At 35.5% G+C, this 63733-nt stretch overlaps 2 protein-coding genes and 2 long non-coding RNA genes across 9 annotated transcripts; 1 reads left to right on the top strand and 3 right to left on the bottom strand.

Moving 5' to 3' along the window:
• Positions 1–6269: 6269 nt before the first annotated feature.
• Positions 6270–14055, bottom strand: LOC128921487 (uncharacterized). Of its 3 annotated transcripts, none has more exons than XR_008470925.1 (5): positions 12310–14055; positions 10683–10775; positions 9871–10623; positions 9639–9809; positions 6270–9577 (listed from the first exon to the last, which is right to left on the bottom strand). It is a non-coding gene; the product is annotated as an uncharacterized LOC128921487 (long non-coding RNA). The 3 variants fall into 3 exon arrangements; XR_008470924.1 differs by having other exon boundaries at positions 9871–10421; positions 10475–10623; positions 10683–14053; XR_008470923.1 differs by having other exon boundaries at positions 10683–14053.
• A 2792-nt stretch (positions 14056–16847) lies between these two features.
• Prps1_1 (ribose-phosphate pyrophosphokinase 2) lies at positions 16848–58112 on the top strand. Of its 4 annotated transcripts, XM_054230223.1 has the most exons (8): positions 16849–17127; positions 25537–25720; positions 34587–34652; positions 41180–41278; positions 46492–46616; positions 56681–56879; positions 57726–57860; positions 57918–58112. In XM_054230223.1, exons 1-8 carry the CDS (start codon positions 17006–17008, stop codon positions 58008–58010), a joined length of 1023 nt encoding a protein of 340 aa, XP_054086198.1. In that variant the 5' UTR covers positions 16849–17005; the 3' UTR covers positions 58011–58112. The 4 variants fall into 4 exon arrangements, with proteins under 4 accessions (XP_054086200.1, XP_054086198.1, XP_054086201.1 ...); XM_054230225.1 differs by lacking the exon at positions 41180–41278 and having other exon boundaries at positions 16848–17127; XM_054230224.1 differs by lacking the exon at positions 34587–34652 and having other exon boundaries at positions 16850–17127.
• On the bottom strand, positions 16887–20506 carry LOC128921808 (uncharacterized). Its single transcript, XR_008471113.1, has 3 exons — positions 20323–20506; positions 19470–20253; positions 16887–19321 (listed from the first exon to the last, which is right to left on the bottom strand). It is a non-coding gene; the product is annotated as an uncharacterized LOC128921808 (long non-coding RNA).
• LOC105219491 (sperm flagellar protein 1) lies at positions 43365–44382 on the bottom strand. Its single transcript, XM_011195662.3, has one exon. The coding sequence runs from the start codon at positions 44265–44267 to the stop codon at positions 43554–43556; it is 714 nt and encodes a 237-aa protein (XP_011193964.1). The 5' UTR covers positions 44268–44382; the 3' UTR covers positions 43365–43553.
• Positions 58113–63733: the final 5621 nt, after the last annotated feature.

Below are 63733 nucleotides of genomic sequence, written 5' to 3'. Positions count from 1 at the left end.
GGCTAAGGTCTCGTGTGACCGAACATTTATTTTTTTAATGATATTAAGCGAGTTTTCTTTTCTTTTCTCGAATGGTGACTTTTTATCTTTCAACATTATACACATGCTGCATTACCTTTTTGAATGTGCTCCATTCTTTACATGATTAAAGAACCAAAAAAATGTCACCCTAGTATGCTGGTCATCTCTCACTGACAATCTGATAACTAAAGTACAGGGCAGAATAAATTCAAAAATTTTTTGAGAAAAAAAGCGCTTTAAAATTACATGAAACTCGACTCGTGTATTGGGCACAAAGTCCATTAGAAAACAAAAATCATTAACTCGTCTCGTCATCCTGATCATTTTGATATTTATAACCCTATATCGTTTAGTTTTATGACTTACAAACAACATGAGAACAAAACTTTTATATTTTCTTAGCAACACGTTGCGGGAGTATAAAAATGCTCAAATGTACTCAAACAAATAAATTTGTGAATTGTCAATGAAAACGCATCGAAAAAACAATATGTCGGTCAAAACGACTTTGGTTCCACAATCCACAAATTGTGTTTTCAAGAGGTTTTCAATGTTCGTCCGAACGTGGTATAAGAGAGGATTATAGTTTTGTTCACATAACGGTTGTTTGTGACACCTAAAACTAAAAGAGTTAGATATAGAGTCATATATACCAAAGTGATCAGGGTGACGAGTATATTTGAAATCTGGATGTCTGTTTGTCCGTCTGTGCAAGCTGTAACCTGAGTAAATATTAAGATATCTTGACGAAACTTGGCAGAAATATTCTTTGGGACCGTGTGAGGGTTGCTTTCGAAAATACCATTGCCACGCCCACAAAATGGCGAAAATCAAAAACACATAAATAGTCATAACTAATACTATGTTTACATATAACGAGATTATCTCAATTTACGAGCTTAACTCGATAATCTGTAATTAAGAAACGAGATTTTCCATACCAAATTCCTCTCTGGATAATCCGAGATTATAAAATTATCTCGTTTTGTAGAACTAGATTTTCGGTGTTATTCCTAGGTTTATCGATAATTTTGCGAACAAAAGGAGAAATGTCAAATGAAAATGTAAACAATAATGGCCGACAGCGAGAGAAATATGTGTAATACAACAACAAATGGAACACATTTGACAATTGATAATCTCATTTGCCTATATGTAAACGGTTAGACTATTGAACATGCTTAGAACGAGATTATTTCCATATGTAAACATATGGTTAGTTAGTTATTAGAGAGGACTTACATATGAAGTTCTGCAATCAAATCTCTGACAGAAAAATCTGAATTTCCATAAAGTACCAAAATACTAATATTGAAGCATTCAAACAGACGACAGACAGGCATCCGGATTTCAGTCATTCTCGTCAGACTGGTCATTCTCGATTAACTCTATAAAACTCGTTTAATTTTAGATGTTAAAAACAACCGTTATGTGAACAAAACTATTGTACTCCTGTACAACATGTTGCGAGAGCAAAAAAAGTGTTTTTTTTGGAATATGCGAATGAAGCCAAACTTTCAAGAAAAATTACAAATAATATGATTAGTTTATAGCTCTTACATATTGAATTCTAGTTATTTACTAAAGTAAATAATTAGGCAATTCACAAGCTTTGTTGTATGTCTTATGTCATATTTTAATATTCTTAAAAAATACGACACTTGTGAGCACCCTTAACTGTTGTATGTCATATTTCTACACTTAATCAGCTGATAGTGAAAAATTAAGACGACAGAAATGCTAATCCGCGATAAAAAATTATCAATATATATATGCGATCATCCGATTTTGTCCTTAGCAAAAAAAACAGCGATTTTTGCTGAGGCCAAAGCCAGATATTTGTCCGTATTTTCCAGATATATACAATGTGCGGTACAAATCGGTTGAGAAGTGTTCGGGCAGAAGGGCACGAGCAAAACCGACCACTGACCGACCCAAAAAAACCGGTTCTTCACAGAAAACCGACTACCCACTCGTCGAAGTTTTGCCCCAAAACGCCCAAAACCCCACCAACCGACCGCCCACACTGCCACGAGTGTGTCCCAAAAAAAACCGGTTACTGCAGTACTAGGCATATGCCGCAGAAAACCAAAAAAATTGCGTTTGCCATATTGATATCGCACGAACACAGTACTTTTATTGCGAAGGGGAAAAACAAACGCGTTGAACGAAATTTACGATTCGATTGTCGCATTTACAAAGTATCTGTTTTGCCTTTGCGAGTATCTTCACTTGCGCAACGCCTTACAGAATAACCCTCCAGAATGTGGAAGCGATAATAAGTGAAGTACAGCAAAAATTTTGGGTGCCGAACATATGACGTGTTATAAAGAATATCATATCGACATGTCTTGAACAAACACCGATTAACCGCGACGATTGATAAGTTTCGAATCGAAAGGATGGACGCATCTAATGAAAGATCGGCTGCGACTTCCAGGTTGAAAACTTCTATGCGTATCCGAATCCGTGTTCGAATTTCGCAGCGCAGATGACCGTGGTTATGCGTAGGTGGATGAAAATTACTACACTGGCAAAAGAGGGCAAATTTTTTGTTGCATTCGTGGTTAGAGCGTGTTTTCGTGATTCACACCGGTAGATTAACATCTAGCCAAAATACGCATAAAAAAGCTCTTCAAAATATCGTTGATTTGCGCGTTTCCCACGCCCAACGGAAGAGAAGGATGATGTGACCAAAGATATTTTCTGTGAGCGCGTAGAACTGATAAGGTGCATGCATCCGCTTCTTTGTAGAATATGGTCGGAAAAAAGCATGCCCGACGATTGGAATCTCAGTGTGCTCTGCCCAATCCATTAAAAGTGAGACCCCACAATCTGCGCCAATTACCGTGGTATAAGTCTCCTCAATTTCGCATATAAGGTTTTGTCGAGCGAACTGATTGGACCTTATCAGTGTGGCTTTAGACCTAGAAAATCGACAATGGACCAGATATTCACCATGCACTAAATTTTGAAAAAAAAAAAACGAAATGAGGATCAACACACACTATCTCTGTGTCGCTTTCGCTGCTTTCGACAACACTATAAGGGGTTGCCTCTATGCCGCGATGTCTGAATTTGCTATGAAAGCTAATACGGCTGTGTAAGCTGATGTTGAGCAACACTCAAAACTCCGTCTGGTTCGGGAAGGACCTCTCTCGATACCAAACGAGGTTTCAGACAAGGTGACTCATTATCATGTGACTTCTGTCACCTGATTTTGGAGAAAATAATACGAGCCGCAGAGCTAAACAGTTGAAGTCGTCAGGCAAGATTTTGACATCGTGGCTAGTACGTGGCAAGTACTGCGCCGCCGTATTTGAATAGCTCGGCCGGTAATACATCGGCCCCCGCCGCTTTGTTGTTCTTCAAACGGGTAATTGCTATTCGAATTTCTTCATGGTCGGGTAATATTATATCTATGTCATCGTCATCGATTGGGGAAACGGGCTCGCCATCTCCTGGGGTTGTACTTTCACAGCCATTCAGCAGGTCGGAGAAGTGTTCCCTCCATAATCCCAGTAAGCCCTGGACATCGGTTACCATATTACCACCTTGTTCTCTATATGATGATGTTCCGGTCTTGAAATCTTCTGTAAATCGCCTCATCTTTTCATAAAATTTTTAAGCATTACCCATGTCGGCCAGCTTTTCATACTCACGCATTACGGCCTCTTTCTTTTTACGTCTGCAAATGCGTCTCGCTTCCCTCTTCAGTTCTCGATATCTATCCCACCCCGAACGTGTTGTGGTCGATCGCAACGTTGTCTACCTCTGGCAGTCTGTTTTCTCTCCACTGCGGAACGAAAACACTCATCGTACTAACTGGTTTTTTGGCGTTGCCGGAGACCAATTGCTTCGGCTGCAGCGGTATGCAATGAATTTGAGATGCCGTTCCACACTTCTCTTATATCAAGATGCTGATGAGTGCTCTCAGAGAGCAGGAGTGCAAGTCGAGTAGAAAATCGTTCGGCTGTCGGTTGTGATTGCAGCTTTTCGACGTCGAACCTTCCTTGTGTTTGTTGACGGGCGTTCTTTGCTGCACAGAGGCGAGTGTGTATTTTTGCTGCTACTAGATAATTGGTCCTCGGAGCGTACGCACGTCTAAAACACTGGAGATATGTCTTCCGTCTATCATAACGTGATCGGTATGATTGTGCGTGCTTCGATCAGGGAACAGCCACGTTGCTTGATGAATTTTCTTGTGCTGGAATCTGGTACTACAGACAACCATATTTCGGGCCCCAGCGAAGTCGATCAGCCTCAGGCAGTTTGGCGATGTTTCGTCATGGAGGCTGAATTTTCCGACTGTTGTGCCAAATACACCTTCTTTACCCACTCTGGTGTTAAAATCGCCAAGCACGATTTTGACATCGTGGCGGGGGCAGCGCTCATAGGTGCGTTCTAGGCGCTCATAGACAGCATCTTTGGTCCTTCTCTTCCGTTGGGCCGTGGGCGCAAATCAGCGATATGTTGAAGAACCTCGCTTTGATGCGGATTGTGGCAAGACGTTCATCCACCGGGGTGAATGCCAGGACTCGGCGACAGAGTCTCTCCCACCACAAATCCAACACCAAATTTGCGCTCCTTTATATGGCCGCTGTAGTAGATGTCACAAGGCCCCACCTTCTTCCGTCCTTGTCCCGTCCATCGCACTTCTTGGATGGCGGTGATGTCAGCCTTTAGTTGTATGAGGACATCAACCAGCTGGTCAGAGGCACCTTCCCACTTAAGGGTCCGCACTTTCCAGGTGCATACCCTCAAATCGTGATCCTTAAAACGTTTACGGGAGTCGTCATCAAAAGTAGGGTTTCTCTCCCGAGGCTCTGACTGTTTTTTCATTGGGGAGGTTTTTTGATGTGGCGAGTCTCAAACCCTACGCACAACCGCAGAAGAACATACATGAATACTCACTTTTAAAAATTTGTAGATTAGATAATTTTCTCTTTACAGAGCGGTGCTATGTTTGATTGGGTTCTGCAGCGTATTTTAAAGGAATATAATTGCAGCAAATGGTCTTGGAATGCAAAGCAAGCTGCAACGCACATCTGGTGCGTACATGCAAAACTAAAAAGAGAAGCAGAACAAGGATTATGCCACTTTAGGCAGATGGGTGAGTTGATAATATCAATCCTTACATATGCAAACTTCGGAAGAAAAACTAAAGCTTAAGCTGGTTACCACCCATAGGAAGGTAGCTATACTTGGTATGGGTGCGGGGAATCCTACCAGCAGTTCTTCAAGTCATACAACGGCAATCGCTCATCAATCGTACAATATAAATTCGACGTATGATGGAAGAAGCACTCTAGTCCTTTGTGTCAGGCAGTAACAAAAATCATGCACCTTGAAATACAACACAATATATGCTGCAACAACAGGTATTATTGAAACGAATTAAATTGCAAAACTAAAACAAAACAATAATTTTGATATTCTTATTATTTAACAGAGTTGGTATTAATACTTCAAGTTATTAATAACAAGTTTGTTCTATATATTTTAATATTTCTAAACAACTATACATATTTTTCATGTATCGGATGATGTGCAACAAATTACATCGGACTTTTGGAGTAACAATTTCACTACTTATTTTCGACGTGCTAAACACAGAGCCTCCTATGAAGCCCTTGGATCTACACAATGGATAGTTAACATCAGGGATAAAGGGATGTCCAACTTATTCCAGTGTGAGAGCACCTCAAAATTTGCGTTTTTTATAACATTTTGCATTATTACCAGATCAGACAAAATACTAATTTTTGGGCATTTAAATAAAAATACCCAACATTTATTATGGTTAAAAACTATTATATACTGAATGTTTAATATAAAATAACTTATTTCAATTTCATTTAGCGATAAAATGGTATATTAAAATAGCCGGTTTTCGAAGTTTCAGTAATAAATATGGTCAATTATTAAGTGTCAACTGAAAATAAATCAATTTCTTTTATAATCTTCCATGAAAAATTAGTTTCTCGATGCTGCAATTCACAAAAATATTCTTAAACCACTTTTAAATTACGCGTTTTCATTGATATTTATTGTTTTAAGTTCTTATTAGTGATCTTGCAAGGCGGCTAAAAATGTCTCCATCGCATTATTTTTTTGGCAACATTTCAATCTGGCCTTTCCAGTTTCCCAATTGCGAAACGTCAAAACCTCCTCATCTCGACAAACTGTCAAAGTTTAGGTGGTTTTGACGTTTACAATTGTGCTCTCACTTCCAGTGATATGAGAGTTGTACATCTCTGGTTAACATAGTACTACCCGAGACACACATGTAGTAACAATAATATTGTTCGTACGAATACCAGATGTGTGTCACCAAATACCAGCACTTTACTATGTGAGCAATGTAGTATTTTGCTGGTAACAATATCAGCATTTTTTTGTGGTATTTCACTAAACACAGCTGAAAATAGGTTTGAAACCTAGAAGAGAGCTTATACAAAAGCTTTTCAAAATATTTTGTCAAAATGACTTTTCAAAAATAAATAAAAATAAAGGAAAATTAGAAATTTTTCAGATTTTTTTTTTTTTCAAAAACGCCAAGGCAATGTACCGCTTTGGTATATTACACGATTCGGAGATATAATTTATCGACTTGTGTGTTTTGTGGAGAAAATACGTGTTTTTATTTTGAAATAATAGATCTTAATTTCTCCATTTCATAAATGTGATTGTTAATTTTTTACAACTTTTTGAAATATCTAATGTCTATGAAACAAATCTGGTATTTCAGATTACTACCCTGCAAGACAGGTACCGGCGAATTCTTCGGTGAAATGCCAGGGAGCGATACCAGCAGTTTCAATGAAAGTTTCTATGCCATTTTTAAGGGCGAATTGACAAAAGTACACGAAACTCTTGTGTACGTGTGATCGTTCATCCCTTTCTTGCACATTACATTCATCATTTAGCAATGTATATATACCTCTTGCACAATTTGGGGAATGGTATTGGTACAATCAAGGATGAAAGACCCAAAATTGCGAACCAAAACACATGTGCACTTCCAGTACTGTTCTTGGTACTATCACGGATGAAAGACCCAAAACTTCGAACCAACACTGCACGTGCACTTTCAGTACTGCGACCCACAAAAGCCCAGAAACTATACCCTCTATTTTCGGTTAGTTCTACCAAAATCCCAAATGAGAATTTAATAACAAAATATATCTATAATATAAAAATGAATCGCAAAATGTGTTGCTAAGCGCATAACTCGAGAACCGCTGAAACGATTTCGCAACTTCTTTGTTTAGAATGTTTTTAGAGGTACCGGGATGGTTCTTACGGAGAGAAAAATTAGAAAAATTGCATGAATCCAAAATTTCCAAATCACCCATACAAACATTTGTGTCGTTAGTCTCGAAAAAAGTCGAGAAGGGCCAAACCGATCTGGCTAATTTTAGTTTTAAAATATTTATGGAAGGCCAGGGAAGGATTAGAAATTAAGTATATATCGAAAAATTGTGAGGAAGATAACAAGAAGATCATCTTCTATTATCTGAATTGACAACAAAATTATAAAAAAAACAAAACAAACAAGTAAGGAAGGGCTAAGTTCGGGTGTAACCGAACATTTTATACTGTCGCAATTTATTTATTTAACTTTATTTATATTATATAATACACAATTTGACCCACATATTCGTCATATATATTGTATAAAATCCATTGAAAGTTGGAAACCATAATATTAGGTTAGAAGCACCGAGGTCCTTGTGTTCGATATATGGGACCTTGAAAACCTATGGTCCGATTTCGGCGATTTTTAGAATGGGGCTGCCACACTATAAACATAGTATTTGTGAAAAGTTCTGTACCGATATCTTCACTTTTAGTTTTGGGTGTTACAAACAACCGTTATGTGAACAAAACTATAATACTCTCTTAGCAACTTTGTTGCGAGAGTATAAAAATAATAATATTTTGAAAGTTTTCATTGTTGCTTTGTTAAAATATTTTTTATCATTGTTCAATTGTTTGTAAAAGGCTGTATCGATAGCCCAAAACAATTTCTAACAAGTAGGGAAAGACAACCGAACTTTTATACTCTCGCAATTTATTGATGTGATTTTATTACACACAATTTGAAATAAAGTCCAATAGAATAACGGAAATCAGCATATATAGTACATGAGGGTTGAGGTAATTCCTGAACCGATTTCACTCATTTTCAACGCCCTGTTATAATAGGAATAGGATCAACTTGGCACCTGTTAGTTGACAGACAAACGACAATTCGGCCTAGAAATTACTCCTAAATTGCAAATCAACGAAACATCAGTCTGCAAAATCGCCCAAAAAAAGAGCTATAAAGAAGATTTTCCAGATATTCAAGACGCTGGAGGTACTGCACAGGACTTTAAAATATTTACGCGACGACGAAAATATTTTTGGTGAAGCCATGATTCTGTTGGCAGGTAATTTTCGCCAGACTATTCCTGGATCAACTGTTGCTGACGAACTAATCACATTCTAATCATCTAATTTGTGGCGACACATAAAGAATCGCCAAATAACAAATAACATACGATACAATATCATATTGCGATTATAGAAATTGTTGAAAATGGTAGCCGCAGTTGACACCTTGATGGATTAATAACATTTTTAACGGGTTTCTGTCACTTCATGGCCTCGAAAGAGGAGCTTATTCATCGTGTTTTTCCTGACATGAAACCATAATATAATAAACATAAATGACTGTTTGAATGTCCTATATTAGTGGAAAAAAAAACGAGGACCTCTTTGATCTTAATGCGACAATTTAGAATTTCGTTAAATTAGAGTTGACACAGCTACAAATCAGGATGACGTATTCAATTATCTATACGGTGTATTTTAAATTGCTGGACTATCCCCACTCACTTGCAATTAAAAGTAGTGTGATTTGTCATCATGCTGCGTAACATAAATCAACATCAAAATTTGCAAAAGAACAAGACTGGGTGTGAAGAAGGTAATCCATATCGTCACCAAAGCCAAGATAAAGCCAACTGTGAAATTTGGTCATTTGTTACTTTCTCCAATATACGATTAAAAGAATCAAAGTTTTACAAATACTGATGATTTACGCTTAACACAGATCTATCTATCTATCAATCATTTTAAAATTTATCGGCTATAACGTTTTCGTCTTTATGCGGAAGAATTTTTTCTCTACATTGAAGGATTTACTAAATGAATGTATACCTTAGCCACAAAAACGTGTGGCCGGGTCTGCTAGTTATATATAAATATATTAAATATTTATATTTCATATTTATTTAAAATATCATGCCATTTAGGTGTTTATTATTATATTTACTTTATAAATGTATTATCGTACTACACTATATCCATATGTAAACGTATTTGAACAATTTTTGCTATCGGGCAAAGGCTGGAGGAAGACTGACAAATGTCAAATACCCCGTGCGGGTTGGAAGTGTAAGCTGCGCACATTATGTGAGGACTATTTTGGTTTCTTTAGGAGTTTTTGTAAGATTTGTTCTTTCATTAATTTCACTAGTACTAGATTCATCTGGGAGGAGGGTTTCTATAAAATATAAAGGAAAATTTGAATTTTTATAAAGTTTGTAACAAAAGTTGGTAATAACCTTATGTTTCAGGAAATCTAAATCTAGCACGGCACCGTTCAAGTCTTAACATCCATGCTCTTGCTGTAGTATTTCCATTGAACTAATTTCGGTGAATTTATGTCCTTGTAAAGCGATACAACGACGTTATGATTCCTCAATACATGGTGAAAATGAATCAAAAAAGTCCTCCTAATTAAACATACACGAAGTTTTTAAATTTTTATGATCACAAACATTCACTTAAATTTACCCTTTAATTTCTGTGCTTTAGCTGCTAATGGCACGACCAACTGAGGTGCCGGTAAGTTCAAAAATACTGCCACTGCTTTACCCTCTAGATCATTGGCAAAACCCAGTTAACACACGTCGCGATGATAAACGGTTACAAAAGCACCCAAACCACGTCGTTCCAATTCTTCACGTGCTTGTGTTGACCAAAAGGTTTAATTGCACGTAAAAAAGTGACATTAAACCTAATATCTGGTGTGTAAATGATTTGTGTTCCATGTAGCAGCGTTTGCATCCATAGTTTTGGATTTGCTTGCAGCACATATTCCATCGCTTCGAAAGTTCTACGCTGCTACAATAAGTGACACCAATAAGTTTGCGTACCTTAAACGCGCCATATGAGGTTGAAATATCGGGGAAACTTTAGTATACTATCCCAGGCTTTCGGTAATAAAATGGGTATCGTTGGAAAGAGGAGGTTCTCCAGATTAAGAATATATATACATATAGCTGCAGCTGACTTATAGTTTTCGAGATATTCGCACTTATAGTTGAAAAAAGTGCTGCTTTTATCTTGAATTTTCACAATATATACTGAATATTTTATTAATATTACTAGCTTTTACCCGCGACTTCGTCCGCATAAGTTTTTCCTTTTTCTCCGGCTGTAAGTCCCCCTGCAACAATGTCCCACTTTCGTGTTCCGGTCCACAACTTCACATCAAAATTTCTTCAAAAGCAACCTAAGCATATAATGGATAGCTCCGAATGTTTCCTTAGTAAATATAAAAAGTAAATAATGCAAATCGATTTAAAATACTACTAACTACCTACCTGCCAACCCCCGATGTTAGACAGTGTGACATCCGCAACATCGTCTGCGTAGGAAGTACTAACTTAATGTAAGTAGTATAATAATGTAGGAAGCTAAAAAGAAGAGGCCTTATTATTGTAGTACATTTCTGTAAACTATATTCTTTGTTTTTCCCTCTCTGGCCAACACATGGAGATTCTGTGGACTTGAAACACGTGAGCAATTAATGCCGGCTACTTTTAATGTTTGCCCCTGAGCTTTATTTATCGTCATAGCGAATGCGATTTTCAGCGGAAACTGTAATCTCTTAAACTGGACTGGCAATCTGTCGGAATTATGGGTATACGGGGGATTAAAACATTCTCTCCTTTTGCCATTCCAGGCATAATGATTGCTTTTACAATATTGCGACCGAGGTGTGTTACTTGCAACCGTGTGCCATTACACTTGGTGCATCTAAATTCCGCATCAAAAGGACAGGAACGTCTGCTTTCAGCCTCTGTTTGTGTGAAGGTACTCCCGACAGTTCTAAAGTGTTAAGAAATTCTACAGGGTATGTTGTTACTTGTTCAGTATCCATTACAGTGTCTACAGAGATAAACTTAACAATATCACCTCCCACGCGTGACATAATTTGCTCGTTTATCTGTCCCACCATATCATTCGTCGGTGGTAAAATTGCTCTTTCATATAACCATTATCTATTCCTCATATTAGTTAGCAGTTCGCTATAGACGAAGTTATTTAGATCATCTGGATTATGCACAACATTGCAGAATTCACGATCCAATGCAATCATGCCATTACCATCCTTTGACATACGATCTTCTCCAATTTTAAGAAGAGCAGCAGCATATTGTCCAGATTGTACATCATTGTGTAGTTGCACTCTCATTAAACGTTTTTACGTGCACCCATAACGTTGACGCTTTTAAACACTCACTTATTTCATCTGCAGGGGTGCCTTTAGTGATAACCGGCAAAGTCTGTCTATCTCCTAACTAAATTTCATCAAAATCCGTTCAGCCGTTTATGCATGATAGAGCAAAATTCCCAGCAAAAACCATAAAAAAATCACTAACTCAATTCAGTTTTCTGCCTACTTCCTACCCCCTAAGTACGATGACGTGATCATTTTGATCTTATATCCGTTTTTAGGTAACCATCTATTACCTTACTAAATTTCATCAAAATCCGTTCAGCCGTTTAGACGTGAAAGGGCAAAAGTCCCAACAAAAACGACTAAAAATCACTAACTCAATTCAGTTAGTAACAGACAGACAGAGTAACATTCGCATTTATAATATTAATATGGATGTAACGACAGATGAAAGTCACAATAAATATAGAAAAATTATAAACAGTTGAAACTATATTCAATTGAATTATTACATTACATACGGTATTACAGTATTCAGGGTTGAAACTTCATGACTGTAAAACTTCATTACTGAAGTAGCTAAATTTGACGATTTTTTGACAAACAATTGTTTTATATAAAGTACCCTATGTTGCTTCTAGTACCTTCAAGAGTATATGTACAAAGTTTCATGATGATCGGTTCAGTAGTTTTTGCGTGAAAGCGTAACAAACAAACTTACATTCGCATTTATAATATTAGTAGGGATGCACTTATTTTACACTTACACTTCACCACATTGTTTCTGCATATTTATTTGATAAAATTTATCACGAAAATAGCTGTAAATAAGTATTTAACATTTTACACAAATCTCTTAATTTCAACAATAACAAAAAGGGTTGCAGCTTGACAAGTAATAAGTGTTGCCATATCAGATATTTTGCAAACGAATGAGAAGAACCAAAATAAATAAATACCCAAAATGCAGAAAACAAATGCCCTATAAAAAGATTATATAAAGATAATATAAGAAAGTTTATGATATTCACTCTATGCACTATAAGTAAGGGAAATGAAAAGTTCTTTCGTGTAGAAATACTTTCCACATTGGCGGCCTTCGGCCGCGCTTCAAAAAAATAACCCTGGTCGAGCCAACACCGGGAGTTATCAAAGAGGGGGAATTGAAATACTCTTTCGTGTAGAACTACTTTCCGCATTGGCGGCCTTCGGCCGCGCTTCAAAAAAATAACCCTGGTCGAGCCAACACCGGGAGTTATCAAAGTGGGGGAAATGAAAAGTTCTATCGTGTAGAACTACTTTCTGCATTGGCGGCCTTCGGCCGCGCTTCAAAAAAATAACCCTGGTCGAGCCAACACCGGGAGTTATCAAAGAGGGGGAATTGAAATATTCTTTAGTGTATAACTACTTTCCGCATTGGCGGCCTTCGGCCGCGCTTCAAAAAAATAACCCTGGTCGAGCCAACACCGTGAGTTATCAAAGAGGGGGAATTGAAATATTCTTTCGTGTAGAAATACTTTCCGCATTGGCGGCCTTCGGCCGCGCTTCAAAAAAATAACCCTGGTCGGGCAATCACCGGGTGTTATCAAAGAAAAGGTAATACCGAAAGACTTTGCATTAGTCATAACACCATTATGGTTTGGTTTGGGGTATAATCCTTCTTTTTTCTGTTTATTTTTATTCTTTTGATTTTTGCGAAATATTTGATGTGGCAACACTGATTACTTGTCAACCTGCAACCCTTTTTGCTATTTTTTAAACGAAGATTTGTGTAAAATGTTAAATATTTATTTACAGCCATTTTCGTCATAATTTTTATAAAATAAATATGCAGAAACAATGTGGTGAAGTGTAAGTGTAAAATAAGTGCAGAATATTAATAAAATATTCAGTATATATTGTGAAAATTCAAGATAAAAGTAGCATTTTTTTCAACTTTAAGTGCGAATATCTCGATAACTATAAGTCAGCTGCAGCTATATATTCTTAATCTGGAGAACCTCCTCTTTCCAACGATACCCATTTTATTACCGAAAGCCTGGGATAGTATACTAAAGCCGACCCGGTTTCGCCATTTATGTTGACCATTGTTGGCGTAGCTTCTATTGCGTGCTTCGAACTGACAGTGCAATGAAGTATTTCTATATCACCCTCTTCAATTCCATATTTTGGCTTTAGAAAACTTTTATTTTACGTTTTAATTATTTAAAAATGCGTGCTTCAAAAATTTAAACTTAAATTAGGCTGCAGATCACTTAATTAAATAAAACACGCAGAATAATACTTCACAAGCAGCCATGATACATCTCAAAACAAAACTTGTTCAAACACGAGAACTTTGGTTGTTTCTTTCTATCATTCAGGGTGCTGTATGAGAGAAGAGTTGAGTTAAATGTTTATGATTTTGTGAGTTATGTTTATGTAATAAGGCTGCAGATCACTTAATTAAATAAAACACGCAAAATAATACTTCACAAGCAGCCATGATACATCTCAAAACCAAACTTGTTCAAACACGAGAACTTTGGTTGTTTCTTTCTATCATTCAGGGTGCTGTATGAGAGGAGAGTTGAGTTAAATGTTTATGCACATTTTACCCTTTGTTGCATATATGTGCATGTAGTGGTGTTATTGAAATTTCTTTGAATGTGTTGGAGTTTCAGTACCCATGACTTGCTGGGTACAATTCGATGTGTGTCAATGTACGTAGTAAACACAATACCATAATACTTTAATCATGGTATTGTTACTACATGTGTGTCTCAGGTATAACGGAGCTCGAAAAGACAATATTGAGGGGCAGAAGTTGTTTATACTGCTTCTGTTTTGATTATGCAGGAATTATTAAGCTGAACTTACAATTTATCATTTTCAATATCATATATTTATTCAATATTATTATATTTCTATAGTTTTGTTGCTAAAATTTAAATATTAATCTATAGAAATTATTAAAAATGTAAAATACGATACTAATTTATAAATGTAAACATCCAATTAAATAAATAAAAATAAAAATTAAACAATTTCAATTTTTCATTTTTAAACGAAAAAATGTAGGTGACCTATAGAATGAAGGCCAATGAACCAAATTTAAGTAACGAAACGGTGACCCAACAAATGACCAATATATTTACTTCCTGTGAGTAAGGGGTGACCTTGAAAATTATAAATCCAACAATCTTCATTGATAGATGGCTGATTAAATAAAAAACTACTATAGCCACAGAGCGACATATGCCTTTCCAAAACAAAGAAAAATCAGAGCAGAAAGACATATGCAGGATTTGCACCAAAATCAATGAGAGAGGGCGAGCATGATAATCACACCGACATGCCGTAAAAGAGGAGAAATATTAACTTTTTTCCTGCTGCTAGAACAAGAGAGACCAATAAAATAATACAAGCTTTTTTACTGTTAACCAATACACCATAAGATAAGTAACTCTATTCGTCTTGCAGGGTAGGCTCGATAGTTATTTCCAGTAGCCAAATAGCGTAGTGTTACCATCAGTCTTTGACCGATCGACATCGTTTCACGTAATCTTGTAATTCTTTTGTAAACATTAAAAGTTATAAGTCTGCCAGAGTCATCCTCAAGAAGTTCTCCAACCACTTTGGGTCCTGAGAAACCACCTTGGATCAAAGTGTGGTGTAAGATCCACAGGACAAACGATTCCTTAATGGTAGTCTAATCCACCCCTGCTTTGGTTTCCTTTGCTGAGTCTTCTTCCTTTTTCATGCTTTTAACTTCAATACATGACATAGCGCCGCCGTTGCTATTGCATAATTTATATTTCGATGGCTTAATATAGAAAAGGCGTATCTACACTTTTCGTCACTTTTCAGGAGAAGGAAAAAACTGAATAAAACGTTAAAAACTTAAGATGCAAAAAACATTTCTATTCCAATTTTTATTCAAAACAGGTAACAAATTCAATTGTGGTATAATTTTGGTATAATTTTTAATTTCTTTGAAGTTATTTGAGATAGGATGTTGTTATTGTAACTTCGAATTAGTTAGGGCTTTTTTCATATGACTATAAATCCGTTATTTACGATCATAGCCCACTATTTTTTTAAGGGGAGGAGTATTTGACAGTGGTCTACCAGAATACATTAAAAACGCGATTTCGAAAAAAAATGTAGATACGCCTTTTCTATATTAAGCCAACGATTTTTATTAATTTTTTCACTTTCACGAACTTTTTTATAAATAATTATATATCCAATTTTCAACCGCTGCCAGAACTTCCTTTCAATATTTACACCTATAGTGAAAACGGTTTCATGAGAACCAGTCACAACACTATAACTCAAATGTGAAGCGGTTGTATCCATTTCAATTACCTACAGATTTACAAAATTAATCAAATTTGTCGATAAAGCAGTTTAGTTTAATTTTGTGGTAAAGTACTTGATCGACGGAATCAAAGATTGCTTTAAAGTTTGAAAGTCGTGTTCCAATCGAAATCGAATTCACTGCAGAATTAATGATTAACTGTGGCAATAATTTTTTAATTGAGCTTCTAAAAATTGTTAAACCGATCCGAAATGTGTAAAACAAAACTTGGTAGCATTGAATATAGCTTGCATAACATGGATAATGTTATCCATGTTCTATACTATATAAATCAAAAGTCACAAAGTTATACTCGTTCTCGGGTATATTTCATGTGCTGAACACATAGAAGACGACAAGCGACGAGCGACATCTATCAAATATTAAAATACACGCGTTCTTATGGGCACAGATTTTTTGACAACAGCACGACTTCACGTCAAAAGGGTTGAAGTCTTCGCTGTCGCCAAATTAGAAATGTTTCTAATTTTGCCGATGACAAGGCCGCTGTAGAGCTGCCACTAGTATGTGAAATGTAAAATTATTCAAAGTTCTAACAAGTATGACGTTATTTTGCCAGCAGAAACCTAAAATAACTTTGATTTATCATTTATAATTACAATCGATTATTTAAAACAAATAAATCGCCAATTTTTACATTTTTTGCGTAATTAATTTCACTTTAAACTAAATAAGTAAATTTTATTGAAATGAAAGATGTTAGTATGGCAACAATGAAATTGCTGTTTGATATGTCGCTGCCGTCTTCAAAATGTTCAAGACGCTGGCTTCAAAGCGACATTTGTGATCAGCCGTCGCTACGTCGTGTCGTGTCGTCGTCTTTGTGTTCAGCACTTCAGAATCACTATGTCTATGTGTAAATAAGACATTACAATTAAGTTCCTTATGAGCTCACATGTGGGTTAACGTTAACCCTATTAGGACAGGCATAAATGGTTTATAAAACAAAACGGTGATAAAAAGTGGAAACAAAATAAGGTCTTGACTTGTGGAGTGTGATTCTGGTTCGTTGTCTTAATTCAACGCGTGTTAGTAGTTCCAATTGTGCCAGTTTGGATCAAAAGGAGACATTTTGTTTCAATAACACATTGCATTCCAGAATGCCTAATATAAAAGTGTTTTCCGGCACATCTCACCCGGATTTGGCCCAAAGGATTGTTGATCGTTTGGGTATCGATTTGGGAAAGGTGGTCACAAAGAAATTTAGTAATCTCGAAACATGGTAAGTTATATTTAGGACATAATTACCACTGAATATTTCCTATTTACGGTTCAATACTTGTTGCTTTCTGGCTATGGTGCTAACAATTTGTTATCATTAAATTTATTTCAACGTGATTTAAAAAAATGAGTTGTCACATGTTCCATGTTAATGATTTGTGGTTAAATAAGGCCGCTGATAATAAAGATAAAGCCGCGCTCTTTAACAACCTTCGCAGTGTACATTTTGAATAATCGAAGTATTAAATTAGTAATAAATTACTTTTATATATGACTAGCAGACCCGACCACACGTTTTTGTGGCTAAGGTATACATTAAATTAGAATTTTTTCAATATAGTCAAAAAATTCTTACGCGCGAAGACGAAAACATTATAGCCGGTTGATATACATTATGGTAGATCTGTACTAAGCGTAAATCATCATAATAACAAATTTGCAAGTTGGCCAAGCCAAGATTGTTTCGGTGACTTATTTATGATTACCGTTTTCATAGCCATGACAGCTTACACTAATTTTAATTGCAAAGTGAGAGGGTATAGTCAATGCAATTTTAAATATTCTGTGGGATAATACACTACGTCACCCGGGTTTGTAGCTGTGTCAACTCTCCTGGAACGAAATCCTAAATTGTCGCATTAAGATCATCGATATCTTTGTTTTTTTATCACCAAAATAGGCCATTCAATCAGTCATTTATGGTTATGTGGTTTCATGTCCGGAAAAACACGATGAATAAGCTCCTCTTTCGAGACCATGAAGTGACAGAAGCCCGTTAAAAATGTTAATAATACATTGAGGTGTCAACTGCGTCGCTACCATTTCCAACTATTTCTACATTCGCAGTATGATATTGTTGGAAAAACACTCGTATGTTATTTGTTCATTGACGATTTTTTATGTGTCGCCACAAAGTAGATGATTTTAGGCATGTGATTAGTTCGTCCGCAACAGTTGATCCAGGAATAACTGGAATAGTCTGGCGAAAATCACCTGCCAGAATCATGGCTTCACCAAAAATATTTTCGTTGTCGCGTAAATCTTTTAAAGTCCTGTGCAGTTCTTCCAGCGACTTGAATAACTGGAAAATCTCCTTTGTAGCTCTTTTTGGCGAGTTTGCAGACTGGTGTTTGTTGATTTGCAATTTAGTAGTAATTTCAAGGCCGAAAGTACTGCCTACTAACAGGTGCCAAGTTACCCCTATTCCCGTTAACCTTAGTGGTGAAAATGTGTGAAATAGGTTCAGGAATTACATCAGCCGTTATATACTATATAAGAGGATTTTCGTTATTCTGTTGGACTTTATTTCAAATTGTGTGTAATAAAATTAAATCAATAAATTGCGAGTATAAAATGTTTGGTTGCCTTTCCCTACTTGTTACAAATTGTTTTGGGCTTTCGATACAGCATTATACAATTGAATAATGATAAAAATATTTTAACAAAGCAACAATGACAACTTTGAAAATAATATTATTTTTTGTTTTCTTTTTTATAAATTTGTTGTCAATTCAAATAAAACCATCTTCTTGTTATCTTCCTCACAATTTTTCCATATTTACTTACTTTCTAATCTTTCCTTGGCTTTCCATAAATATTTCAAAACTAAACGGTTTGGCCCTTCTCAACTTTTTGCGAGACTAACGACACAAATTGTTTGTATGGGTGATTAGAAAATTGTGGATTTAAGACTTTTTCAAGCAATTTTTCTAATTTTTCTCTCCGTAAGAACCATCCCGGAATCTCTAAAAACATTCTAAACAAAGAATTTGCGAAATCGGTCCAGCGGTTCTCGAGTTATGCGCTTAGCAACACATTTTGCGATTCATTTTTATATTATAGATAGATATAACTTTAAGTTATAATATTTATTTTTGAATCTAATTTCATAAATGCGGGCTAATTATTTTTAGAATTTGTATATTATTGTTAAAACAGAGAACTAACTAATAGAAAAAGGATAAATCACCGTTAGTTACATTTCAAGTAAAATATTTATTGCACCAATTGCGTTTTATTGGATATGTTAGAGATAGAATAATATGTATAGATATTTATACCGCACTTATATTTTTTTTAAATATTTGCATTTAAACTATAATATTTGGAAAAATTAAACATGTTATTTGGCACGATTCCGATTACTTTGGCGGTCTGGGTCCGGAGGCTCTCATGAGTAAAGGATAGATAAATGCCTATTTCATAAATACTGATAATTAACAATTTTATATATGTATATATAAACGAGCTAAAATAAATATGTGAATACAAATCGAGACATTTTAAGTTAAAATTTATTGAATTTTCAACATAAAATGACTGTCAGAAACTTTCCGCACTTACGTGATCTTCTACATAAGACTCCATCCTCCGGTGACTATAATTATATACATATATTCTTAATCTGAAGAATCTCCTCTATAAGACAATGTTTGGACTTGGGACTTATTGTTTAAATTTAATTGTTATAACTTTAGGAATCAAAGGCATTCGTGTAAGCAATGCATTTTTTCATAACCAGACGATAAGTTTATTTTGCTTCGTAATTGGAACCCATTGGAGACACTTTTTTAAATGGCAAGTTTCGATGTGAAATCGCGCCTTCAATTTTAAATGGTGTAGTGGCATATGCCAGGCAACCAATGAATTCAACTCTATTGAATAATTCACAGCTTTACAAAACAGCTTTACGACAACATACATGTTTTAATGTATTTAAATATAACTTGTTGCGAAGTAAATAACTGAAACTATGGGTAAATCTATATTTTACAGCTTTTTGAAAAATGTATGTTTTAATGAACATTTCTATAACTCGAAGTCTCTCTAACTCGATTTTTTTTTGTGGATTATGGTGATTCGAGTTAAAGAAGTTCCACTGTAGTTACAATGCGACGATCAAGAAATTTATTAATTTTTTGTCGTTTTGCGCGAGTGTAACTACTAGATTTTCACGTTAAAGCATTTATGTGAACGTTCCCTTAATTTCCCAATATCCAGAAGTAATTTTCCTTGCATTCTGAGCTGGGAACTTGTAGGGTTTCTTCAACTGAGCAGTATGACTTGCGATCCATGCTGTATGTCCAAAAAAATTAGTAAACGAATCCGGAATGATGGTGGATATACTCTTTATTAACAACAAAATATTTGTATCATAATTGATTTTTCGATAGTAAATGTCTCATCAAAAGTGTACCTATTATTTTAAGCAGGCTGATTTCGAGTATGTAGCTTGTTGGGATCCTAATTTCTTTGTTTTGCTTTATTTAAATGTAAAGTTTTGTTTTAAATTTTACTTGTAGATATCTAAAGAACAGAATTGCGTTTCCACTTTTCTCTAAAAGTTAAATAGAAATTATTTTTGATGTGTTTTGCTTGAAAAATTTTGGTGTACTTTTTATTTTGTGCAGGTGTGTATACCAAAGTGTTCAAGGTGACGAGTGGAGTTGAAATTCGGATGTCTGTCCGTCCGTCCGTCTGTCCGTGCAAGCGATAGCTTGAGTAAAAATTGAGATATCTTAATGAAACTTGGAACACATATTCCTTGGCACCCTGAGGAGGTTGCTTTCGAAAATGGGCGAAATCGGACCATTGCCACGCTCACAAAATGGCGAAAACCGAAAACATATAAAGAGCTATAACTAAGCCATAAATTAAGCTAATGAAGTAAAATTTGGTATAAAGGATCCCACTAGGAAGGGGATCATGTAAAAAACTTCTAAAAACGCTTTAATTCACTGAGGAAAAGCACCAGAAACCTGAAATTTCATTACAAAGATGTTAGAGAAGGGCTGCACTCAAATTGGTATACACAAGTTGAAATGGGCGTGGCTACGCCCATTTATGGGTCAAAAACCATATCTCCGAAACTACTCGACCAATATCAATGAAACTTGGTTTGTAATATTTCCCTTACATCCCAATGATATGTTGTGAAAAGAAGCCAAATCGGTTCACAACCACGCCTGCTTCCTATTACCGGAACTTTGAAGTCGATCTGTATAGTTTACTTTAAAATATGTAAAGTAAGCACTAGTGAAGATATCGGAACAGAGCTTTGCATAAATACTGCATTTATAGTCTGGCAACCCCTTTCTAAAAATCGCCGAAATCGGACCATAGGTTTTTAAGGAACCATATATCGAACATGAGGACTTCGGTGCTTCTAACCTAATATTGGGGTCTCCAACTTAAATTGCGAGAGTATAAAAAGTTCGGTCAAAACCGAACTTAGCCCTTTCTTACTTGTTTTTTATAATTTACCATGAAAAATTAGTTTCTCGATGCTGCAAATCACACAAAATGTCTTCAAACACTTTTAAATTTCATGTTTTCATTTATATTTATTGTTTTAAGTTCTTATTAGTGATCTTGCGCGGCGAGATGATGAGAGTAGGGCATCTTTTTATCTCTGCTTCAAGCGAGTGCTTTTGACAATTGATATTGTAATTAGGGTTGAAAGTTTGTACAAAATGTACCAATTTTTTTTCTTCAATATTTTTTTATAAAATGGATCTGCTTTGTTTAAAGCCTAACAATATGTATTATAGTCTTAAATATATTTACAACTAAAAAGGCTCAAGAATGTGTCTGAGCTGTTTTGGTAGAACGTGTTTGATTGCAGGAATGTACCAAGGCATTAGCCAATGGGTTTGGATGTTCACGAAGTTTGGTAATATATTTCTTTCTGCTGTACTCTATCTCCTTCTTTACCTTAGAAATATCAATATCTTTATAGATGTTTTCGTTACACATGTACCATGGTGAACCCGTGATTGTTCTAACCATTTATTTTATTTGTTTTTGGAGTACTAGTACATTGTTTATTTTAAGTGTCCGACACGTTTCTGGTCTTAGGGAAAATGTAACATTTTTGCTCATTAATTTTTATATGCCAGTTGACTAGTAGTTGAAATAATTGGTCATCCGTAAAAGTGGATGTCAATACGTTTTTTGCTGTTGGAATGTGTACTGTATATGTTATGTACAGAGTTGGGGCTAATACACTACCCTGAGGTACACCAGGCTTTATTGTTCGTTCTTCTGATATGAAATCAGCTACTTTAACTGTAATTTCATGTTTCTTGAATATGACTCCAAAATTTTATGCAATTCGTAAGGTACAACCTTTCTGATTTTCCATAAAAGCCAGACCTTATCGAACGCCTGTGCTACATCTAGAAAAATACTCTCTGTGCTCGAATGCTTTCCTGATTTCGTTAGTAATTCTATTTACTAGCTCTACAGTGCATTGTTTTGCACGAAACGCGAATTGGTGGGTTGGTATTATATTATTTTCGTGGACGAAAGGAGTAATTTTTGATAGTAAAACTTTTTAAAATATTTTGGAAAGGCAGGGTAAAAGACTTTTTGGTCTGCAGGAAGACGACTGTGTTTAGTCTTTCCCAGGTTTATCTATCATGATCTGCGACTTTTTCCACAAATTAACATTTTTGGAGTAATATTATCGTGTCCCGAAGCCTTTGTTGGATTGAGCTCTTTTATGATCGTAGTAATTTCAGAAGTAGAAGTCCTCATAGACACTTGTCTAGTTAGCGGTATAGGGCAAGGTTGGCAACATAAAGTTGTTTTTGAGTCAATTAGGTTGAAATACCTATTCTAGGTGATTTGCAAAGTTAATTTTCAGTGTTGTATTCTTCTATTTCATTATTAGTAATCTTTCTAAAACCAATTTGTTTAATGTTTCTTTTTTGTGTTGCCAAGACAGACCAATTTCTGTACTTTTTTTCTACATGGGTACACCTAAATTTATCACACATGTGTATTTCTTGTTAAAATATTTCAAATGTATAATATTTAAAATATTTGATATACAGTAGTTTTCCGAAATAACAAATATTCGTTTTAACGAAAACCGCTTATAATGAACAAGCAAATTTGTTACATTGAGTACCTTAAATAACGAACATCGGGGATTTGTAAGTACTCGGTTTAACGAACAACATGAAGAAGACATATGAAAAAAAAGATGAAAAAATCGAATAACATCGAACCAGAATTAAAAATAAAACTGGAAAAAATTCAAAAGAAATGTGCAAATTGAAAAAATGTTGAATTTTATAAAAAGCTTAAAATTATTGATCAGCACCAAATAGAAGTATAATTGTCAGAATTGGTCCATTTTGGAAGAATTTATTGGATTTGAATTATTTTGTTATGGTTTTTCATTTTTAACAAATAATTAATAAAACAATTTATTTAACTGCAATTTACGAATATATAACTCATTTTTATTGACAAAAATACCTCTAAGTGAGTACTCGAATTAACGAAAAATTCGATATAGCGAACATGCCTGACAATTAATGTGTTCGTTATTTCGGAAAACTACTGTATTATATATGCAGAAAATTTGCAAATTGTTAACAATAATATAACATTTAACTATTACTATGTTTTGTTTGGCTTTTTGGTCCTCAAATTATTTTGTGTGTGGCAATCGTGATTGTAACATTTTTTTGAAAGCGTTCAAAGAGCAAAGTAAAAAGTGTCTAAAATTTGGGGTGAACCACCCATAACATATAGATTCCGATTCTCAGACCTGCCCTAATGCACACAGAAACTTGTCTTACCATTTCGGAGCAGTTTGGCAACAAACACCGCGATACAACAACAATAGTATATATTATATGCAATTTAGTCAGTAATTAAATTGCAAATTGTTATCTTTACTCCAGAGATAAAGAGATGTACAACTCTCATATCACTGGAAGTGAGAGCGCAATATTAAACGTCAAAACCTCCTCGACTTTGACAGTTGACTAGATGGAGGAGGTTTTGACGTTTCGCAATTGGGAAACTGGAAAGGCCAGATTGAAAAGTTGCCAAAAAAATAATGCGATGGAGACATTTTTCTGCAAGATCACTAATAAGAACTAAAAAAATAAATATAAATGAAAACGTGAAATTTAAAAGTGATTTGAGAATATTTTTGTGAATTGCAGCATCGAGAAACTAATTTTTCATGGAAGATTATAAAAGAAACTGATTAATTTTCAGTTGACACTTAATAATTGACCTTATTTATTACTGAAAGTTCGAAAACCGGCTATTTTAATATACCATTACATCGCTAAATGAAATTGAAATAAGTTAATTTTATATTAAACATTCAGTATATAATAATTTTTAACCATAATAAATGTTGGGTATTTTAATTTAAATGCCCAAAAATTAGTATTTTGTCTGATCTGGTAATAATGCAAAATGTTATAAAAAACGCAAATTTTAAGGCGCTCTCACACTGGAATAAGTTGGACATCCCTTTATCCCTGTTTACTCTGTAAAGTGCTGAACACATAGAAGACGACAAGCGACGAGCGACATCTGTCAAATATTAAAATACACGCGTTCTTATGGGCACAGATTTTTTGACAACAGCACGACTTCACGTCAAAAGGGTTGAAGTCTTCGCTGTCGCCAAATTAGAAATGTTTCTAATTTTGCCGACGACAATGGCCGCTGTAGAGCTGCCACTAGTATGTGAAATGTAAAATTATTCAAAGTTCTAACAAGTATGACGTTATTTTGCCAGCAGAAACCTAAAATAACTTTGATATATCATTTATAATAATATTCGATTATTAAAAAAAAATAAATCGACCATTTTTACATTTTTTGCACAAATAATTTCACTTTAAACTAAATATGTAAATTTTATTGAAGCGAAAGATTTTAGTACGGCAACAATGAAATTGCTGTTTGATATGTCGCTGCTGTCTTCAAAATGTTCAAGACGCTGGCTTCAAAGCGACATTTGTGATCAGCCGTCGCTACGTCGTGTCGTGTCGTCGTCTTTGTGTTCAGCACTTAACTATTTAATATTTCAATTATAAAATTATGTAGAACACATCTAAGAAAACTTGTGATTTCAGTTGTTAAAGTTATTGGAAAGAGAAAAATTGAAGTGATCGTAAAAATCACCAATCAAACAAAGAACTGTGTGATATAATCCCAATACTTTAGAAACAGTTAATCTTTTTTATATATCAAGAACCAATTAAAACGGTTAAGTATTTTTAAACAACTTACACAGCAAAAGAGTTTAAAGAAGTGTAAAAAATCAGTAATCGTGATTAAAATGTATTATTTTATAAGATCAAAAGTAGAATAATAATACTGGTACTTATTTAACGTCGAAAAATTATGGCAATATCGTGAAATAGCGTAACACAGCTGTTAATATATTTATGTGTTATTAACTCATTTTACATTTCACATTTTTACATTACATTTTGTTTCAGAAACAAACATGTATCTGTTACCACTACTTACACTATTAAACTTACCATAGCCATATTTATGCATTAATGTTAATACTATCAAATAAAAACTTTTATATGTATGTATGTATATTATATTTTTATTATTGTATTATTTATTATTTTAGTGTTGAGATTGGGGAGTCTGTACGTGGTGAAGATGTTTACATTGTGCAGTCAGGTTCTGGGGAAATTAATGACAATTTGATGGAACTACTGATCATGATAAACGCTTGTAAAATAGCGTCGGCGTCAAGAGTGACGGCAGTTATTCCATGCTTCCCATATGCCCGCCAAGATAAAAAAGACAAGGTAATGTATATTTCAAATAATTTATTATTATTATTGGAATAATAAATAATTAAAAACGTAAAATATTTTAGAACTTGTTTGAATTAAATACGTTGTTTTTGTGTTCAATTGTTGTGTTTTAGTGTATAACAATTAAATAGGATTTTTACTTAATATTAATAACTGTCTTGAATACTACATGACAAAAATAGGGAATGTTGATTTATATCATTATTGTAAATTATAAGTATTCCTGAAGTTAAAATAGTTTTATTTGGTATTGCCATTTGTCCCCGCGTTTTTTTACTAATTTTTTTGGATTCCGTATTTTGCATTCCTCTTCGTTTTTCCAATTCTATAACATCTATTCTATATTTAATAAAGATATTATTATTTTCAAGAGAATTTAAGACATTCAAGCATGGTTTTCTGAGCGCAAATGGTAAAAATTCATTATTGCCATCTATCCCCAAATCATATGGTAATATTTCACGTAGTTTTCTAAATATATTTAAATGGGATGCTGACGAGGTTATTACACGATTTTTTTCTTTACATTTAGCACATTCACACATATATATCCCTTCTCTAGTGACCACTTACACAAGGTACAAATGACAGAGAACAAAGAAAATGAACTGATGATAACCGGTAGTTAAAAGTGTTTTTAAGTGCTTCAAAAATATGTATGTACCTAAAAATGGGCGTGTTATTATTTAGTGATACTTTTTATTTTTACATAACTTTTAATATTTAGACTAGCTAACTAAAAATTCATTATTAAATTAAATACGTATCCTTATTTAAATGATGCCAAACGGTTCTTTTTGCAATGTTTAACACCGGTGCTTATTTCCATGTCTATCGATTTTTTCGACTATTGGCTTCCAAAACATGGTTCCAATTAATATTAATATTAATATCTAACTTACTGGAATGTTATCAACGAAACCATAATTGCATGATTGGCTTTCTACTATTACAGTATCAGGTCCATTAACATTTTCAACCGCATGGCTTGCGTTTTTGAAGAAAAACTATAAAATATTCGAATAGTTTTGACGCCTTCTCTAACAATCCTGAGTCAAGCAATAGCCAAACTGTCTGAGTACGAAATCTTATCCATCTAACGCCATATAGCATAACCCGATTGCTGTTGAACAACGCGAGATACAGATTACTAAAACCAGCTATTGGGAAATTAATGATTTTTTTACTAAGCCTTTGATCGGTTCTTCGCCTTTGCTATTAATAACTGAAATCTGGTTATAAGTGTGTGTAACTGTCAATTTGGCCCAAATTTCGGTTATTTAAGCAATTATGTCATTTACTTTTAGAAGAAGTAGTTAGTCAAGATTTAAGTCGCCCCACCCTCCGTTTGGGCGCTATCGGAAGTTGGTTGTGTGCAACCTTAGCCATGGTGGATGAAACCTGTTTTTGTTGTTATTTTATAAAAGATGCACTGGACATTTAAGGCCATTGAATATTGGTGTACATATTTTGCACAAACTACATTTTACGCCAAATAAAACCCAATATTCCATTTTGGAGTTAGAATCTGTACTCTTTTGATAGACGTTAATAACAATGGCTGGATGAGGAGCTCAAGGTTACTGTCGATTTTCGAGCTCCCTTTTTTTCAAAGTAAGCCGTGCCAGTACATACGAGGTCTGTAAAAAAAATAAGATGCATTTTCAAATTGCATGGGCTACGTACATACATACATTCCATGATCGATTCTTTTTATTTTGTTGTGTTGGTACACTCGTCTCGAACATTTTTCACAGTTTCAGCTATATAGCATATTTTCATAGTATTGTATTTGTCCCAAATACTCTCTGAACCTTTAAGTGACCCACTTTAGGGTTTTCTAATTAACTTGTCCAAAACCATTATCAATAACCATGCAGTGTTCGACAAATTGAATTCTTTCAATATCTTCATTTGTTAAACAATTTGGGTGATAGTGGTAGCCCCAATCCCCACAATAGCCGGTTCTACGTTACACCGGGATTGACACAGATTTTAGGATCAGACCAAGTATTTCGGGGACCCAGACCTGTCTGGTTTGATAAGTTCTTGTCTAATATGTCATCAATTGAGCAACAACTTGCAGTAGGGTTGCTCTCTATCATTTTGATCCGCGCCGGCGTTGAGCCAAACCCGGGTCTAAGGGAATATTTCTGCTGCGTATGCGCCAAAAGGCTACATCCAAACTCCACCTCGGTTAGGTGTAACACATGCAATGGATGGAGCCATCTTAACACCTGTCTTTAACGCGCATCACGATCTTTGGCATTGTTGCCTGTCAAATGATCGTCGGGGAATGGAGCTGGCAGAACAGATTGACGATTCGACATTCTGCACATTCGCTAGCGGTGGTCTGATAAAATAAATAAATAAATAGCATAACCATCTGCCCATAATTGTCTCTATCGAAAAACCTCCTGACTTTATTTCTGTGGACAAACGTACCTTCATTAACTTCAAAAAAGCTAACTGGGTCGGTTTCACAGAATTTACCGAGAGCACCTTCAACTCACTGCGCATTCCTACGGACGTATACATTGGCGAACGTCAATTCCGCAGGGCAACATGAAGTCTTGTAATCATTATTCCCTATCCAACTCGAGAAATGATCACCGAGTTGAAATTCAATTCGCTGGTCATGCCTCGGACCCGAAAAAGTGCGCGAACTATTTTAGTCGGCAATTTACACTGCACCTAAGGCGAAGGGATAAGGCGAAAAGATGTATTACCCGGAGATTGCGCAAAATGCCAAAAAATCAATTGGCCCTGACGGTATAAACATGCTGATGCTTAAACACTTTGGCTCGGCGGGAGTAAACTATCTCACCAAGGTTCTCACCAACATGGATTCCGTAAAGTGCACAGTACCACCACCGCACTTAGCGTCATAAACGCCCAGATAGCTAATGGTCTAAATCAAAAACCTCCCTGCAAGAGGACGGTCCTAGTAGCGCTGGACTTGTCAAAAGCTTTTGACACAGTCAATCACACCACGCTACTAAAAGATATCGAACAATCTCCGCTACCTCCAGGGCTGAAAAGGTGGACCATTAATTACCTGAGCGGTCGTCAATCTTGTGTAACGTTTCTAGGTACCCCAGTTTGGTGTTCTATCTCCCTTATTATTTAACTTCTACATTTCGAAACTCCCTCAACCACCAGAAGGAGTCCCAGTTACCTCTTACGCTGATGATTGCACGATATTGACGTCGGGCAATGGAATCGATGGCATGTGTTCGAAAGTAAACGGCTACCTCCTCGACTTTGTTCGCTTCTTTACTGCTAGGAGCCTAACACTCTCCCTCCTGTACTCCTTCACTCTTCACACGACCGCGATTGTAACCAAGGTGCAGAGCCGCAACAAAATCCTCAAGTCGCTAGCCGGCAGCACCTGGGGTAAAGACAAAGAAACGTTGTTAGCAAGTTAACGGACAATCGGCCAGCCGGTGCTTAACTACGCAGCCCCAATATGGTCGCCTGGATGCAGTAGGACGCACATGGTGAAGCTTCAGATTTGGCAAAGTACCGCCCTCCGGACAGCCACAGGTACGCAGCCCCAATATGGTCGCCTGGATGCAGTAAGACGCACATGGGGAAGCTTCAGACTTGGCAAAATACCGCCCTGCGGACAGCCACAGGTTGCCTCTTGATGTCTCCTGTCGAGCAACTTCACAATGAGGCCCGCATGCTAACTGTCAAGGAGCATAGCATAATGCTTACCAAACAGTTTCTGTTGGGATGCTTTCGCAGAAATTACCCCTGCAGTTACCTGTTGGAAACCGAGCCGCCTCCCAGAGCCATCAAGAGTACCTTCCTGAAATACGTGGACGACTTAAAAGACTATACCGACAGGACTTCAGATGCGACTAACTATAGACAAGCACTGAACGCCATTCACAGAGGAGCTATTAACTCAATTCATCTTTAACACTGTTTCTTTAAAATTATTCAACCTTTACATTTTAATTTTTTAAATTTATTATAGAAATATATCTCTAATTTTAATGTTACTGTCAGATTATAACAATGTAAATTTCTGCCACGCAGGTGTAGTTTATTGAACTTGCCTTTAAACAACTGAACTTACTCACAGGGTTAAAATTGAGATATACCCGGACAAATTTATAGTTAAAATTGGTAACAAATCTCCAACCCCGTACCGCAAACTTCCCTTTCTTCTCATGTAAATGCAGCCTTATGCGCCCACAACACATTCTACAAAAATTGTTGGGGGATGTACTTTACGAAAATGAACCCCTCTCATTTTCGTTTTGTTGGTTTCGGAAATGTCCTCAACTTTACACATGTTCTGAATATCTCCGATGCCGAAATACCACGCTTTACTTGGTAACAATCTCTGATCGAGTTTCTATGGACAATTCTCTTGTTTTCGGCATTTTACTTTTTTATCTTAAAATTTTAAAGCACAGTTCTCTAGAACCGAACTTGCCGGCGACCTAGCTCGATCGGCAGCTGGCAACAAAACTCTTGGACCCAGAACCTGTTTTAGCATTGGGACCTAATACAATCGGGGAGATGTTCCGGATGGAGGAAAAGAGGGACGGAGAGGAACACTGACGGCAGACAGCGGGGCTACGCTAAGCAAAACGGCTATTAGGAGGTTACAACGTTAAAAAATTCAAGTGTGTAATAAACCTGCCAAGGAGCAAACTATGAATACTGTTGGGACTGTATACAGGTCATACTGCAAACTCAGAAAGCATCTATAATCTGGGCATGGTCTCATCAGAAACCTGCCGTTTCTGTGACATGGATGGTAGATCGCAGTACATGCCTCAATAATTGAAATTGAGTTGAAATCCGTATGTATGTATGTCTGTCCCTCTGTTCATTCATGCAAGCGATAACTTAAGTAAAAATTGTGATGTCTTAATTAAACTCTAACAGGGTTGGTAGTGGAGATGGAAAAAATCGGACCATTGCTACGCCCACAAAATGGCGTTAACAGAAAATTTATTACGGACCATACTAACGAGGGGCATATTTGGATGGTGTTTTTTGATTGTAAGTACGGTCCGTAAAAAACTAAAATTCCCGTCATTTTTATACTCTCGCAACAAAAGTTGCTAAGAGAGTATTATAGTTTTGTTCACATAACTGTTGTTTGTAACACCTAAAACTAAAAGAGTTAGATATAGAGTCATATAAACCAAAGTGATCAGGGTGACGAGTAGATTTGAAATCCGGATGTCTGTCCTTCTGTGCAAGCTGTAACTTGGGACCGTGAGAGGGTTCATTTCGAAAATGAGCGAAATCGGTCAACTGCCACGCCCACAGAATGGCGAAAACCGAAAACACATAAAGTGTCATAACTAAACTATAAAGAAAGTTATAAAAGTAAAATTCGGTACAAAGAATTTTTTTTGGGGAGGGGGCTGGGCCACGCCCACAAATAGGTTTTTTATATATATCTCGCAATAAAGCTAAACAAACAAAACTTTCCGCAGCCGATTCCCTTACGTACCCCATCATACACCACTAAAATAGTGGAAATCGGATAATGACCACACCCACCTCCAATACAAAGGTTATGTTGAAAATTACTAAAAGTGCGTTAACTCACTAACGAATAACATCAGAACCCTAAATTTTGCAGAAGAAATGACAGAAGTAAGCTGTACTCAGATTCTTTTGCAAAATGAAAAATGGGAGTGGCGTCGCCCACTTATGGGTCAAAAATAGAGATATAAACATCGTGAAATGAAATATTGATGGCTCGATGTATCGATGTTTCTTCGAAACCCATCGAAATCAAAAACATCGGCCATTAAAATATCAATACATCGAAACATCGATGTATTTTTGAACTTTTTTAACTTAAATGCTAAGAGATACAGAAGCAGAAGCATAAATAAATGAAACGTAGTACGTCTTAAGTTAATACATTTTATTTCACTTAGCATTATATGCCCGTTAAAGTTTTTTCTCAATAAATAACAGAATTTCAAAACAACGACATGGGAAGTTTTTTCACTGTCATTTCTTTTCGATTTTACTTCTGCGTGATAGTTGCCCTGGGTTTAGAAAACAGTCGCTTACTCGGCACTGAAGTGGCCACAATGTGTAAATATTAATAAGCGTATTTATACAACTCCGGAAGCACAGTATTCATGTCAATCCAAACTCTATTGGCTTCTGATTGGAAGGGGTAACAGCCGAGATACACTTTCTCTTCAACCTTCCGTCCCTGTAATTTTAGATAAATTTGACAGCCTACATTTCACCTTTTGGTGGACCAAATGTTTATTCTGGTTCCAAATATCAAACGAGTATTCTGTTTCACACTCATCCGAAGATTCCGTTGGATCAGCGCGATTCTTTGAATTTTTTATGAAACAAAAAAAAGTATTTCTTTTAGCCATAGCATCTTTAAAATGCAGTAATTTGAATCTCTGATCTAACGCAGTGGACTACGCCAGAATGAAATTGTATAAATAAATCATAATCTCCGTATTTTACAAAAATCGAATTCCAATGTAATAAAGCGTATCCAAATAGAGGGTTTCGAGTTAATATCCGAAAAAGTGTGAAGGTGTGAAGTCAAATTTGTATATAAAACATCGGCATAAAACATCGTTGAGAGTGACATCGATGCATCGATGTTTTTAGACGAAAACATCTGTATTAAAATTTTTTGTAACTACTGTATATAATCAGTATCAAATCATAACTTGGGAAAACTATTTTGCAATCGGACTATAACTTTTCGATGCCCGGATATCGAATATGAAGAATTCAGTGCCTTCGGGTAATTTTTCACCGAAAATATCAGTAAATCTCTCAGATATCTTATTTTATTACTTTTTCTTCTAATAGGGTGTCTCTATACCAAAAATGGTTAAAATGGGTTCATAACTTCCCCTAACTCGTATATACCTAATTATAGGTTTTTCAAAAATACGATGGGGTTAATAGTGAAATCGGTTCAGGAATTACCTCAGCCCCCTTACATGTATATGATGATTACGGGCCAAATTGTGTGTTATCTTAAAAAAAAATATATATCAATAAATTGATAGAGTATAAAATGTTCGGTTGAACTAAAAGTTAGCCTTTCCTTACTTGTTTGATTACACCTCGTATAAATTAGGAACCATTGGAGATATCACAAAAAAAGTTTGTATTATTAGGTCTACAACTTTGCATCCGCCGTTTTTTTTTTGGAAATTTAAGTTTTTTTTATAAATCGGTTAAAAATGTTGATGAGCCTCAGCCGCACTTTTCTTGGAATTAAAAAAGAAAAGCAAGATTTCCCGCAAATGTCGAGAATTCGGCTCAAAAAGTGACATTTTCAGTTGAGAATAAGTTTGGGATGCAAACAGATCTCTACAAATATTTTGTTGGGTTAATGTTGACGCAAATGTCCAAGGTCGATATAAAAAAAAATCGATTTATTCGACCAGTGCTTGACCCTAGAGACATTTCCGCAAACGTCGAGAATTCGGCTCAAAAAGTGACATTTTCAGTTGAGAATAAGTTTGGGATGCAAACAGATCTCTACAAATATTTTGTTGGGTTAATGTTGACACAAATGTCCAAAATCAATATAAAAAATCGATTTAATCGACCAGTGCTTGACCCTGAAGACATCTATTGGAAAACGGCGGAAGCAAAGCTGTAGACCTAATAATATGTACAAATATTGCATTTTAGGTTTGGCATCGCTCAATTAAAGATTTTCGAAATAGGACGATATCAAAGTCACAGATATCGAACAAGAACTCCTCAGTGCTTGTGGCTAATTTCTTACCGAAAGTATAGGTGAATAGAATTATTTTAGAAATTCAGTGGGTATATTTTCCTTCTAATAATATGCCTCTGTGACAAAAATGGTTTAAATCGGGTCATAACTTCTACTAACTCCCATGTACCTAATTATATAATTAAATAAGTAAATTTCGAAACTATAAAATTTTCGAAATGAAACCAAAAAATCAGTATGGATTTGAACTAATGGTGACAAGCCAATTTCTGCTTGCAAAGGAAACTGTATAGTTCTGGAATATTGCTTGCGTCAAAAAACTATAATTTAGCTTATTTAAGTTGAACTATAAATTCTCTTCGTCAGAATGTGAAGTGCTATGGATGCTGGGATATAAATTCTCCCAATATTTAAACGTGATTCTAGCGTCAGCTCCACATCCACGGTTTCAAACATCTGAAGAATTGTTTTTTTTTCACGAAATGAATAAAAAGCAGATCATATGTTGCCAATCAAGAAGCACTAACAATATGCGTGAAATTTCAGATATGCCAACAAAAATAGGACTGCATAGATATAACTATGATTTTAAAAATCGTAAATAGTAAGACTGAATACATAGATTTTCAAAACTATATCCTTGTCATAACCACAAAACTGTATTATTACAAATACAAGCGGAAATAACGGAAATAACAGGAGCAAAAGATTAGATGGAAAACATGATTTATTAGTGATCATGATACCGTAAATTTTGCATGAACTTACATATCTCACAAACTTGTTGTGTGTGTTAAACAGTGGGTTTTAATATGTTAGGTCATATATTTTGCGACTATTTACGAAGTCACATTGTTAATGTTATTGCTAATATTATATACACTCATATTGCAATACATAACGTATATTTCATAAGCATATAAATATAAAGTGTTATAAAAGCTAAATGTTTTTACTATTTTCTATTGGTGCAAATTACATGGATAAAAATATAACCACATTAAAAATAACCCCCAAACTAATCAAGAGATAATAAGATTATTGTATTAATATAGACACTGAGGAATCGATTTATAGTATATATTATGGTATACGATTATTTCTAAAGATTTTCTTTTTTATTTTCCGATACAGTTGCAAGGTGGTGAAGATGGCTATGACATGAAGTTCGCCAAAAAAAATTACGACTGGAAATTTAGGGTATTTACAATCTTTAGTTTTTATATATCCTTTCATAAATACATACGTTGTGTTTTAACTAGACTCATTTGGAAATTTTTAGTTTAACCATATAAAAGTAATAGTACTTAAGTACTTGAAACTAATAGCTCAATTTTGTAAGGCTACTTGTATAATTTGCCTGGCAAATACAAAGAGGATTTTAAATTACGATTTATTTACTATTTCATAATAATATAATAATAACTTCAAGTTTACACTGTTGGAACTATTTGGAAGCAGCTAAAATTTGTTAAATAATTGGTGAAATTAAACATAAAAACGTGGAAAATAATGTTCATTAAATACTATCGTTTTTAGTGGATTTGAAAAATGAAATTACTTGATTATTATACATTATATCGCTCATTTACATGAATAGAGTCATAACTCCAAAAAGACGATTTTAAGTCATTATCCATATTGTGTAAAAGTTGAGAAAAGAATGTGACGTTATTCCATTTGTCATGTCGCATTATTTTTTTAACCACAACAACGACACATCCTAATTGTGCCAGAATTGAAATTGTTTTTTTTTTTTTGTAGAGAGATGGAGATATTGTTTTTCTCAGCAATAACGACACATTTAACAACGAAATTGATATATATTTTTTACAAATAACGTCATAATTTAAAGTGGAAGACGTTTATGCCCAAAAAAGCTTTAGTACACCTTATTTAATCTACTTATCCTCATAACATGTCACTATTTTCTCCAATAAACTTATATCGTTTTTCTATAATTGCTAAATAAGAGACAATTGAAAACTTTAAACCGTAAATGAAAAAAAAACATATCACATAAATAAAAATATTAACACAAAGTAAGTAGTATTTGAAAAATATGTTTTTATAAAGTACGATTTTTTGGAGATCATTTCTAAAATTGATATTAGTCTATTTGAAACATTCGTAATCAAAACAAGTAAGAAAGGGCTAAGTTTGGATGTAACCGAAATTTTGATACTCTTTGCTTAGAGATACACTATTGGATGAAAAAGAATTCCTGTGAATAACATTAAATTATCTGAGAGATGTACCGATATTTTCGAAAAAATTATCCTTATGCACCGAGTTCTTCTATCGGATCACGGTTTCAAGAAAATAAATTGTAAAAAATTTCATAAGGCGACGCCACGCCCATTTAAAATTTTTTTTGTGAGTGCAGCTCATTGCCGTCATTTAATGTCTCTGACGTTTTTCGTTAGTAATTTAATGCACTTTTACTAGTTTCCAACCTAACCGGATGATAAAGGGATTGAATATGTTGAATATGATTAATTTGTTAATTGATAAATTAATTAATAATTGATCTCCAAAAAATTAGTTTATGTAAACATAGTTTTCACAAAATTCTTAATCGTTAAAATGAAATTGTTAATAAAATGTATTTACATTTTATTTATAGTACTTTCTCGTTAACAATTTGTGAAGAAATTTTAGTATGAAAAAATTACTTTTACGGTTAGGGAAATTTTTTGAATATGGGCGAATATAGTGCTTTATTGTTGAAAGAAAATGCCAAAACCCTGCATTTAAATGTGTAATTACCTTATATATTTGGGTTTTCGAAAACATGAACAATTCGCATATGTGAACTGTCTTGGTTTTAATTAGTTCACTTTTCGAGCGTGCACTGTATTTAGAATTGTAAAAAACATGTCTAAAACGTTGTTGATAGTAAAGTATTTTTTATATACTTTAAAATAGCCAAATAGCCGGCAACTACATACCAGAAGCCTTACTTAATATGGGTGGTAAATATTTGTTAAATTATGAGTCAAAATCTATGACCATCTATTTAATATTCCAACTATGTTACAGAACTGTTAACATATATTGTTTTTAATTTAAACACAAGTCCACTTTCTCTATTATATGCAATCTATATGACTTGCATTTATTTAAATAAATGAATAATAAATAAATAATAATATAATACTAAATAAGAATGCAATTCATTCACAGCTTCTTCAAATGAAATATACGGAAAACCTTTGCAATATTTTTGCGGCCGAACTTAGTCCTTCCTTACTTTTTTAAAAGCAATATATATGTAAACATATATATTGTTTTACGTACTTTTTTATTTTTTTTCGCACATAGGCAGAAAGTTTTACAATCACTTATTTCCATTACCTTTTCCTTTTAACAAAACGACAAAATAAAACATAATTAGTGGTAAAGAATTAGGTTATTATTACTTTCATATTTATATATAAACTAGTGGATGGGCCACGCATTGCTGTGGATAAGGTATTATATGTGTACATATGTTAAATTCTATTCTGATTAACTATTTGATAAAGTGAACGTATTTATGTAGCAACTAATTATTTAAAAACATAGACAAAAATGTTATGTCAATTGCTGCATATTGAAGTTAGTGTTGTCAACATTAAAATCTTTTGCTGCCTAAGTATCGGAATTGCTAAATCTGTTATAATCCAAGCAATTGTTTTGTGCTTGCATCTCAATTGATTAATTTTTGTCGTGATCTGTTACATTTTGTATTTGGTTGCAGTTCTATTCCACCGCTCCCAATAATAATATTTGTGCTAAGGTATCAATTTGTAGTTTTATGCGATTGAAGTGCATCATAAAATGTTTTTTACATGCGTTATTCTCATTGTCAAAAGTACATAAGGATGTCAAAATAATATACATCCAATTTGGATCAAAACGGTCAAAGAGTAGTGGGTAGTATTATGTCCATTATCTATTTTTTAGTGAAGCTTTCCTCTACTAACTTCAGAAAACTACTACTTTCACTACTTTCCGCTGCGGATGCATAATAACCTCCTAACACAGCTCCAGGATCTTTTGGCGAGTCATTATCTGTGTGATCTGTTGTTGTCATGGAACATAATTCCTCTCCTACTAGTCAAAGTTGACCGCTCCTAGGGGGATTGGTTCCTTTAGCTGCACCAATTGTTGACAGTACAGGTCGGAACCGTAGGAACAACTTATAGCATATGGATGATTTTCAGCCATTCCCCTAAAGACATAGCAAAATCTTCCGGATCGTCAGGCCTGTCTTCTCAAACTTTGCGACAACCATTTTGTTTTGAAGTTGTCTTATCAGCAATAACCACCAGCTTCAGAAATGAATCGATTTAGAATAAATTTTTTTTTGCCCTGTTTTCCGTTTAATGTTTAGCTAGTGAGGCACCAAAACAGTGAGGGCCGGCCTTGCCAATTTCCGTTATTTTTATTGATATTTTCGGCAATTAGCTTTCCAAACTTAGTACATTTTTCACATCAAAACTACTAATAATTACCTTATCTTTATGTTAAAATTGCAAATTGCTTTCATACTTACCAAATGCTATTGACTGCCAATCTACGAGATATCTTAATAAAATTATGTTCATATTTTTCTGCCTGGTGCCGTATAAAATCGGTTAAGTTAGCACTACGTCATATACAAATACACAACACAAAACACGAATTGGGTCTAATACTGTGTAATATATTTTTATACTCTCGCAACAAATGTTGCTAAAGAGAGTATTATGGTTTTGTTCACATAACGGTTGTTTGTAACACCCAAAACTAAACGAGTTAGATATAGGGTTATATATACCAAAGTGATCAGGGTGAAGAGTGGAGTTCAAATCCGAATGTCTGTCTGTCCGTCCGTCCGTCCGTCTGTGCAAGCTGTAACTTGAGTAAAAATTAAGATATCTTGACATCACACTTATTTCTTGGCACCATAGGAAGGTTGCTTTCGAAAATGAGCAAAATCGGACCACTGCCACGCCCACAAAATGGCGAAAACCGAAAACACATAAAATGCCATAACTAAGCTATGGAAATAAAATTTGGTATGAAGGATCGCACTATGAAGGGGCATATTTGGATGTAATTTTTTTGGGGAAGTGGGCGTGTCCCCGCCCCCTACTAAGTTTTTTGTACATATCTTGCAAACCAATAGAGCTATATAAACCAAACTTTCTGCAGTCGTTTTTTTTAGCCACTTCCTAATACAGTCCAAAAATGAAAGAAATTGGATCATAACCACACCCACCTCCCATACAAAAGTTAGGTTGAAAATTACTAAAAGTGGGTTAACTCACTAACGAAAAACGTCAGAAACACTAAATTTCACATAAGAAATGGCAGATGAAAGCTGCACTCAGATTTTTTTACAAAATGGAAAATGGGCGTGGCGTCGCCCACTTATGGGTCAAAAACCATATCTCAGGAACTACTCGACCGATTTCCATGAAACTTGGTTTGTAATAGTTTCCTTACATCCCAATGATATGTTGTGAAAATAGGCCAAATCGCTTCACAACCACGCCTACTCCCTATATACCAGAACTTTGAAGACGATCTGAATCGTTTACTTTACAATATATAAAGTAAGCACTAGTGAAGATATCGGTGCAGAACTTTGCACAAATACTATGTTAATAGTGTGGCAGCCCCATTCTAAAAATTCGAAATAGGACCATAGGTTTTTAAGGCCCCATATATCGAACACGAGGACCTCGTTGCTTCTAACCTAATATTATGATTTCCAACTTTCAATGGACTTTATACAATATATATGACGTATATGTGGGCCAAATTGTGTATTATATAATATAAATAAAGTTAAATAAATAAATTGCGAGAGTATAAAATGTTCGGTTACACCCGAACTTAGCCCTTCCTTACTTGTCCTATTTAACACATTTATGTGTGTATTGTAGAAGGCTATATATATACAATTCTCCGCTTTTAAATTAAATGCTGAATCTCCAGCTTGTTTATGAGGTTATTTTGCCCCATAGGTCACATGAGAGATTAAGAACGATTGTTATCACATAAACAAGTACATGTATACGTTTGCTATAGATTTGTTTAAATACTAAAGTATTACATTATTGAACATTAAAAATAATCCATTCAAAATTAAGTTCCAGCCATCAATTAGATTAAATCATATCTAGAAATGTTAAAACTATTTGTAAATTATTACGTTTATATAATGTAAAAAATGTACTTTGAATTGGAGTTTTGAATATAAATACCGCTTTTCAGATACAAATCCGTTATTTATGTATGTAGATATTTGGAGTTATACTCTCACAACATGTTGCATAGCGTATGAAAACGAGGTATATATCAAATTGATCACAATATCTCGCCTACGTGATTATAGTCGAATCAATAATAGCTCCTCCATTCGTCTCTTTTCTCACAATTTGGCGCCATTTGTGGACTCAGGTCGCTCTTCACCTGATCTTTTTAACGGAGTGGTCTTCCTCTTCATCTGCTTTCACCAGCGGGTACTGCATCGAACACATGACCTAGCTAGCGTAGACGCTGTCTTTTCATTCGCTGGACTATATCAAGAACCCCTTCGGTATTCGCCGTTGCCACTGTTCAAAGGACCCTAAATGTTCCGCGAAGACTCCTAGCGCCGTTCTAATTGATGTGGCCATTGTCTATGCTTCTGCACCATAAAGCAGGACGAAAATAATGACTGGCTGAGTTGGGTTTTAGTTCGTCGAGAGCACCTGTTGCCAAGAGCGATTCTGTGTTTGATTTGTTGTTGTTATAATTGAACCCAATCGTGAACCTGTTCGGTATTTTAAACCTGTTTCCGCAATCAAAAAATGCGAGACTATAAAATGTTCTATTACACCCCTTCCTTAGCCCTTCCTTTCTTGTTCTTTTTACATTGAAAATGTATCTAATATCTATTTATACATACGTATTTGTTTGAAGTTTTTTAATCTTTTACACTTGATTTAATTAAAATATTGCCAACGCGGAACAATCATTTTGTTCTTGGATTCGTTCGCTGAGAACGAAGTCAATAACAAAACATAGTTTTACTATGTAAAACGTCGGCCATTATATATTGCGACTAAATATTATTAATTATTTTGAAATGTTTTCTTTAAATTAATTTTAAAATGAAGAATTTTTCATTTAATAACACTGTAAAACACTCGACTGGGTATTGGACCACAATATTTTTTTCCGGGAGATTGAGTCAAAAGTGAAAAAGGTGAAATCTCCGATTTTCGATTACAAGCGTGGGGTGCTTTTTAACCAATAGTATAATTAATTGTCGACTTATAGTAAGAATTCTTTTAAATTTTTTAAATTTTGATAAGGTTTAAAAGCGTGTTATTTGATTTTTTTAAATTATATTTATTTATATTATTAATTGCAGAATATAGTTGCTAAAATATCCAAAATATGGATATATGTAATCTACATTTTCCTCTTAATTCAAAGGTGTACACAACTTTTCGGATAAGCTTAATTAACTGTAATTAATATTTCTTTTAAATACTCTTTTCGATTTTCGAATCCAAATATTTCGATTTTGGAGGCTAATTTTGGAAGTCGAAGAATACACATTTTATACTTATGACCCAATCTCCCGGAAAAATTAGTTTGGTACAATACTCAGAAAAAATCCGATTTTACCATATAGTGTAAAATTATAATTATTTCCTAATTTATGCTTATGTAATTTTTTGTATTTTTTTATCAATAAATAGAGTCGTGCTCCCATATCTGCAAAACTAGTCGCAAATATGTTGTCTGTAGCTGGGGCTGATCACATTATAACAATGGATTTACATGCTTCTCAAATACAAGTAAGTAACAGTTTACATATTTATTACCATATATCAACCTTTTTTAGCAGGTCTACGAACCGGTTTGGAACCGAACCGAATAAATGAGCAGATTTTTTACGAGCTTTTTATACTCTCGCAACAAAAGTTGCTAAGAGAGTATTATTTTTTGGTTCACATAACGGTTGTTTGTAAGTCATAAAACTAAACGAGTTAGATACAGGGTTATATATATCAAAATGATCAGGGTGGGTAGACGAGTCTAAATCCGAATGTCTGTCTGTCCGTCCGTCGGTCCGTCCGTGCAACGGATAACTTGAGTAAAAATTGAGATATTTTAATGAATCTTGGAACACATGTTCCTTGGGACCGTGAGAGGGTTGGTTGTCATAACTAAGCCATAAATAAAGTTATAAAAGTAAAATTTGGTTCAAAGGATCGCCCTAGCAAGGGGCATATTTGGATGTAATTTTTTTGGGAAAGTGGGCGTGGCCCCGCTCCCACTAAGTTTGTTGTACATATATCGCAAACCAAAAAAGCTATATAAACTTTCTGCAGTCGTTTCTTTTAGCCACTTCTTAATACAGTCCAAAAATTAAAGAAATTGGATAATAACCACGCCCACCTCCCATACAAAGGTTAGGTTTAAAATTACTAAAAGTGAGTTAACTCACTCATGAAAAACGTCAGGAACACGTAATTTTACAAAAGAAATAGCAGAAAGAAGTTGCACTCAGATTTTTTTACAAAATTGAAAATGGGCGTGGCATCGCCCACTTATGGGTCAAAAACCATATCTCAGGAAGTACTCGACAGATTTCAATGAAATTCGGTATACAATATTTTCTTGACACCCTGATGGCACGTGTGGAAAATGGATGAAATCGGTTCACAACCACGACAACTTCCCATATAACTCAATTTTGAATTCCATCTTATTCCTTCACTTTATAATTTACATATACATAAGGAACCAATGAAGATAGCGAAATAAAACTTTACACAAATACTGTATGTGATCTGTGGCATCATTGTGAACAAATTGTCGAAATCGGACTATAACTTTTCAATGCCCCGGATATCGGGTTGGATAATCTTAATCTGAAACTGAAAATCGTCTTGCAAGTCATTATCTTATTATTAATGAGTGCTCGCAGCTGCTTGCTGAACAAAATTTCAAAACCGAGTCGAGAACGGAGCGTATACAGCGGCTTGAAGAACAAAATATTAGAAATATACCGTCGGAACTCTGAGCGTTCACAACGCCTTTATAATCAGAGAGAAAGACAACGGACACAAAAGACTAGAGGTCGTAATCAAGTTTTAGCTCATTGCATTTTCCTCATTTTACTTTTTTAAAATGAACCCACGCAAGAAACAGCAAAGTACATACATATGCATGGGAGAATGTGTATAAGTGTGTAAAAACTTTATAACATTTGAAATGTTTGTTTAATCCCGTTTTAACTATTTGCTCCGCAAAACAGAATCAAAGTAGGAGCGGTTTTATATTTTTGAATCACGTGTTTTTGCACTTTGTTTCCCAGTTTTTAAAGTTGCACAGTTATGTTATTAAATTTTTGCGCAGTACTACAGTTGCCAATGCACGAGTTTCATTGGAGAAGTTTTCTTTAACGTACCTGTTACGACTTAAGGACTATAATTTGATCGATATTATACAATAATATACAAAATACGAATGAAAACTATTTACTAGAAGATTTCTATAGGAGTTGCGTATTCAAAAAGTAGGACAACTGGAATTCATTTAACTCTGTTCATTACCTATAAGACTTTTTTAGAATCTATAAAGCAATTTCTTATAATTCCAATTTATAATTACATCATCCTTACCTTAAGTTTAAAGTTATTATAAATATTATATTATATATAACGACATAGAAAATTTATAATTCAATTTGAAATAAAGATAAATGCGATCTTATATACCATGGTCTGCTCGATTTTTTTATACATTTTTTTTTCATTTACCAAAGATGTTAATTCTAACACAATCAACAACAAATCCTTACATGATATTTCTAAATTTATTATACATAAAACCATTGTATTCAGATAAACCCTTATTTTTTCCTAATTGTTCATATAAACGTGAGTTACATTTTTTTTTTTGCGAAATACTATATATATATAAATATGTATGTATACATATGTGTTTAAATATATATTATGTTTATATGTATCTATTTCGACAATTCTTTAAATTATATATACTCTACATGAGTGATTTTGACACATTCACAAAATGACTACAGCAATATTGCATGAAAAATATTTAGAAGTCAATGTTTTTGCTAGTTTTCTCATTTTCCATATTATCAAAATTAAGAGAATTTGGGCTGGAATTTTCTAAATTGTGTTGCTTTATTAAACTTCGCACCGATATTTTTGCGAGTTGTGCACACAACTCATCTATGCGTTCTGCTTTAAGTTTTAATATGTTTTCTAAGTGAGCAATTTTTTGATTTGCAGCATTCAAATACGAGTCTTTTGCCTGGGATTCACGAATTGCGTTCTCGTAGATTGAATATAAAATCATTTTTTGTGGCACTTGGACGATAGCATCACCAATTTTTTTATTAACATTGACTGCAATAATATCATCGTTTTCTGACCAAGCTTGTTCTTGGTCGTCAATTCTATCGGACTTTTTGGCATTGTGGTCATGCATTTTTATATCATAAAGCAGCGATTCTATTGCTCCAGGGATTCCTTTAGCTAACTTTTGTAACGTAGGCTTTGTTTGTTGAAGACCAATTTTTCCAAGAGCTTTAAAATTGAGAGTTTCCCAATTATTTAACTTTAGTTGAGTATTGTTTCGTGGAGGATAATTATGCAAATCGATTAACTTGGGGTATAATTTCTTTAATAAATTGGCTACAGGAACTGCATCCGAAAACTCCCGGTGCATTTTATTTGGATTAATTTGTTGGTCAGCTAGCCAAATTTTAAGTTCTGAAAGCTCCTCATCAGTTAACCTCTTTGGCATATTGAATTTCGATTAAAAGCGCTTTTATTTTTAGAATTTAATTTATTATAAATATTGCCTTTTGATTTTAATATTTTTTTGACAATGTTGTTAATGTTTACATTTCCAAAATAAATTTAATAGAAATGGAGTATGTTTTAAAGTTCTTTGCTTTGAACATCATGAGGAGTTTAATCATTTAACCCCAACTCGCGATTGCTAAAATAATGTTAAACAGCCTGTTATTTATATTTCCTCTTCGAACAAAGCACTTGCAATTAATTAGCGAAGACAAACGTATGTATTTGTGGTCAATATTGATTGAAGATTACAAATAAACCATTTGCTGCATTGATGATTGAAGACCGAATAAAAATTCAGATTCTGGCGCCAAGAGAATATCAGATGAAAACATTTTTATCTTTATAAGAAGAGAAGTTTGTACCGATATTGGTCCTTGATATTAAAAAAGGTTTCAGATTATCGGTGTTTAACTTGTTAAAAATATCTCGACAGGTTATATTATTATTCCAATTATGCAAATTTCATTAATTTTTAATAACACAAATTTGAATGAGCTTTGTATAAACTGCATCGTTTATTATAAATTTTAATTACAAGGTCGTGAAATATTGCGCTCCATTTTGATTAAATTAAAATAGATAAATCTGATTATCGATATTTTCAGAAAGAGCAAATGTGTTTTTCATATGAACTTTGTATAAAGTTCATCGTTTATCATAAGGAAACAACATTCAATATTGTTACTTAAGCCAACAAAAACTAAGTGTTTTTTTAATTCTTTGTTTCTGTCCTCATTCTGGTCATTAACATGAAACTGTTATCAATCGTTTTAAATCGTTGAGCGACCTTAGCCACAAGATGATTAGCCGCTATGTTGTTGACAACAATATTGTTAGATTTATTATATTGAAAAATAATTTTAGTATTTTATATTATTTTTGAATTTGATTTTTTGAGATGTTTGAATTGGGATGCCCAGTGAGATGTGTATATGTATACCATTAAATATCAAACTTAAAAGTTTTGCAAGAGAAACTCATCAATGAAATAATTCGAGCTTATTTTTATGCTTGGATAGAATCTATGAGAAAGTATTCTAAATGAAACCACTCACATTCGCAAAACAAATACAAACTATTTTGAAAAAATCTATTATTTTTATACTCTCGCAACATGTTGCACAGAGTATCATAGTTTTGTTCACATAACGGTTGTTTGTGTCACCAAGAAATAAAAGAGTGAAAAGAAATGAAATGAATGAAAATGGACAAAATCGGTCCACTGCCACGCCCACAAAATGGCGGAAACTGAAAACCTATACAGTGTCATAACTAAGCCATAAATAAAGTTATTAAAATAAAATTTGGAACACAGGATCACATTAGGGAGGGGCACATTTGAATGTAATTTTTTTGAAGAAAAAAAGGTTTTTTGTATTTATATTGTAAATCAATAAAGTTATATAAACCAAACTTTCTGCAGTCGTTTCTTGTAGCCACTTCTTAATGCAGTCCAAAAATGAAAGAAATCGGATAAAAACCACGCCCACCTCTCATACAAAGGTTATGTTGAAAACTACTAAAATTTCACATAAGAAATGGCAGATGGAAGCTGCACTCAGATTAAAAAAAAAAGGAAAATGGGCGTGGCATCGCCCACTTATGGGTTAAAAACCATATCTCAGGAACTACTCGACCGATTTCAATGAAACTTGGTTTGTAATAGTTTCCTTACATCCCAATGATATGTTGCGAAAATAGGTCAAATCGCTTCACAACCACGCCTACTTCCTATATACCAGAACTTTGAAGACGATCTGAATCGTTTACTTTACAATATATAAAGTAAGCACTAGTGAAGATATCGGTACAGAACTTTGCATAAATACTACGTTTATAGTGTGGCAGCCCCATTCTAAAAATCGCCGAAATCGGACCATAGGTTTTCAAGGCCCCATATATCGAACATGAGGTCCTCGTTGCTTCTAACCTAATATTAGGGTTTCCAACATTCAATGGACTTTATACAATATATATGACGAATATGTGGGTCAAATTGTGTATTATATAATATTAATAAAGTTAAATATATTGCGAGAGTATAAAATGTTCGGTTACACCCGAACTTAGCCCTTCCTTACTTGTTTAGATATATATAGATCTGCGCTTGAAATACGCATATGTCAGTGTTTTTACTCTATGTATCTTTCTGTAATTTTAAGGGGTTTTTCGATATACCTGTTGACAATTTGTATGCAGAACCGGCTGTTTTAAAATGGATTAAAGAAAATATACCGGAGTGGAAGAATTCTATTATTGTATCACCCGATGCTGGTGGAGCAAAACGGTAAGTATTTTGTCGTATGTGTGTATGAAAGTATAAAAAATATATAAATTAATATTGGACTAACAAATTAAAATCCGTGGATAATCTTAGTAGTAAAGTTTAAGAGGAACTATTAAATAGTGTGCTTAATCGATTTAACATAAAATTGTCGTTATTTCCCAAAATAATAGTTAGTGCACGGTCATCATTATTATTAAGTATTGCAACAATGCGACGTTGCATTGTGTCAAAAAGTTGTTGGCATCTTTGGATCGAAACTGACTCCCAAGCCCTCTTCACTATTGCATGTTAAACCTAAAAATTTTCAAAGAGTTGATATCAGAAAACTGTGACGGGAATAATACCTAATTATTTCAGCATATGAGATGCAGGTCATGTTTTCTTTAAGGGGTTATATAAGTTGAAGTCAATAAATTCATTCACGTTCTTAAGAATGTTATTTCAAATGTTTATAGAGATTTTGCATCCTGCCCCGCTACACTAGACAAAAGTGTACATGAGATTTTAAACGCGATTATCTCGAAATCATGTTTTTCTGCAAACGTCGTTGCGGTGACTTGGATTGCCGAAATTGTTTTCAACCGATTTCAATTTTTTTTTATTGTTCGTAATTTATTTGCCATCCTTTCAACGATTTAATTTTTTAGTTTAAATTTTCATATCAATGTTATTCATTTTTCAATTCATTTCACCAGATGAAAAAAGTAGCCCCTTATGCCATAACTTTGACAATTATTATTATTTTTATGTTATTGAGCTGAACTTACAGATTAGACATTGTCTACACAAGAGGTATACCAAGTATTCTATAAAAATAACCCAATATACAGGACCAATGCCTAGCCAAGACAACATACCCTCTCCATAATGTGTGAGTCTCCATCTTTAACAGTTTCCGTTTTGTACATCGGCTTATATTCAGTGTTTTGTGGACGTCTAACGTATTCCCACCTTCCTTTTAATTCATACTTTTTTCGAATCCTCTGTCCGTAAAATGTTGCGCCACTGGAATATCAATTTAACTCTACGAACGGAAATAATTTTATACGGCATATTGGATCTAAGGGAAATTATTCTAATCAGATTTTGTTAACAGTAAACCCATTCAGGAACGAGATTCCTTAGCCATTCAATCACCAGTCCCTTGGGAGAAGATTCGTGTTTGCATAAGAGCTATCTTTTCATGTGTATGTTGATTGTCTTTCACATTTCTTAATTTTATTCCATTTTAATTTTTATCAAAATTGTTGATACTGATCGTTTGCCTCTGGAGTTGGTGGTAATTTTTTGCTTATGAGGTGGTGAGTTCCCCAGCATGTAATAAACTTTTTCGTGGGTACATTACTAGTAGTGGGCGGTTCTTCTAAACTGCTCCTTTGAGTTTCACATCTTCCACCTCAATATCTAGTTTGATATTTTTTTTCAAATGGATAAAACCAGTGCACTTGGAACCATTAATTGCTATGTATGCCTTAAGGTAGGCTTTTGAAAATAGCTTAATAATATGAAATATAATCACTTTTCGGCCCTGTTCTCGCATAAAACATATTATCTTTATTATTGTAATTTTGTTTAATTTAATTTTGTATAAACGGTTTATCTAGAGGTTGTATTTAATGTGCCGTTTTCAATAGCCCTATCCAGAACGTCTATATTTCTCATTTGACTGTAGTAACCGTCTAAAATAAGTATAATTGGAGTTTCTTTGATGGATTAGTGAAACGCAAAAAAGTAGTCAAACCACGAGGTAAATAAGGGAATCTAGATTTAGTCCGATATGTGGCGAGTAGAATCTGAACCGGTGATGGATGTTTCATTAACAGCGGAGAGATCCTCTCATGCACAAGATTTGTGTTTGCCTTTTGCAGCTAATTTTTTTAGCAGTTAACATTTTTCTTCATTTTTTATCGTCAACATTGTTTTTGTGAAAAAATATTGTCTAAACTTGCATAGTTTATGAAATATAAAGGTATATACTCCACATGTGTACATTCTTCAGATTTCAGAAAAAACTACTCGCTTACATCAAAACGTATAGTGTTTTCTTTTCTTAAAAAAAGTATAATTTATTCTGCCCTGTACTTGGGTTTTCAAATTTATATTGTTTTATCATGTAAAAAATGGAACACATTTAAAGAGGTAATGCAGCATGTGCATAATGTTGAAATATAAAATGCCAGCATTTACTTAGGGAAAAGAAAACGCTATTATATTCATAATTAAAAAATACAAACACATTTCCATTCATGTATGACCAACAAAGCAAACTGAATTAATTCATAAGTGCAAGCGTTCCACGCATGCATGTGTTGTCTCGAAGCAATTTCAAATATTCACTTAAGAAGAGAACACAGGCAGCGATTACGTTTGAAAATTTATTTATTTTTTACTTTAGGTTAGGTTAAGGAACAGGAAGGTTCTGAGCAAAAACTGATTACTGCCTAATTATTGATTTTTAGATTTAGCCTCTTAGCAGCATTGTTGTCCGCATCACATCAAACTACAAAGTTAAAAATAAATATAGTTTAAATAAACTAAAAACACGCTTTGAAACCACATCAAACTAAAATATTAAAAATTATTCTTAATATAGGGGCATTTCCGCCATGTCGAATGTGACAATCGCACACATTTCAACTAAAAAAATTATGAACTAAAAGGTTTTTTAATTTTGACAGTAGGATTTTTTAATAGCTCTTTATTAGCTCTACATTTGTATGTGATTGGCGTTGCAACCGTTTAGCCGGTTATAGCCGAATCGACGATAGTGCGCCACCTCTCGATCTCCTTCGCAGTTCGGCGCCAGTTGGAGATCCCAAGTTTAACCAGGTCGCTCTCCATCTGGTCCCTCCAACGGAGTGGAGGCCTTCCCCTTCCTCGGCTTCCTCCGGCGGGTACTGCATCGAACACTTTCAGTGCTGGAGTGTTTTCGTCCATTCGGACAACATGACCTAGCCAGCGTAGCCGCTGTCTTTTTATTCGCTGAACTATGTCAATGTCGTCGTATAACTCGTACAACTCATCATTCCATCGTCTGCGGTATTCGCCGTTGCCAATGTTCTGAGGACCATAAATCTTGCGCAAAATTTTCCTCTCGAAAACTCCTAGTGTCGTCTCATCTGATGTTGACATCGTCCAAGCTTCTGCACCGTAGAGCAGGACGGGAATGATAAGCGACTTGTAGAGCTTGATTTTGGTTCGTCGAGAGAGGACTTTACTGTTCAATTGCCTACTCAGTCCAAAGTAGCACCTGTTGGCAAGAGTTATTCTGCGCTGGATTTCGAGACTGACATTGTTCGTGTTGTTGATGCTGGTTCCCAGGTATACGAAATTATCTGCGACCTCGAAGTTATGACTGTCAACAGTGACGTGGGAGCCAAGACGCGAATGCGCCGACTGTTTGCTTGATGACAGGAGATATTTCGTCTTGTCCTCATTCACCTCCAGACCCATTCGCTTCGCCTCCTTATCCATGCGGGAAAACGCAGAACAAACGGCGCGGTTGTTGCTTCCGATGATATCAATATCATCGGCGTACGCCAGGAGCTGTACACTCTTGTAGAAGATTGTACCTTCTCGGTTTAGCTCTGCAGCTCTTATAATTATTTCCAGCATCAGGTTAAAGAAGTCGCACGATAGTGAGTCACCTTGTCTGAAACCTCGTTTGGTATCGAACGGCTCGGAGAGGTCCTTCCCAATCATGACGGAGCTTTTGGTGTTGCTCAGCGTCAATTTACACAGCCGTATTAGTTTTGCGGGGATACCAAATTCAGACATCGCGGCGTAAAGGCAGCTCCTTTTCGTGCTGTCGAAAGCAGCTGTCGACAAAAAGGTGGTGTGTGTCGATCCTCTTTTCACGGGTCTTCTCCAAAATTTGGCGCATCGTGAATATCTGGTCAGTTGGTCTAAAGCCACACTGATAAGGTCCAATCAGTTTGTTGACGGTGGGCTTTAGTCTTTCACACAGTACGCTCGATAGAACCTTGTATGCGATATTTAGGAGGCTGATCCCACGGTAATTGGCGCAGATTGTGGGATCTCCCTTTTTATGGATTGGGCAGAGCACACTGAGATTCCAATCGTCAGGCATGCTTTCTTCCGACCATATTCTGCAAAGAAGCTGATGCATGCACCTTATCAGTTCTTCGCCGCTGTATTTGAATAGTTCTGCCGGTAATCTATCGGCCCCCGCTGCTTTGTTGTTCTTCAAGCGGGTAATTGCTATTCGAATTTCTTCATGGTCGGGTAATGGAACATCTGTTCCATCGTCATCGATTGGGGGATTGGGTTCACCCTCCCCTGGTGTTGTACTCTCACTGCCATTCAGCAGGTCGGAGAAGTGTTCCCTCCATAATCCCAGTATGCCCTGGACATCGGTTACCAGATTACCACCTTGGTCTCTACATGAGGATGCTCCGGTCTTGAAACCTTCGTTAAGTCGCTTCATTTTTTCATAAAATTTTCGAGCATTCCCTCTGTCTGCCAGCTTCTCAAGCTCTTCGTACTCACGCATTTCGGCCTCTTTCTTTTTTTGTCTGCAGATGCGTCTCGCTTCCCTCTTCAGCTCTCGGTATCTATCCCATCCCGCACGTGTTGTGGTCGTTTGCAACGTTGCGAGGTAGGCAGTCTGTTTTCTCTCCGCTGCGAGACGGTACTCCTCATCGTACCAGCTTGTTTTTTGTCGTTGCCGAAAACCAATTGTTTCGGCTGCAGCGGTACGCAGTGAGTTTGAGATGCCGTTCCACAGTTCCCTTATACCGAGATGCTGATGAGTGCTCTCAGAGAGCAGGAGTGCAAGTCGAGTAGAGTATTTCGTGGCTGTCTGTTGCGATTGCAGCTTTTCGACGTCGAACCTTCCTTGTGTTTGTTGACGGGCATTCTTTGCTGCACAGAGGCGGGTGCGTATCTTCGCTGCGACCAGATAATGGTCCGAGTCTATATTTGGTCCTCCGAGCGTACGCACGTCTAAAACACAGGAGACATGTCTTCCGTCTATCACAACGTGATCGATTTGGTTCCGCGTGTTTCGATCAGGAGACAGCCAAGTAGCTTGATGTATTTTCTTATGCTGGAATCTGGTACTACAGACGACCATATTTCGGGCCCCAGCGAAGTCGATCAGCCTCAGGCCGTTTGGCGATGTTTCGTCATGGAGCCTGAATTTTCCGACTGTTGTGCCAAAGACACCTTCTTTACCCACCCTGGCGTTAAAATCGCCAAGCACGACTTTTACATCGTGGCGGGGGCAGCGCTCATAGGTACGTTCTAGGCGCTCATAGAAAGCATCTTTGGTCACATCGTCCTTCTCTTCCGTTGGGGCGTGGGCGCAAATCAGCGATATGTTGAAGAACCTCGCTTTGATGCGGATTGTGGCTAGACGTTCATCCACCGGGGTGAATGCCAGGACTCTGCGACGGAGTCTCTCTCCCACCACAAATCCAACACCAAATTTGCGCTCCTTTATATGGCCGCTGTAGTAGATGTCACAAGGACCCACCTTCTTCCGTCCTTGTCCCGTCCATCGCACTTCTTGGATGGCGGCGATGTCAGCCTTAAGTCGTATGAGGACATCAACCAGCTGGGCAGAGGCACCTTCCCAATTAAGGGTCCGGACATTCCAGGTGCATGCCCTTATATCATTATCCTTAAAACGTTTGCAGGGGTCGTCATCAAAAGGGGGGTGTCTCATTCGAGGCTTTCGTAGATTTTTCATTGGGGGGTGTTTTTATGTGGTGGGTCCCAAGCCCTACCCACAACCGCATAAGCGGGCTTCGCCTTCTCACTTTAGCTCGCCTTCAAACGGATGTCTGTTGGCTACCCAGAGTATACTTGGTCTAAAACCGGAAGTCGTGAGCTGCTTGAACCATGTGGAGAAGAATCGTTTCTGGCCACTCCCAAGTGAATGACAATCAAAAACTTTCCTCACTTGCGTGAACTTCTACACATGATCCCATCCTCCAACTTAACTTTTCTGTTAACTTTTCAACGATAATTTTTCAACGATTTTCATTTTCAAGATAACTGCAAAAAACCAAGGCATTCGCACCGGAAATGGAAGTCGTTTTTGGGGACAACGATTCAAACGGCGATTTCAGCGAATTGTGAGACAACATTCAAATGTTTTTGATTGTAGAATGTTGTGCATGGATGCCTTTAAAATTCGTATGAATTTCTCCAAAAATAATTTATAGTGTTTTTTTTTTAATTAAATAATAACCATATTCGCACGGGACATTTTTTTCCATCATAATATTTATGTTGATTTTGTTGCTATAATTCGGAATTTTTTAACAACAAGTCCAATAAAATCGTGTAAAAAAGGTATTGAATGTTTATAATTATTTATTTTAAATAACATCAAACGAGAAACACAACAACATTTGTCTATAGTATTTTATGAAAATAGTATTATGAATATGAAGCAGCTTTTTCATTGCAACAAAAGAAATGCAACTGTGATGTACCTGGAATGCCTTTAACCATTTTTATACCCTGAACAGAGTATATTAAATTTGTCACGAAGTTTGTAACACCCAGAAGGGAGGGTCGGAGGCCCTATAAAGTATATATATAAATGATCAGTATGTTGAACTGAGTCGATTTAGCCATGTCCGTCTGTTCGTCCGTCTGTCTGTATATATACGAACTAGTCCTTCAGTTTTTAAGATACCGTTTTAAAATTTGGCAGATGTTATTTTCTCTTCAAGAAACTGGTCATTTTACTACATACGAAATTTGGCGTGAGTTATTGCTCATAGAAATAATTTAATCTCCGAAAAAATTGTTTAGATCGGTTCACTATAGCATATAACTGCCATACAAATTGAACGATCGGAATCAAGTGCTTGTATGGAAAATTTTCGCATTTGTCGTGGTATCTTCACGAAATTTGACATGGATTAATGCTAAAGGTAATAATGTAATCTCCGAAGAAAGTGTTCAGATCGGTTAACTATATAACCTTAATGTTTCTAGCAAACAACCCGGCTAAAAAAAAATTAGTAAACTGTTTTCTTTTTTTTTACTTACTTTTTCTTACGTCTTTAGATTTGCTTAAACACATAGTTACTGAAAGAAAGGGTATATTAGCTTCGGTTAAGCCGAAGTTAACGTTTTTTCTTGTTTATCTAAATTGTATAATAAGGAATGATTTTCAATCTGATAACATAAAATTCATATTAACTCCAGTTGTACTATTTTGTGCACATTGATAAAATGAAAATGCATCGGGTATAAACAAATTTTTGGTTTTTGTTATCTGCTAGACTTTCCTTTTGATAACTGATCCCACTTCATCGACGGCTCCTTGCAAAAATTCCATTCTAATGAAGATCATTTTAATTATTTTGTAAAATCAACCCGTCTTGATAATATAAATTAAATGATTTCTTAACTTCAGTTAAGAGATTTGTTGAGAAAATAATATGTTATGCGTTAATTTATCACTTATAACAGCAAATGATTTCCTCCTGACAACCTTGTTATAATGGGTGTTATTTTGATTTGTAAGCCTATAATTTTCGCAAAATCTATTTGAATAGCTAGTTCAGTGGAATTCAAAATGCGATTTTGCTCATATATAAACAAATAAAGCAAAAGTATCTATTTACATACTTAAGTTATTTTTATAAGACAAAAATAATTTTAAATTTTTATATTCCACACCTACGATGTCGCACATGACCAATTTTAAGTAGTTACCAGAATCACAAATCTTCTGATTTTTGAACAAGGTTTTTTTTATTGTAAAGAAATTAACTGTTTATATCCAAAATTTGCGAGCTTTCTGCTTATATTTCCGATGCAGTGGGAACAAGTGTTAGTTTGATGTCGCACGGGACATTGAAGCAACCGAAACCATTGGCTTTCGGAAAAGCCAAAATAATTGATGGTATGATGAGGATTGTCGTCTCGCAGTGGATAGAATACAGACTGCCTACCTCGCAATGTTGTGATCGAGCGCAACACGAGCGGGATGGAAAAGATACCGAGAGCTGAAGAAGGAAGCGGGACGCATTTGCAGACAAATAGAATGAGGCCGAAATGCGTGAGTATGAAGAGCTTGACAAGCTGGCCGACAGGGGTAATGCTCGAAAATTCTACGAAAAGATCCGGCGACTAACTGAAGGTTTCAAGACCGGAGCACACTCCTGTAGAACACCCAGACGAAATCTAGTTATTGATGACCAGAGTATACTGAGTTTGTGGAGGGGACACTTCTTCAGCCTGCTGAATGGCAGTGAAAGTACAACACCAGGAGATGGCGAACCCGATTCCACAATTGACGACGATGCCCGACCGTGAAGAAATTAGAATTAGAAGGTGCATCAGCCTTTTTGCGGAATATGGTCGGAAGAAAGCATGCCCGACGATTGGAATCTCAGTGTACTCTGCCCAATCCACAAAAAGGGGGACCCCACAATCTGCGCCAATTACCGTGGGATAAGCCTCTTTAACATCGCTTATAAGGTTCTATCGAGCGTACTGTGTGAAAGACTACAGCCCACCGTTAACAAACTGATTGGACCTTATCAGTGTGGCTTTAGACATGGAAAATCGACAATGGACCAGATATTCACCATGCACCAAATCTTTGGAAAAGTCCCGTGAAAAGAGGATCGACACACGCCATTTCTTTGTCGATTTTAAAGCTGCTTTCGACAGCTCGAAAAGGAGTTGCCTCTATGCCACTATGTCTGAATTTGGTATCCCTGCAAAATTAATACGGCTGTGTAAGCTCACGATGAGCAACACTAAAAGTTCCGTCAGGATCGGTAAGGACCTCTCCGAGCAGTTCGATACAAATCGATGTTTCAGACAAGATGACTCACTATCGTGCGACTTCTTTAACCTGATGCTGGAGAAAATAATACGAGCTGCAGAGCTAAATAGAGAAGGTACAATTTTCTATAAGAGTGTACTGCCGGCGTACGCCGATGATATCGATATCATTGGAAACGACACCCGCGCCGTTAGTTCTGCTTTTTCCAGACTGGAAAAACAGGCGAAGCGTATGGGTCTGGTGGTGAACGAGGGCAAGACGAAATATCTCCTGTCATCAAACAAACAGTCAGCGCATTCGCATACCTAGGCACCAGCATCAACACCGATAATAATGTCAGCCTTGAAATCCAACGCAGGATCACTTTTGCCAAAAGGTGCTACTATGGACTGAGTAGGCAATTGAAAAGTAAAGACCTCTCTCGACGTACTAAACGAAAACTAAACTCTACAAGTCCCTCATCATTCCCGTCCTACTTTATGGTGCAGAAGCTTGGACGGGGTCAACATCCGATGAGACGGCACTAAGAGTTTTCGAGAGAAAGGTTTTGCGGAAGACAATGGCAAAGGCGAATACCGAAGATGATGGAATGATGAGCTGTATGTGTTATTCGACGACTTATACATAGTTCATCGAAAAAAAAGACAGCGGCTACGTTGGCTAGGTCATGTTGTTCGAATGGACGAAAGTACTCCAGCTCTGAAAGTGTTCGATGCAGTACCCGCTGGTGGAAGCCGAGGAAGAGGGAGGCCTTCACTTGGTAGTACCAATTGGCGCCAAACTGCCAAAAGGAGAAATAGAGCGCTGTTGCGATGTCTACGCCAGTCAAGAAGAAAGATTACTAGCGTTGCCTAATTATGTGCTCTTATGTTGGATTGCAGAAAACTGATAAAAGGATCCAATCCAATCACTGTTAAATATCTACAATAAGTGGTGCAACACGTGATGAGAGTGTTGCACCACGCAGAAACAAAAAATAGGAAAATAATTTTATGCCAAGGGTTAGAAGCCGAATTATTACAAATTAGCAGACTGCAAAAATCATTACAAAAACGAATTACTAATATTAATTATGTTTCATAAGAAAGAAGGAAAAATAGCTCACAAATAACAAAACACCTCTTAACAGTTTGATAAACAAGTAGAATTAAAGTATCACGATGGTTTGTACATTATAGCTAATTATCAATTAAACCACATTTGACAAGTTCAACTTTATAAATTAATTAAGGACAAAACAAATGAACAATTAATAAAAGGGAAATTATTTTCGAATTTTCAGTGTAACATCTATTGCGGATCGGCTTAATGTTGAATTTGCTCTAATCCATAAAGAAAGAAAAAAAGCAAACGAAGTAGCTTCAATGGTACTTGTTGGAGATGTGAAAGACAAAATTGCTATTTTAGTAGACGATATGGCGGATACTTGTGGTACTATTGTTCATGCTGCTGACCGGTTGGTTGAAGCTGGAGCACTCAAGGTAAATTAATTTTTTATTTAATATTTTTCAAATTACTAAATCAACAACTCAAATAATAGTTGACTTTACATATTTTTAATGTATTCGGCACGTTTACCGAATATATTTTGCTGATTAAGACATATTGTGTACAAATAATGATTAAATGCCTCCTATAGCAGTCTGTCTATTTTATACGTTGTTTCCGGTTAACTTGCCTAAATAGTAATAATAATTATTACCATACAATAATACATTTCTCCAAAAACCATTATGTTCAGTATACGTATGTTCACAAGTAATATAACATTAAATAATTATGACAAATTATTATAAGGAATAAAGAATTTAATTTGCAAGTTGACCGATCTAATATATTTTAGCGATCAAAAAAAAAAATTAAATAATGCAGAAATTAAGCCTTTTAAGTCTGACCCAGGATAGAAAGGATGTACATACATCAAGTTTTTTTTAATATAGTTAAATGGAAAACAGCCTTACAATTGTTGAAGTACTGTGATATTAACCTTTAATAATCTTTGTCACATGATCGCGTGGAGTAACATATTTTAATTCACTTTCCAAGTCTACTTAAATATGTCAATATAAAATATTACAGTTTTAACAATTATCCAGCTCGTCCGAACTTATTTGTGGCATTCAGGACTACCTCCTACCATCCAGAAACATACAATTTTTCATATAACATTATTTTTCCCGACGAGTATAATTAATTTGCACTTAACCAAAGTATACTGAACTCATATATGTTTCCAATTTTGTAAAATACTTTAATGAGATACGTATTGCTTTCACATTTATTTTTTGAAATAAATAAATTTTGATTAAACGAAATATTTTGTTTAGGTATATGCCATTTTAACTCATGGCATATTTTCGGGTCCGGCGATTTCCCGGATTAACAACGCTTGCTTCGAAGCTGTCGTTGTTACGAATACAATACCGCAAGATGGACATATGAGAGACTGTCCAAAAATTCAGGTTTGATTAATATTTATATATTTGTCTACCGTGTTTAAGCTAACTTTTTTATTTCAGTGCATTGATGTTTCGATGATGTTTGCCGAAGCTGTTAGGAGGACACATAATGGAGAAAGTGTTTCATATCTGTTTTCAAATGTTCCGTATTAATACTTCTAACCAATATACTCCTAAAATATCATGAAAATATTATGAAAATGGCAGTCATCAACAGCTTCTTTAGTTAATGTTGTAGTTTACATTTCTTCCGAATCATATGGTAGTTAGAATTATACTTTTTTTCAAAACAATCTAAAAGAAACTATTAAAATAAATATTAACAATTGGTTTGGTTGATTTATGTTATACAGCATTATGGAAACTGATGCTACTTTTAAATGAATAATTAAGTGGTGATAATTCAGGCAATTCCAATGATTATAAAAATCTTTTGGGATAGTTGGCTACGTCATCCTAATTTGTATCTGTGTCAGCTCTGTAACGAAATTCTAAATTGTCGCATTGACATCGACGACATCTTTGATTTATGCGACCAATATTGCTCGTTCACTCGGCCAATTATGGGTATTATATTGTTGTTTTATGTCCGGAAAGAGACAGAAATCTGTTTGAAATGTTATTAATCCATCGAGGTGACAACTGTGACCTTACCAATTCCAATATCTAGCAACTGCTTCTACAATCGCAGTTTGATCTTGTTGCAAAAACACTTGTATGTACAGTATACTCTCGAAAAGTAAATCGATTGGTATTTTGGGTAATTTTCTTTTTCGAATAATTTACTTTTCCAAATATATACATAAATTATCTGTTTTTATAATATTAAATGCATTTTTAAACTTAAAAAATTCATTCATTTATTTGCTTCAATAAAACATATGGATTTACATGAAAAACATATTTTACATACATACATATGTATTTACTACGAAGAGAAAAAATCTTGAATATTATTTTGTTTTTTTCTTTTGCAATATATTTTCTGACCATTTTTGTACGACAATTCAAAAAGTCTGACACCTGATTTGCATCGTTTTCATTTTTAAACCAGTGGATCAAGTAGGAGAGTTTATTTACTAAAAAGACGCGATAAACAAGAGAGTAACTGTTTTTGCAACATGTTGTTGTTGTTGTTGTTGTTGTAACGGTTATCCATCCCTGCCTGAAAAGAGAAACTTAAGTCTAGTTGTCGTCGAAATCATCTAACGGGAGGCCCAGGAAACGTGCTGTTTCGACAGGGTTGGACCAAAGGGAGAGGGTGTTAGATGAGTAGGGTTCATTGGGTATACAAAGAGTATAGGACTCCCCTTGGTTGGCGGGTTTCCCAGGTTTCAGTAGTGGAACCACTCTTCCGATTTTCCACATATCGGGTATTTTAAGAGTGGTTAGCGACAAATTGAGTACTTTGGCGAGAAATTCTACTCCCGTTGAACCTAGGTGTTTTAACATTAAAGAATTTATTCCGTCAGGGCCAATGGCTTTGGAGGACTTTGTCTTCCTGATGACCTCCTGAACCTCCCCACTGGTGAAAACAAGTGGCGCGCCGTTGTTTCGCATTCTGCGCAGCCGTCTGGTGACACGTCTTTTAGCCTTGTCAACCTAGGGGTGCAGTATGAATTGTCGGCTAAAATAGCTCGCGCACCTCTCCGGGTCCGAGGAGGCATGGCTGCCGAATTGAATTTCAACTCGGTCGTCATGTCTCCTCGGGTTTGACAGGGATTTGACGGTTGACCAGAGCTTGCTCACGCCAGTGGAAAGATTGCAGGACTTCAAGTGCTCTACCCATTTCGTCCGCTTATAGTTATTTACCAGTTGTCGAATCTCCAAATTGAGATCCCTTATGCGGGGATCACAGGGATCGACGTGGCGTAAGGAGTCACGCTGATTTGCTAAAACTGCCGCTTCAGCCGGGAAATTAGGACGCATATTAGCAATTCTTCCGGCTGGTATGAAACGAGCAGTAGCATCGGTGATCACCTTGCGGAATTGACGTTCGCCAACGATTACGTCCGTAGGAATGGGAAGAGCGGCGAAGGCATTCTCGGTGAATTCCGTGAAGCCGTCCCAGTTAGCTTTGTTAAAGTTAACATAAGTGCGGTTGTCCGCGGAAATAAAGTCTGGAAGTTTTTCAATCGAGATAATTATGGGAAGATGGTCTGATGCAAGAGTTAGCATAGGTCGCCATGTTATGCTGTTTATCAGACCACCGCTAGCAATTGTGATGTCTGGCGAGCTGCTGCAGGTGCTCATAATTCTGGTGGGAGCTTCGTCATTCATTGTGCAGAATGTCGAATCGTCTATCTGTTCTGCCAGCTCCATCCCTCTGCGATCATTTGACAGGCAAGAATGCCAAAGATCGTGGTGCGCGTTAAAGTCGCCAAGTACCAGTCGGTTTTCACCACGAAGTAGCGCACTAATATTCGGGTGATATCCTGTTGGGCAACTTGTAACTGGGGGGATGTATATATTAAATATTTCGAGCTCGACATCGCCTGACCGGAAGCTATACCCTGACATTCTAGGATAGAGTCCCTGCGGTCGATGTCACCTTCGATAAGACGATATTGCACGGTGTTGTGTAATATGAATTCTAGGCCACCACCACTATCTCGCTCGCGATCTTTACGTAAAACGTTGAAACCTGCACAACTCAGAAGGTCTGAGTGGCTGTTTAACTTGGTTTCTTGGACCGCAGCTATTGATATGTCTTCCCGACTCATAAAATCAGCTATCTCCTCGATCTTACTCTGGAGCCCGTTGCAGTTAAATTGTAAGAGTGGGGTATGTCTTGGTGTTGCTGTCGTGACCCTGGGAGTGAGGGAGTGACGTACAGGTGGAGGTTGTTGCAGCTGTGTTACCCGCAAAGGAAAATGTCGCACTTCGGTGTTGTTTTTGCAACATCGTAAACAACGCTGCTTGCTTCGTTTCGAATTTTTTATCACACTCTCTGAAAAGTAAATTAAAAAATGTACTTTTTCGAGGTGCATGTGTAATCTTAAAGGTGATTAACTTTTCCGCGATTATTTACTTTCTGAGAATTTACTTTTCGAGAGTATACTGTATAAATAAGCGAGTTTTTATACGCCGCACTTCCCAAATTATCAACTTGTATATCTGGAGAATCTTCGCTATAGCGCTATTTTTGGCGACTTTGCAAACTGGTGTTTCGTTGATTTGCAATTTAGGAGTAATTTCAATGCCGAATGTATAGTTTGAGTGCCTAATAACAGGTTGCCAAGTTGCCCCTATTCCCGTTATGCTTTGATGGTGAAAATGAGTGAAACCGGTTCAGGAATTACGACGGTCCTCATATACAATATATGATGATTTTCGTTATTCTATTCTTCTTTATGAAAATATGGGTCAGTATAGTGTGTTATATCTTAATAAAATTACCTTAATAAATTCCGAGAGTATAAAATGTTCGGTTGCACCCAAACTTACCCTTTCATTACTTGTTACAATTTGTTTTGGGCTATCGACACAATCTTATACAATTGAACAATGACAATAATATATTAACAAAGCAACAATGACTACCTTCAAAATATTAATATTTTTTGTTTTCTATTTTTTTTTAATTTTGCTGTCAACTCATATAAAGTTCTGTTATTGTAATCTTCCGCGCAATTTTTCTATAATTACTTACTTTTTAAACCTTTCTTGGCCAAGCTCGAATATTTCAAGACAAAAATTAGCCAGATCGGTGTGGCAGTTCTCGACTTTTTGCGAGACTAACGAACAGCAATTCGTTTTTATATCTACATATAGAATACAAGTTGTTTGTATGGGAGATCAGAAAAATGTGAATTTTAGACTTTTTCAGGCCATTTTTTTTTTAATTTTCTCTCCGTAAGAACCATCCTTAATCCCCCTGGAATACACACAAAAAAAATTAGTGAAATCGGTCCAGCAGTTTTCATGCTATGTCGTGACAACGGAAAAGGGGTTTCATTTATATATAGAGAAATATAATATACATATGTACATAGATTATGTTTTATAACGGATGTACGATCTTTATGTTTAGGATTATGTAGATAATTAGATTTGCTTGGAGGAAAGTTAATAAAATTTCTTCGTGAAAAATCCTTTTAATCGATCTCTTAGCAACTTTGTTGCGATAGTTTTGTTCACATAACGGTTGTTTGTTACACCTAAAACTAATATACCATAGTTATCAGTGACGAGGAGATTTGAAATCCGGATATCTGTCGGTCCGTCTGTTCAAGCGATAACTTGAGTAAAAATGGAGGTATCTTAATGAAACTGGTACACATATTCTTTCGCACTATGAGAAGGTTGGTATTGCTGATGGGCGAAATTGAACCACTGCCACGCCCACAAAATGGTGAAAATCGAAAACATATGAAGTGCGATAACTAAACCATAAATGAAGCTACTAAAGTAAAATTAGACACAAGGGATTACACTAGGAAGGGACATATTTGGCTGTAGTATTTTTGATAAAGTGGGTGTGGCTTCGCACCCAAATAAATTTTTTATACATATCTCGCAAATCAATAAAGCTATATAAACACAAAAAAAAATAGGTGGGATCAGTTAATAAATCAAGTCATCAATTTCCTTAGCTCCCTAATTATAGTTTTTACAAAAATACGGTGGGCTTTATTCCGCATATATCGGTTGAAATCGGTTCAGGAATTACCTCAGCCCTCATATATTAAACGATTTATGATAATTATCGTTATTCTATTGGACTTTATGCCGAATATGTGGGTCAAATTGTGTTATCTTAATAAAATTTCATAAATAAATTGCGAGAGTATAAAATGTTCGGTTGCACCGAACTTAACCTTTCCTTACTTGTGAGAGAGTAAGTAGATAGAGCGATTTAAACGACTAGTAACGGGTGATTTTTTTGAGGTTAGGATTTTCATGCATTAGTATTTGACAGATCACGTGGGATTTCAGACATGGTGTCAAAGAGAAAGATGCTCAGTATGCTTTGACATTTCATCATGAATAGACTTACTAACGAGCAACGCTTGCAAATCATTGAATTTTATTACCAAAATCAGTGTTCGGTGTTCCGCTTTTTTATCGACAAATTTTGTTCAGCGATGAGGCTCATTTCTGGTTGAATGGCTACGTAAATAAGCAAAATTGCCGCATTTGGGGTGAAGAGCAACCAGAAGCCGTTCAAGAACTGCCCATGCATCCCGAAAAATGCACTGTTTGGTGTGGTTTGTACGCTGGTGGAATCATTGGACCGTATTTTTTCAAAGATGCTGTTGGACGCAACGTTACGGTGAATGGCGATCGCTATCGTTCGATGCTAACAAACTTTTTGTTGCCAAAAATGGAAGAACTGAACTTGGTTGACATGTGGTTTCAACAAGATGGCGCTACATGCCACACAGCTCGCGATTCTATGGCCATTTTGAGGGAAAACTTCGGAGAACAATTCATCTCAAGAAATGGACCCGTAAGTTGGCCACCAAGATCATGCGATTTAACGCCTTTAGACTATTTTTTGTGGGGCTACGTCAAGTCTAAAGTCTACAGAAATAAGCCAGCAACTATTCCAGCTTTGGAAGACAACATTTCCGAAGAAATTCGGGCTATTCCGGCCGAAATGCTCGAAAAAGTTGCCCAAAATTGGACTTTCCGAATGGACCACCTAAGACGCAGCCGCGGTCAACATTTAAATGAAATTATCTTCAAAAAGTAAATGTCATGAACCAATCTAACGTTTCAAATAAAGAACCGATGAGATTTTGCAAATTTTATAATTTTTATTTTTTTTTTTTAAAAAGTTATCAAGCTCTTAAAAAATCACCCTTTATAAAAAGGAAGATATAACCTAGAATCGCAATGCAAATGCTGTAAGGAAAAAAGGAAAAATTGTG

The sequence above is a fragment of the Zeugodacus cucurbitae genome, chromosome 4 (genome assembly GCF_028554725.1).
Source record: "Zeugodacus cucurbitae isolate PBARC_wt_2022May chromosome 4, idZeuCucr1.2, whole genome shotgun sequence".
In the NCBI taxonomy this organism is placed as follows: domain Eukaryota; kingdom Metazoa; phylum Arthropoda; class Insecta; order Diptera; family Tephritidae; genus Zeugodacus; species Zeugodacus cucurbitae.
Note: the sequence above shows the minus strand (reverse complement) of the source record. Positions and strands in the feature narration are given on the sequence as shown.

Coding starts and splice junctions, on each gene's coding strand:
- Prps1_1 (XM_054230223.1), top strand. CDS start 17,006: ATGCCTAATATAAAAGTGTTTTCCGGCACATCTCACCCGGATTTGGCC. Junction 17,128..25,536: donor TTTAGTAATCTCGAAACATG/GTAAGTTATATT, acceptor TTATTATTTTAG/TGTTGAGATTGGGGAGTCTG. Junction 34,653..41,179: donor ATTACGACTGGAAATTTAGG/GTATTTACAATC, acceptor ATCAATAAATAG/AGTCGTGCTCCCATATCTGC.
- LOC105219491 (XM_011195662.3), bottom strand. CDS start 44,267: ATGCCAAAGAGGTTAACTGATGAGGAGCTTTCAGAACTTAAAATTTGG.